Here is a 60,948-nt window from a genome sequence, read left to right as displayed (position 1 = left end):
ATTAAATGGTGTTTTTCATTTGAAAAAATATACCTATTTATGATTTTCAAACTTCTCCTATTCAAAAACTCCTCTGTATTTTATTGGCCTTAGAAGCCATGCTAATGCTACACAATAGCGATACTATGACAGGAACAGATGTATCATCAAATAAACAAACCTTAACATTTCGACAAAAGAATTGGATGTGGTTGTCGTCGTTGTTGATGTTGTCGATGGAGTTACTCAAACAGAAAAAATCCTTTTTAAGCAAATGTATATGCTCGTGTAGTGTAATACGGTTGTGTTAGTGTAAAAATATGAATGCTACATGAATAAGGATTTGTTTGAAAAAAACATATACAAGACCATCGCACATAAATATATACATTAGGTTAACGACTTTTTTACAACCTCATATCCCAGTAAAATATTTTGATGAGCTTTTAACTAAGATGAGATAAAATCTTAACTATAAGGTGATTCGATAAACAAGTAAGAAGGGCGTTATTATACCTTCCACCACCACTGTATTGAAGTAAATAAGAACAATTATAATTCCTTGGAGAAGAATAACATCTTAACTGCTGATAATAACGTTATACTGATAATTTTCTGCGTAGAAGTTTTCTACCCATTGAGATTCCAAAATACCAAGTTGCATCCACTTCAGAAGGAAAATGTAGCAACACTCTTTAAAAAATCTCATCGCTGGGATGTTGGAGCCACAACCATCAAAATACCGAAAATCGGGAGGTACCGTTCTATGAGGACTATATGAAGACGTGGACCTATACCGACGAATTTAAAGTTGAAAGTTTTATACTTCCAACGCTGAAAAAATACCAAATTTCAGCCATGTCGGTGAGATATGGAGACCAAAACCTAGAAAATACCGAAAAACTAAGCGTACCTGTCGATGTTCGATATTTTGAGCATTTTAGCTGTATTTCTGACCGAACTTGCTGTAAATTGACACAACACTTCTCCACCAAAAGTTGTCAATATAGGTTCATGTTTTGGTAAAGCCCCGATTTTTGGTATTTTGAGGATTTTAGCTACATTGTTTGATGGAACTACCCGATATTTGACACTTGAGATACCCGGACAAAACGTTTCCACTAAAAATTTTCAATATTATTCCACTTTTTGATATAGACCCCATCTAAGCGTACCTGCCGATTTTCGGTATTTTGAGCATTTTAGCAGTATTTTTGACCGAACTTGCGGTAATTTTACATTTGATGTTTTATTTTGGTACATCACTTCTCCACCAAAAATCGTCAACATAGGTACATGTTTAGGTATAGCCCTCATATAACGGTATCTCCGGATTTTCGATATTTTGAGGATTTTAGCTACAATTTTTAACCGAACTAGCTGCGAGTTGACTTTTGAGGTTGTAACCCCTAACACAACGCTTCTTCACCAAAAATCTTCAACATTGTTCCCTTTTGTGATATAGGCTCCATATAACGGTACCTCCATATTTTCGGTGTTTTACCCGAATTGTTATATTTGAGGTTATCTGCAGTCACAAAACTTCCCAACCAAAAATTGTAAAAATAAGTCCATGGTTTGGTATAGGCCCCATATACCTCCCGATTTTCGGCATTTTGAGGGTCTTACCTACATTGTTTGGCGGAACTACTCGTTATTTGGCATTTCAACTTAACATATTTTTATTTGTTCAATATTTAAATGGAATAAAAATTATTTTAGTCATTAATAGGCAAAAGGTCATTCATTCGTGCAACAAGAAACAATTTTTTGAGATTTTTTGTCATTTCATTTTTTTGCGGAGCCCATTTTTAATTCTTAAATGCAAAGAAACTTATTTTACGCATTAATAGGCAAAAGTTCATTCATTGCCGCTACTGGAAATCATTTTTGAGAACAAATGTCAAAAAGTCATAACCCTAATGTACATACAAATGTATGTATACTCTTATGCTTATAAATATGCCCCCATGATAATCGCATCAATGTCTGACAATGATTTTATGGACATACCACCGGCAGCCGAATTTTTCTGTGGTGGGTGTCAACAACAGAAGCCAAAACAACAATAACAATAATGCCAAAAATCCTGAAAATTTTGTTAAGTGAAATCAAATGTCAAAATATGAATGTGTGGTCGTCGAGGAAAAAAATAGGTGGGAGGAAGGAATCAATCCTCTTTATTTATAAGCCAAATGTTTGCACAATGGGACAGATGAAGAAATTCAAATGTTATGAACTGTTAAAATAAAATATTTAACTAAACGGTCAGTAAAATAGGAAAGGGGCTTTCTATATCTGGAAATCTAAAGAAAAGGTTTTAGGTTCTAAATCATACACATTCATAATTTGTATTCAACGAATGTTTCAGTATGGAAAAGTGGAACATCCGTCAATGGAAAGAGGCTGTTAAAAATCGCAACTGACCAAATTTAAACACATAAACAAACATAAGGCGTACTGACCCCGGACTGTTGCTAGATCAGATGACAATAAACAAAATCGTTCATGTTGTGATAGATGGAAGGAACTCATCGAGCAAAAAATCGACTAGGGCCATTATAGTGTTGCAGAACATTTTCGGACATATTCCAATTGCTTAATGGGATAACATATCAGCGCAGTAGCAAAGTATTACCCACTGGGTACCATAGGCCTCCTCTAAGGAATCCGTGGTATAACCTGAGTGTTGTGCTGCAATGAAAATTAGTTCAGAACTACTTCTAAGCCGTACTAGTACAAAAATCACCCCTTAGTATTGTAATTGTAAACCTGGAACTAGTATAAAACCATCTGCGGGCAATACAAAGAGAGAGAGAGAGTCAATTCGTTACCTCTTATGAGATCCCCATGTTAAAGTTAACATTTAGTCGCTCTGTGAGAGGTCTAATGTAGAACTATATTTTATGATACCTAACTAGTTCATCTTGCTAGTGGGATTAAGCACACAAGAAAGGTATCGAACAAAAGAGGAGAAAAGAGAGAAATACAACAAGAAACAAGTAAAAAGTCGTTAAATTCGGCCGGGCCGAACTTTCCATACCCTCCACCATAAAATATTCTTATTTAAAATGGAATAATTAGTTTCCTTTCCTGTCCGCAATATTAGGTGCAAAATTGTATGGGCCAGGGATACCCCAAATGCATATATTATCTAATCTAAGGAATATGTTCAACCAGGTGAAAGGTACCACCTATGTGGCTATATCAAAGTGTGGACCTATGTTTACAATTTTTAATGGAACAGTTCAGTAACTGCAGGGAACCGGGTAGTTCCGTAAAACCCTCAAAATACCGAAAATCGGGTGGTACCGTTATATGGGGCCTATACCCAAACATGGGCCTATGTTGACCATTTTTGGTGGAAAACTTTCGTGAACACTGAAAACCTAAAATGTCAAATTACAGCTAGCTCCGATAAAAATTTTAGCTAAAATCCTCAAAATAACGAAAATTGGCAGGTACCGTTATATGGGGGCTATACCAAAACATGGATCTATGTTGACGATTTTTGGTGGAAAACTTTCGTGTCCTCTGAGAACTTAAAATGTCATGTTACAGTTCGGTTAAAAATTTTAGCTAAAATCCTCAAAATACCGAAAATCGGGAGATACTACATTATATGGGGGCTATACCAAAACATGAACCTATGTTGACGATTTTTGGTAGAAAACTTAGGTGACCACAAAGAACCTAAAATGTGAACATATAGCTAATTAGGTTAAGAATTGCATTGTACCAAAATACCGAAAATCGGGATGTACCCTTATATGGGGGCCATACCAAAACATGGACCTATGTTGACGATTTTTGGTAGAAAACTTAGGTGACCATTGAGAACCTAAAATGACAAATGACAGCTAGTTCGATTAAACATGTTTGCAAAAATCCTCAAAATACCGAAAATCGGGAGGTACCGTTATATGGGGGCTATACCAAAACATGGACATATGCTGAAGATTTTTAGTGAAATAGTTTCGTGACCACTGAGATTCTCAAATGTCAAATTACAGCTAATTCAGTTAAAAATTGTAGCTAAAATCCTCAAAATACCGAAACTCAGGAGGTACCCTTATACGGGGCCTATACCAAAACATGGACCTATGGTAAACATTTTTAGTGAATAAGTTTCGTGCCCACTGAGATTCTCAAATGTCAAATTACAGCTAGTTCGGTTTAACATTTTAGCAAAAATCCTCAAAATACCGAAAATCGGGAGATACCGTTATATGGGGGCTATACCAAAACATGGACCTATGTTGACGGTTTTTGGTAGAGAACTTTCACAGCCTAAATGTCAAATTATAACTTATTCGGTCAGAAAATGTAGCTAAAAAGGGAAATCGGGGGTACCGTTAGATGGGGCCTATACCAAAACGTGAAGCGATATAACCCAGCATCGAACTTAACCTGCCTGCAAATAAAAGACGCATTTTCCCAAAATTTCAGCGTCCTATCTCAATTTTTTTGGATGCTAGAGTGATTACCACAGGCGGACGGACGGAAATGCATAGATCGACTCAGAATTTTACCCTGATCAAGCTAAAATCCTCAAAATACCGAAATTCAGGAGTTACCCTAATATGGGGCCTATTTCAAAACATGGACCTATGGTAAAGATTTTTAGTGAATAAATTTCGTGCCCACTGAGATTCTCAAATGTCAAATTACAGCTAGTTCGGTTTAACATTTTAGCTAAAATTCTCAAAATACCGAAAATCAGGAGATTCGTTATATGGGGGGGCTATACCAAAACATGGACCTATGTTGACAGTTTTTGGTAGAGAACTTTCACAGCCTAAATGTCAAATTATAGCTTATTCGATCTGAAAATGTAGCTAAAAAGGTAAATCGGGGGTACCGTTAGATGGGGCCTATACCAAAACGTGGAGCGATATAACCCAGCATCGAACTTAACCTGCCTGCAAACAAAAGACGCATTTTCCCAAAATTTCAGCGTCCTATCTCAATTTTTGTGGATGCTAGAGTGATTACCACAGGCGGACGGACGGAAATGCATAGATCGACTCAGAATGTTACCCTGATCAAGAATATGTATACTTTATAGTATAGTATGAGTATTTCAATACGTTACAAACGGAAAACCAAACTTAATATAATCTCCATACTATGGTGGACCGGCCGGAACGAACTTTTTATACACCACCATGAAATATTCTGAACTAATAACAATTTTAGGTTTGGGGTTACCTAATTTTAACTAATTCGGTTAGCTATAAACTTGAAAATAACTGAAATAGGACGATACCATTATACAGATAGTTCAAAATATGTAGTTAAAAACGTCAAAAATGTAAGTTATGCGGATCTCTTATATTTTATATTAAATCGTTCCATTGTGCCTATAATCTTTACTTGCTGGAATTTTTTTTTTTATTTTTTAGGTATTGATTTATGGTCATATTCTATTTGTGGGGTTCTTTGGTAAATGATGAATGATTTGCAACAACAGCAACAACATCGATGGTATAAACATAAGCATATGTTCGAGTATACGTATGGATACAAATCATGTGTCATAATTGTTATGTTTTCTAACTTTAAAATTTATATTATATTTTTAAATGATTTTAAATTCATATTATATTTTTATATTATATTTTATATTATATTATATTTTTTTATATTATATTTTTAAAGGATTTTAAGAGAGATATTCTCTTTCACCGCTTTGAGAATTTGTGATCCGACAACCTAAGCCAGTATTAATTTACTTATACTGCACTGCATCATTATTGTTGGGTTCCAGAATCTGCATGATAGTACTGCGAGTATTATTCTAGTTTTGTAAAAATATTTACAATGTTCCGAATTGAGCTTTAGTATTACACACAGTATTAAATTACAGCAACTTTGGTTCCAAAATTTGACAAAAGACCGTCGAAATGCGTAAAATTGGGCAATACCGGTTACACTTAAATATGGGAACACAAAATTCCTATTAACAACAAATTCTCTAAAAAATGTGGCTACAATCTTCACTTATATGGGGGCTATGCCAAGACGTGGACCTAAACTATCTGATTTTTTGCAAAGGATGCTTTGTACCTGTAAAAATGTTTTGTACCTTTAGCGAAGACCAAATACCAAATTTCAGTTATTCCGGATGAATATTTCGGCTAAAACTCTCAAAATAACGAAAATCAGAGGTAAAGTTCTATGGGGCCTATTTCTGGTTTAAAGTTTTATACCCTCAACGAAGACCAAATAACAAATTTTAGGCATTTCGGTGGGTTATTGGAGCCAAAATCTTTAAAATATGGAATATTTGGAGGAACCGTTCTATGTGGGCCATATGAGGACGTGAACCTACACTTATAGTTCCCTTCTTGGACATATATTTTTATATTTCAGTCATTTCGGTGGGATATTGAGGCCATAACCTTCACAATACTGAAAATCGGAAGGCATCGTTATATATGTAGGTGCTATATCAAGACTTGAACCGATACCGACAAATTTCAGGTGGATAGTTTTATACCCCCAAAGAAGACCAAATATCAAATTTCAGTCATTTCGGTGTGATAATGAGACTAAAGCTTTGAAAATACCGAACATAGGGAGGTACCGTTATATGGGGATTATATGAAGACGTGTACCGACAAATGTCATATGGAAAGTTTTACGCCCCCAACGAAGAATAAATAACAAATTCCAGCCCTTTCGGTGGAATATTGAGCCATAACCTGGAAAATACCGAAAATCCGGAGGTGTCGTTCTATGGGGGCTATATTAAGTCGTGGATCTATACCGAAAAATTTGAGGTGGATAGTTTTGTACCCTCAACGAACACTAAATACCAAATTTCAGCCATTTCGGTGGGTAATTGAGGCCACAACCTTCAAAATACCGAAAATCGGGAGGAACCGTTCTATGGGTCTATATGAAGAGGTGGATGTATAGCGAGGAAATTTCAGGTGGACAGTTTAATACCCCCATCGAAGACTAATCACCAAATTTCAGCCATTTCGGTGGGAAATTGAGGCCACAACCTTCAAAATACCGAAAATCGGGAGGCACCGTTCCATGAGAGCTATATCAAGACGTGGACCGATACTGACAATTTTTATATGGAAAGTTGTACACCCCCAACGAAGAATAAATAGCAAATCCCAGCCATTTTGGTGGGTAATTGAGGCCACAACCTTCAAAATACCAAAAATCGGGAGGTATCGTTCTATGGGAGCTATATGAAGAGGTGGATATATAGCGAGGAAATTTCATGTGGACAGTTTAATACCCCCATCGAAGACTAATCACCAAATTTCAGTCATTTCGGTGGGTAATTGAGGCCACAACCTTCAAAATACCGAAAATCGGGAGATGCCGTTCTATGGGGGTTATATGAAGGCGTGGAGATATACCGACAAATTTCAGATGGAAGGTTTTGTACCCTCAATTAAGACCATGTACCAAGTGTCAGCTATTTCTGTGGAATATTGAGGCCACAACCTTCAAAATACCAAAAAACGGGAGGTACAATTCTATGGGGATTATATGAAGACGTGGATCTATACCGAGGAAATTTTAGGTGGAAAGTTTAAATAACCCCTTCGAAGCCTAATTACCAAATTTCAGCCATTTCGGTGGAATATTGAGGCCACAACCTTGAAAATATCGAAAATCCGGAGGTACGGTTCTACGGGGCAATATGAAGGCGTGAATCTATACCGACATATTTCAGGTGGAAAGTTGTATACCACCAACGAAGACTAAATACCAAATTTCAGCCATTTCGATGGGTAATTGAGGTCACAACCTTCAAAATACCGAAAATCGGGTGGTACCGTTCTATGGGGGCTATATGAAGACGAGGATCTAACCCGAGGAAATTTCAGTTGGAAAGTTTAATACCCCCATCGAAGACTAATCACCAAATTTCAGCCATTCCGATGAAATAGCCTTAACCTTGAAAATACCGAAAATCCGGAGGTGCCGTGCTATGGGGGGGCGTGGATTTATACCGACAAATTTCATATGAAAAGTTGTGCCCCAACGAAAAATAAATAGCAAGTTCCAGCCATTGCGGTGGAATGTAGAGACAACCTTCAAAATACCGAAAATCGGGAGGTGCAGTTCTATGGGGGCTCTATGAAGACGTGGACCTATACAAACAAGGTTCATGTGCAAACTTGCATAACCCCAACAAAAACGAAATACCAAATAAATACAAACTTTAAAATTCCGAAAATCGGAAGGTACCGTTTTATGAAGACGTGGGCCGATACCGCCAAATTTCAGTTGAAAAGTTTTATATCCCCAACGAACACTAAATACCAAATTTCAGCCATTTCGGTGGGATATTGGAGGCCAAAACCACGAAAATACCGAAAATCGTTAGGTACGGTACTATGGGGGCTATATCAAAACATGGACCGATGTAGCCCATTTTCAATACGAAACATCCTAGGAGTAATAAAAGCTTCTTTACCAAATTATAAAGCTCTATCATAAAAATTGCGAGCTGTATCTTGATTTCAGCAGACGGGCGGACGGACGAACAACCACACATGGTTCACGGTGCGCCTTAACGAAGTTTTTGCCGTTTCTGAAACTGCAATGTTCATAGATGAGTCAAAGTTCACATTTTTAGGGCTTTTTTATTTAGGTTTTCACGAGTCTGCTTGAAAACCGCAAGCCCTATTGGAATGGGATTGAAGCAAATGTTGTAGCAGTGAAAATTCTCAACAAGACTGAACTCAATGGTATTTTCGTAGGTTTTACCATTTTTGAGATATAGAAGTTCAAATTGGGACAATGTACTGACTGTTTGGCCCCCTATAAAACAATGTCATGTAGGGTGCACCTTAACTAACATTGAATGAAGCTTTCGCGGATTCTGAAACAGCAATGTTCATAGATAAGAAAAATCCAAAAACAAGAAAAAATCGCTGGAGGGACATTTAAATAAACCGCGGTCAAAGTTCACATTTTTAGGTTTATTTTAGGTTTTCGCGATTTTGCTTGGTAACCGTAAGTCCTATCGAAATGGGTCTAAAGAAAATTTTGTAGCTGTGAAAATTCTCCAAAGGATTGGCTGTTTAGATTTGTTCCTAGATTTTACCATTTTTGATATATAGAAGTTCAGGTCACATTTGTGTGTGTGTGTGTTTTTTTTAGGTTTTCACGATTTGCTTGAAAACGGTTAGTCATATTGAAATGTGACTAGAGAAAATCTTATAGATGTGAAAATTCTTTATAATATTGGTATAATATTTTTTCCTAGGATGTACCATTTTTGAGATATATAAGTTTAAGTTGGGAAATTGCAGCCATGACATTGTTTTATAAGTGTAAGCACCTTTCATTTAAATTTAGTTAAGTCGCACCGTGGGTTATATAGACTTATAATTTCATGTTGATCAAGAATATATATACTTTATAGGGTCTCCGACGAATATTTCGATGTGTTATTATCCATTATCCATATTATGGAGGAGGGTATAAATATTACTGGATCGGATCTTATGTATAAATGCTAGATAGCAATGACAATAACCACTCCACAAAAATTAAATCAGATTCCTTGTTAAATACGCCAAAAACAACTAGTAGAAATATAGTAACAAAATAAAAGTAAATCCTCTTTCCGAGATAACAGAAAATATCATTTGTAGTGCTGTTTCTGTTGTGGCAATGTTTTCCTCCTCTTCGTCCTCCTTCCCCTACCCGCATTCGCATTAAACATGATAAATGGATGATTTAAGCACTGTTACCAAATCTTTCATTCGACACTGATTCATTTAGAAGGTCATAAATTTCATTAGCGTAAGTAGAGGAGAGGAGGGAGAGGAAAACAATGAAGATGATATTTGATTAGAGGATAAACAAAAGACCGATAAGGAAAGTATGACACATTAAAACATGCCTGGTTGCTGTGCTTATTAGTTAGCAACCACATGCGGTCAGTATTAAAGTCGAAGGCAATATATTATGGCCTTAACTTCTGTTATAGAATTTCAGTGGATTACGAGTACATCCACCGCCATTAGTGAAAGAAGGCCCAGCCAGAACCATTATCTTTTCGAAGACCATTATCTCAAGAATACAATTTGTATAGAACCTTTATAATTAAGGACATTATCTCTGGCATAGGTACTGGTCAGTATAATTAATTCTTAGATAAGGGCCGAGTAGGCGCAATATATCTGAGAAACGAACCGATTAGGTCCACATTATCTGTATAAGTTCGATACATTGGTTACGCCAATGTATACGTTCGATACTTTGTTTCCCCTTCTGCAGTATTCCAATTACCCACGCTAATTGGCCGCTCTTACGAGCCCTATGGGGATATCTTCTCTGCACTTCTTCCAGGAGCCTTATTCGCCTAGTTCGGATTGTAGGAGAGAGTTCGCTCTTTTCTACTACCTCTCCTGGAAGCCTTATTCGCATAGTTCGGATGCAGAGGGGCGCTTTCCAATGCTGCAGTCGTAGTTGATGTCACGGCCTTTGATCGCTATTTCGCCCTCTTGGCAACACACTTGCTATTTAACTTTCGAAGGAGTCACACTCCTATTGCTTTCGTTCGTAGCTTCACATACAAAAGGTAATGTTTCTCATTCGCAGAAACCCTACACCAACAATAAACCGAAAATATATTTGAACTGATACACTCGTGTTTGTCTTTTATTTTCTTCTCTTTTCATCCCTGAGCTATCGACGGTCAGTGGTATCACGCCAACATTTTGGTCCAATCGAGCCGGATCTGTTCCAGTCGAAGCCATTTGTTGTTGCCCGCTGAACAAATTACGTTTGTTTAAGGAGAGAAGAATTTTGGATACTTAAATTCGTTGTTGTTGTCCTTACAACAATTTGCTATCGTCATCACAACATCATCTCTCATTTCCATCAACAAAACACAGGTACGTAAATCAGTTTCTGTGTAAAAATTGAGCAAACCCGCGAGTGTTGTTTTGTTTAATTCGTAATCACACGAGAAAATATTTTTCGGTTTAAAATTGTTCGCTACATCGCGCATTGGTCGCCTTGTAAAATTGTCCATTGCTTCAAATCATATACAGTCCACTTACTTAGTCGTAGCAGTAATTGTAGTGATCCTCGCCAACAGTACTGCTTATTTCAATTTGTTGTTGTCCCTTTATTATTTCGGTTCTATTTTCGAAAATAAAACACTTTAATAATAAACACAACGACAAATTTCCTTCGTCGTTGATCTTTCCAAAGATCAGTTCTAGCAGTGCTGTTCCTTCGAATTTGTTGTTTTCTACTTTTCTCGTTTGGTTCTGTTTTCTAAGAACCCTTTTAGAGAAATAATTACAACAATTTCACTACAATTATCCGCTATCTGTTTCGTTCGTTTTATTTCTCACTCAAAGGCTTCTTGCACACCCCCGCTTCCTCGTTGATATCTTCAGCCAGCAGTGAGAAATAACCACATCGCTTTCGTCCAATCATTTTTGAAATCTCGTTTCTAACCCAATTTACACTATCGATCTCTTCTATTAGTTGTTATTGTTGTTGTTATTCCCCAAGGTCTTTTCTAACGAAGCCCTTTAGTTGAGAATTTGCATTGGCAAATTGACATAACAACCCACCCACATTTTCGTTTGGTTTATTTTGTTGTTATAATCCTCTCCAACCAAAAAATATTTGACGTGTTGTTATTCTCCTCGTTGTACTAAAAACACTTTGAAAATTTGCATTTCCAAATTTGCAATAACAACACTCATTCTCGCACCTTTGGTTTATTTGTTGTATAGATCGTTCTTCACCAACCAAACGCATTCGTTTTTATTCTCCTGGAAGTATTGATCTTCCTATTTGAGAATTTGCATTCTAATTGCAATAACAACGTACATCTTTCCACGCTCAATTATAAAGCGTCGGTTAGATTACATTGTAAACATACCAACAAAGTTCTGTCGATCACTGCTTGATCGTTTGTAGCGTCGGTACTTGAGTGGGAGCTTCGCTGCCCACACAGAGCCATTTCTCTGCTTGTGTTTTATTACGTTTTGTGCGGGTATTCGTAGTCGACACTCGCACAGTGGGACATATCGTCTTAAAATATTTATTTCTTTCTTATATTTTTTGTTGAATATTTTCGATTAGATTTTTTCGCTTTTTAATTCGTGTGGTGCTACAATACCATTTGTTGTTGTTTATCTTCGGCTAAGGCACCCTACTTTCGGCATTTTTGCAGTTTATAAATAAAATTATATTAAATTTGGTTGAATTGAATTGCAAATAATATCGATATTATTTATCTATATTGTTTATACAAATTAGTCGTTTTTGAAAAAAATCTTGCATCTACAAATCGTGTACCCTACAGTCGGTACTGGTACATTTTATCATTGGTCAAAGCAAATAACTTTAAAAAATCCACCAATTTAATCATTTTTTGATTTTCCCCCGCTGCTTTTGTTTAGAAATCTCGTTCTTGAAATTTGTTTGGCTTTTTTGACGTCTTGTTCATTGTACCCTATACCCTTCAAGCTAGGTTTGAAAAAAAATTTAAATTTTTTGGAAATTTTCTTCTTGTTTTTTGTTTGTTGCTCTAAATTCTCCTTTCGAATTAGATATCTGTCGTTATTCTTCAATTCTTTTAGAAACAATATTGATAATTTCTATATTCTCTAGTCGGCAAATTGTCCCAGTGCGGTACTTGTGTTCAATTTCTTATCCTTCCTGCAACTTTGCTGTCCACTCACGTACTATACTGGTGGAATTTTGCATTTTATATTTCATTGTCGCAAATTAGAATATTTTTCGACCCTTTCATTGGTTGAGTATTCACACTCGTTTGTACTTCTTTGGTTTTTTTCTTTCCCCAATTAGTAGGATTCGAATTTTCTATAGTTTGAATTTCGCTTCAAGTATTTCCATAGTTATCGTTTTTCTAAATTTGCGACGTTTGGACTCGTTAGTCTTGTCCTAAACTTCTGAGCCCACATACCTTTTTGGAACTGATTCGTTTCCCTCTTTCGTCTCCATTCTCTTATTCGTTGAAATCATGTCCATAAATCCCCTCGTGCGTTTCATTCGAGCTGCCGACGCTCTTGTTAAATATGACTCGTTTTTCGAACGTATAAATTCTGAGAAGCACACCGTATTTAGTCTCGAAATACATGATTCCGAGCTTTCTCAGTTATGGACAACATTCAAATGCACTTACGAGAAGTGCCTTGACCATCTAGCGACATCCCAGAGTCCTCAACCCTCTGACAAAAATGTCGTCGAGGGTAAATACGACAGTTCCTTTCGGGCTTATCAACATTGCCTTTCGGCAATAAACCAGAAGCTAGACGAGCTAAAATCGTCCAAGTCCTCTCCATCTCTGAATGGACCAACCCCACACAACAATCCACCAACGGTTCCTCAAATTGTATCACCTTCGGAGGAACTCCCAGTAAGTACGTCTGCTCCAACTTCCACTTGTTCGAACACAATACCTTCTGTTTCCAATATTTGTAAACAAAGTCAAACGCCTCCTTTGAATACAAGCGAATTACTCGCATCGATTTCCACCCAGCCAAATCCACTTAGTAGTTTCACTCCGGTCGATCCACCTTCTCACAATTTAGTTTTGCCTCCTATTGACATCGAAGTCTTTAGTGGAGATTTCATTTCATGGCCAACCTTTCGAGATCTTTTTAGTACATTTTTTATCAAAAATTCTCGCTTGAGTGACATTGAGAAATTATGTCACTTAGTTCAAAAAACCAGCGGTGAGGCTCGAGAAATTGTTTCGAAATTTCCACTCACCCATCGTAGTTTTGAATTGGCTTGGAAGGCATTGGGGGATGCGTACGATAATAAGCGTATCCTCGTACATAAGCACCTCAATCTCCTGTTCGGCCTTCCAACAATAGATAAAGAATCGATCTCTGGCCTAAAAACAATTCAGCGCGGAATAAATAGTTGCATTTCCGCTATGTTTGTTTACGACGTTGTAACGGATCATTGGGATCCAATTCTTGTTTATATTTGCTTGCAACGTCTTCCTAAACTGACAATCACGCTCTGGGAACAAAGTGTCAAAGAGAAGTCGTCTCTTTCGACATGGAAACAATTAGATTCGTTCCTAACAGAAAGAATACAAACATTGTCCTGTATTCAAAACTTCACTGCTATGGAAAATCCCAAAACATCATATTCGCAAAATTGTCGATCTCCTCTAAAATCATCTTCACCAATTAGTCGTTCAATAGATTCTAAAGCTAACCCGTCGTCCTTTCGTTCTCCGAAATCGTTGGTGAACCATTCTTGTGTGATGTGCACAAATCAAGATCATCTGCTTCGACACTGTTCTCTCTTTCAAAATCTTTCATTTGAGAACAAGTTTTCGTTTGTTAAAAAACATGGCCTTTGCATTAACTGTCTGTCGAATGGACACCAAGTTAAAAAATGCAATAGCAAATACAATTGTTCGGTCTGTAAATGCGGACATCACACGCTACTCCATCGTAGCAAAAATCGTAACACTTCGACAAACTCGTTGATTTCTCCTTCATCCAATCCTTCTATTCCACCGAAATCCTCCTCTAGTCGCTTATATTCCAATCAAAATTCTAAATCTCGTTTCGTCAACCGGCAAGTTCTGCACACAACACGAAATAGAGATGTGCTCTTGGGAACTGCCATCGTTAACATCGTACACAATCACAGAAATTATGCTGTTCGAGCCATAATTGATCCTTCGTCGGAAGTCTCAATCATCACAAAGAGACTACAAACCACAATTGGAGTTAAAACTCGTCCTGCTAATGCCACTCTTTCTGGCGTAACTAGTAATTGCACTTCAAAAGAAATTTGTTCTCTGAAGTTATCGTCTCCTAAAGATCCATCTCTTACTTTAGCAACGGATGCTTTAATTTTACCAAACATTTCGAAAAACTTGCTGTCGTTGTCTTCCATATCGAATCTGCGTTCTAATTTGTCTCACCTAGAACTAGCAGATACATCCGAAGGCAAGCCAATAGATTTGTTATTGGGCGCTGATATCTACTCCAACATTTTGTCGCCTGAGTCGCCCCACATTGTTTCAAATTCTCTGGTGGCTCAGAAAACTATATTCGGTTATATCCTTACAGGCCCAATACCTCGTAGTCAAATTACATAGTCGATCAAAGCAAACCATTTTAACAAAATCGTTGTTTAGTAAATCGAAAACTCGCACTCACTTGTAAAATTTTAAATGCTCAATTGAAACTGTATTTACGTACCTCTCAATCGAATCACACCTTACAATCTACTAACTCTAGCTTAAGTTTGCTCGCGAATTTAGTCTAACCCTGTTGCCTTGCAGATAGCGCGTCAAGGTGGGCGGCTAATGTATAAGTTCGATACATTGGTTACGCCAATGTATACGTTCGATACTTTGTTTCCCCTTCTGCAGTATTCCAATTACCCACGCTAATTGGCCGCTCTTACGAGCCCTATGGGGATATCTTCTCTGCACTTCTTCCAGGAGCCTTATTCGCCTAGTTCGGATTGTAGGAGAGAGTTCGCTCTTTTCTACTACCTCTCCTGGAAGCCTTATTCGCATAGTTCGGATGCAGAGGGGCGCTTTCCAATGCTGCAGTCGTAGTTGATGTCACGGCCTTTGATCGCTATTTCGCCCTCTTGGCAACACACTTGCTATTTAACTTTCGAAGGAGTCACACTCCTATTGCTTTCGTTCGTAGCTTCACATACAAAAGGTAATGTTTCTCATTCGCAGAAACCCTACACCAACAATAAACCGAAAATATATTTGAACTGATACACTCGTGTTTGTCTTTTATTTCTTCTCTTTTCATCTCTGAGCTATCGACGGTCAGTGGTATCACGCCAACATTATCTGTGAAATAAAGGGCGATTGGCTGCATTATTTCTGAGATAATGGTAGTATGGACCCATTATATTTGATACATATATGGATGTTCAGGCCCATTAGCTCTGCGATATGGATTGAGTAAACAATCTCTAAAATAAGGGTGATTTAGAACCAGGGCAAACTGGCCCTTTTCTCATAGATAATACACCTAAATCTCCTTAATCTCAAGGATATACAAGATAATATAATAATTTCCTCTTAGATAAAAATCTGCTAAACTTATTATCGCTTAATAAGGAACATTCTAGGCTCAGTAGCTATGAATCACATTACCTCTAAAATAAATATCTACCAATCATCTCTTCCGAAAGGCTAATTAGAGATAAGGGTCATTAAGACCAATTAACTTTAAGATAAACACCAGTATAGAATAATGTCTTCTGATCATTTTTTTAAAGCTCCTCCTTTTTTATCTCTTTCAGAAAATGTTCCTGTAGAAATGGCCAAAATTTCACGACGTGCTTTGGCTTCGTCGTCATCATCATCATCATCGTCGTCGTCACCATCTACTCCTAACACTGTTAGTACATTACCTCTACAATTATCGGCTACTTCTGCCTCATATTCTGCGTCCATTTCAAATTTATCACCGCCATCCGAACAGACTGTATCTACTTCGGATAATCAACTAAATGCCAAAAACAACAACAATCTTGTAAATGGTAAAAAATCAATACGCTCCATTCCCAAAGCAAGGGTTTCTTCACCTCGTTTCATTGATACTTCTTTGGACAATGGTCGAGATGCGTATGGCACAAATGGTGAAACGGCCAGTGCAACAGTGGATCCTTTGCGTGATAGCCCACAATTTACAACAACAGCCCATAGTAATATCTATGCTTACACAACAACAACGACTGGGTATGTAGCAAGAGGATAGTAAAAATTTGGAACATTTTAAATATTTGCAATTTCAGACCCAATAAACATGCACCATATACTGCCTCACCAATGCCTCCGGATAATTTCAATCAAACAGCTCCCACACTTAGCCCCCGAGAACTTATACGACAACAATTCTTTGCCACATATGATGTCATGACTGGTGTACGCATAGCAGCAACCTTGGGTGGATTCTTTGGCCTTATGGTGTTCCTGATAGTCTATAAAAGTCGCAGTAGTTCCAATGAAACTTTGAAAGTGTTGAAGGTAATAATTATACCGAACTTAATAAGGATTTGACAGACAATTTTCTCTAAAATAATAGATCTCAAATATAATTGGCCGGGTCGGATTTTTCTCCGAGCCAATAGATATGGCCATTTTTATCTCCGAAAGAAATTACCTGTCTGGCCCTTATCTCCGAGATATTGGACATGACCTGCAATTATAATACAGCTCATTATCTCGGAAATAATATATCTCCATGATAATGTACCAAACCAGCCCAATCACTGACATAATGAACCTGAACGGTCCCTATATCCGAGATAATGGACTTGAAAGACACTCATCTACGTGATAATAGACCTAAACGGCCCTTATCTCCGCGATAATGGACCTAAACGACTCTTATCTCCGAGATAATTGACCTGAACTGTCCTTATATCTAAGATAATAAATCTGAACGACCCTAATTTCCGAGATAATGAACATGGACGACCCTTATCTCCGAGATAAAGGACTGAACGAACCTTATCTCCGATATAATGGGCCTGAATGGTTCTTATCTGCGAAAAAATGGATCTGAACGATACCCGAATGATACTAATCTATGAGATAATGGACCTGTACGGCCCTTCTATCCAAGAAAATGGAACTGAACGGTCCTTATCTCCCAGATAATGGACACGAACAGTCCTTACCTCCGAGAAAATGAACCTAAGCTACCCTTATCTCCGAGCTAATGAATTTGAACGGGACTTATCTTTGAGATAAGGAACTTGAAATACCCTTATCTCCGAGGTAAGGGTTCTGAACAGCCCGTATGTCCAAGATAATGAACTTGGACGATTCTTATATCCGAGATAATGCACCTAAACGGCTCTTATCTCCGAGGTAATGAACTTGGGCAACCCCTATCTTCGAGATAATGGACCTGAATGGCCCTTATCTCCGAGAAAATGAACTTGAACGGGACTTCTCTCCCAGATAATGGATCTGAACTTCCTTTATCTTCAAGAAAATGGACCTGAACGGCCCTTGTCTTCGAGGTAATGGACCTGAATGATACTAATCTATGAGATAATGGACCTGTACGGCTCTTATCTCCGAGATAATGAATTTGAATGGAACTTATCTTTGAGATAAGGAACTTGAAAGGCCCTTATCTCCGAGATAATGGTTCTGAACAGCCCGTATGTCAAAGATAATGAACTTGGACGATTCTTATGTCCGAGATAATGCACCTGAACGGCTCTTATCTCCGAGGTAATGAACTTGGGCAACCCCTATCTTCGAGATAATGGACCCGAACGGCACTTATCTCCCAGATAATGGACGTGAACGAACCTTATCTACGAGGTAACGACCTGAATGATACTAATCTATGAGATAATAGACCTGTACGGCTCTTATCTCCGAGATAATGAACCTGAACAGTCCTTATTACAGAAATAATGGACCTAACCGACTCTTATATCCGAGATAATTGACCTGAACGGCTCTTATCTCCAAGCTAATGGACTTGGACGGTCCTTATGTCCGAGACAATGGATCTGAACGGCTCTTATCTCCGAATAAATGGAACTGAACGAACCTTATATACGAGATAATGAATTTGAATGATACTAATCTATGAGATAATTGACCTGTAGGGCCCTAATCACCAAGAAAATGGAACTGAAGGGTCCTTATCCCCCAGATAATGGACACGAACGGCCCTTATCTCTCAGATAATGGACCTGAACGGCCCTTATCTTGGGGAAAAGGGACCTGAACGGCGGTTATTTCCCAGTTAATGGAACTGAACGGCCCTTATCTTCGGGAAAATGGGCCTAAACGGCTCTTTTATCCGAGAGAATGGACCTGAACGGCCCTTATATCCTAGTTAATGGTCCAGATTAGTCCTAATCTCCGAGACAATGAACTTGAACGGCCCTTTTCTCCCAGATAAAGGACATGTACGGCCCTTTTCTCCGAATAATGGACCTGAAGAGCCCTTATCTCAGAGATAATGGACCTAAAGCACATTTATATCCCAGATAATTGATCCTGAATGACCCTTGTCTCCTAGATAATGAACCTGAACGGCCCTTTTCTCGCAGATAAGGGACCTGAACGTTCGAGGAAATGAACCTGAAAACCCCCTCTTCTCCGAGATAAGGAACCTGAACCGCTCTTTTCTCCGAAATAACGGACCTGAAGATCCCTTATCTCCGAGATATTGAACCTGAACGGACGAAGGATCTTATCTCCAAGATAATGAACCTGAACGGACCTTATCCATTATCACAATGGACCTCAATGGCACTTATCTCCGGACCGGACCGAATTTATCTCCCAGAAAATGGATGTGCCCGTTTTTATGTCTGACATAAAGCCTTCAGCACCGAGATAATGAACTTGAACGGCCCTTTTCTCCGAGATGATGGACCTGAACAGCCCTTATGTGGACCTAAACGATTTTTATATCCGAGATAATTGATACTGAATGACCATTGTCTCCTAGATAATGAACCTGCACGGCCCTTATCTCCGAGATAATGGTCTTGAAGATCCCTATTCTCCCAGACAATGAACCTGAACGGACGAAGGATCTTATCTTAAAGATAATGAACCTGAACGTACATTATCTCCGAGATAATGAACTTAAACGGACCTTAATCATTATCACAATGTACCTTATCTCCGGACCGTATTTATCTCTCAGAGAATAGACTTGCCCGTTTTTATGTCTAACATAAATGACCTGTCTGGCCCTTATTTCCGTGAGATAATGGGCATAACCTGCACTTACCTCGGAGATAATGGCGCTGAACAACCCTTATCTCTGAAATAATGGTTCTGAATATTTTCATTTCCGAGATAATGGACCTGGCCGGCCCTATTTTTCCGCACGACAGACCTGACCGGCTCTTATCTCCAAGATAATAAACATGACCATCCTTACCTCGACCGACCTTTATCTCCTACATAATATACCTGTAGATCTGACTGTCCCATATCTCTGAGATAATCAACATTTCTGGTGTTTACCTCCGAGATTATAGGCCGTACGGGTCGGTTATATTTGGGAAATAAAAGACGATCTATTCTCTACTCAATTCTCGTTTGTTGTAGGACCCCAAAATGGCAGCCGTTGCCGCTGTTTGTATGCAAGAAGAGGAAGAACGTGAAATACAAGAAGCCATGGTTGCAACTGGAATGTCCATTTATCCCGATGAATATGATACCATATTGTATAGACGTCAACGTATGCTCTCCTTGGGTAATGTTAGTGCTCCACCCATGTTGAATCGAGGTTTTCGATTCTCCTCGGTGGGTGGTGGTTACAGTAGTTTATTGGAACCGCCACGACGTTTTTCGTTTTCCTCAGCCTCGGGTGCATTGAGTATAGGTGGCGCCACCTATGCCGGAAGTCGTAGACGAAGTGGTTCGGACACTTCACGTATCTTTAGTAATTACCCTATGGGTAGTAGTTTTGGTACTGATGATTATTTTGTGGAGACCGATGATGAATTTGACAATGGCGACTTCCAGCAGAGAGTGATGGCATCTACACTGGGCGAAGAGGTGGTGGGGGGAAAACATCAACACAAAAGAAGTGATTCAACCAAAAGCAAACAAGGGTTTCTTGAAGTGCCATTAATGGTAAGTAACTCCTCTGACCATTCGAAATAAATCGCTGATCACTTCCTTTTCACTTTTCAAGGGTCAAGATTCACGTCGCAGCAGTGCCATGACATGCTGTAGCACTGATAGTTCTTACCTAGAGAGACGTTGTTCTGCCTTTACATTGGGTTTGTCAAACCTACCGCCTTCATTACAGCGAAAATGTTCAACAGCATCACGGGCATCCAGCACTGAGATGTGGGATTACTATTATCCCGATATTCAGGTTATACAGCCCACACCCAAACCATCACCATTGTCCTCGGAACGTAGTATCTATGAACAATTACAGCAACAGACTCAGGCTCAGACGAAATCAGTAACAGGAACAACGACTCCGGCGGCTCCGCTCAATATGGAGACAACGCTGAAAGGTTTATCAACGATAACAACCACTGCAGCCAGTAGTGGTAAGTTGGCCAGACCTGTAACTACTCTAACTACTGCCAATGGCAAAACAACGGACAAAACTGGCGGGGGTGTATCACCTTCGCAGAAATTTATACCCAAACATAGCATTGCCTACTATGATCCGGAGAGTGCCCAGTCGGGCCGAAAGCAACAAATACACTCCATAAGTGCTGATACGGTAGATGTGTATCCCTACAATCAACCCCTGACTGAACGTAGCATCTATGATGCCACGACCCCAGCACAATCTGCACCTCCGGTGGGGGTGCATCAAGGCTTCCGGTTTACCGATTCGCCAACGGAAGAATTGCGTTTAAATATTCGACGGAAGATTGCAGTTGTCGAGCTACCACGCATTCCGTATCCGGAACAGGATACCCCGCCCAGCTTGGCAGCAGCTTTAACCTATGACAACAACAATAGCTTCCCCTATACAAATTCAGCAGCTGCCAAGGCTGCAGCCAATGCAAATTCCAGCAGTATTAGCATAGACAGTACCCCGCTGAGTATTGATAAACTCAATGGTAGCGGTAGCTTGGGTACGGTGTCTGCCAAGGCATTGTTTAATGCTGAGCGAAGGGCTCCATTGGCCTCTTTAAGTTCCTTTAAGATCTCATCACTTGAATATCAGGATTCCGAAGCACGTTCCATGGATGAAGACTCGGTATTTTTGGATAGTGTGGCAGATACAGAAGAAGATTTGCGCCAGATGAGCAGTGACAGTGAGGAAGCCAGTCTGCAGGACTATGTGGCAGATGGTGAAACTCAAGTGACGGCCAACGCTGCCCAACTGCAAGAAAATCAAGTGGCAGCAGGTGACGTAGCCGCGGGAGACAGGTTAAGATATCCACTGGAGAGACACTATAGTCTGGGTGGAGGAGGAACATCGGGTACAGCAGCGAGTGCAGCAGCTATACCTCCAACAAGTGGGGGCACAACCGGAACTGCCAATGCACGAACACGTCGTTTATTATTACAACGTAATCGCACCATTAGTGTGTCTTCCAGTGATCGTGTAGCACTGCTGGGTCATCCATTAAGGGATTTCCATTCGCCAGCCTCCTCCGTGGATTCCAAACAAATGCCATTGGAAACACATTTTGGTGCCATCATTTGTACAAATAGCCCTCCCACACATCCCCGGCGAGCCCAATTGCTGCAGCAGTATAGCGATCCACAAAGTCAGCCAACAACTACAACCACCACCACAACTACGAATACAACGGAAGACGATACCTGTTCAACGCTCAACACTGAAGTCGGCATGGGCGTAGAGACACCGGTCGAGGCCATTGATTTTATTATTACGGGTAGCAATGAGACCATAGGTTTAAGTACCACCACCAGAGGTTCAAGTCTAACACACCACAGCAGTTTAAATACTGTGGTGAGTTTTGGTCGCATAAGTCCTCTTACCGATAGCCCACAACAGACCGCGGGCCAAGAACGACAATTTTCACAGCAACGAGATCGAGATCAATATCAATTTCATCAGCAAACACAACAACAACAACTGCCAATATCTTCTTCTGCAATAAATACAACAACACCCGTCAATACAAAAACCCAAGTAGTAACCCAATATGATCCTTGTGCCTCTTCTATATCTGATTCTTTTATACACACTAAGGAAACTCTAATAAAAATGCCTTCTTCTCTTAAAAGCCTGATTTTACACAAACCTTCCAAAGCAACAATCTCAGATCCCGCGGCGACATCATCACCATCACAGCCGCGATCACCATTATCACTAGAGCCCATTAATACAATAAGTCGTAGTGCCACGAACTTATCATTCGGTGGTAATACCTCACCACAGCAATCGACTATCTTTTATTCAGCCCTAGAAGAAACACCGCTCTATGAAACGCAACAACATTCACCGTGTCCGTCGGTAATGTTAGAATTACCTCTGATACGTCTACCGACAACTGAAGATGATAGTTCATCGATAAAATCGGCGGCAGAGTTAAGACGTGGAAGTGAAAGTGCCGATCACAGTCGCAGTTGTAAAAGTGATGAAGCCAGTCATCAGCAGCCGTTTGATCCCAGCCTACCCAGTTCATCGCGTAAATGGTCCAAAGAAACATTATTCTAGCTAACAGCTTTTATACGTATCCACAAACAAATTTCCATAATGGTGTACTGCAATTAATCTACAAACAGGAAATCATATACTATACACAACCAAACATAATTGATCATATTTATTTACAGTGTATCAAGAAAATGTTTTGACAAAGGTTGCTATTTTTAGGTATTCTTTGAATATATATCGTCATCTGAAATGCCCAAAGACGTAACCGTCAACGTAACTCTTTGAGGGTTACGTCTTTGGGAATTTCAGGTGACGATATGTATATATATATATTTTTTTTTTAAATATGAATAAGTAAAAACTCTGGGAACTCGTTTTTTTCCTAATAGCAATTCCACAACATTTTAAAAGAGTTCCTTTGTCAAAATCTTGTCTTGGCATACTGTATATAATTGATGGCGGTATAAAGTTACTTTGCAAGCTATCCAAAGGGTATTAGGGCAAATTATCAAATGAATGATCGATCGCTGCTTTATTGAATACAATATTATTTGAGTCCAATCAATCGGGAAAAAAGGCAAATGTTCCATAGACCGAACTAAGAAAAGATCTCCAATTCTCTCTGTTTAGTGCTTCGCTTTTTGGAATACCGCACCTGCCAATTCTGCGTGCACCGCCATGTGGCTCGAATTTATACGCCTTTTTAGCGGGTTCATCATCGCAGATTCTTATTATATGGCCTAGCCAACGCAATCGCTGCATCTCGATACGTTTAACTATATTGATGTCGTTGTATAGCAGATACAGCTCGTGGTTCATACGACGTCGATATTCACCGTCAACGCAGATCGGTCCGTAGATCTTTCAAAGAATTTTTCTCTCAAACACGCCAAGCACTGCCTTATCTGCTTGCCAGGCTTCGGAACCATACATCAGCACGGGTAGTATCAGTGTTTTGTAAGCGTTATTTTTGTTTGACGAGTTGTGGCTTTGCTTTTAAAGTGCTTACTTAAGCCAAAGTAGTATCTGTTGGCCAAAGCAATTCTTCTTTTTATTTCACAACTGATGTCATTTGTTGTGTTTAAGGCGGTGCCGAGGTTTACGAAGTCTTTTACTACCTCAAAATTATAGGAAGCAACTTCCACAGTTGGTCCGAGCTCAATGGACGCATTGCGCGTCGACACCATCAACTTGGTTTTCTCACCGTTTACCGCCAGACCCACTTTACCAGATTCTCCTTCGACCTTCATAAATGTATCAGTTACTTCTTTTACTGATCGTCCCACAATCAGCATAAGCAAGTAACATGTAGCTATTGGTGTCGATTGTGCCACTTCTTTTGACGTTTGCCTCTCGTATAACCTTCTCAAGCAGGATGTTGAAAAGATCACACGAAAGCCTGTCTCCTTGCCTGAAACCTCTTTTGGTACAAAACTCTTTGGAGAGGTTCTTTCCTATTTTATCTGAAGATCTTGTGTCAGTTAGAGTCATTTTACAAAGCCGAATGAGCTTTGCGGGGATACCAAATTCAGACATGGCTTGGAATACCTTTGAACCTAGCGAGCTGTCGAAGGCTGCTTTAGAATCGACAAAGGTGGTAGGTGTCGATCTGCATCTCATGGGTCTTCTCCAGGATTTGCCGCAGTATAAATATCTGGTCAATGGTGGACTTGCCCGGTCTAAAGCCGCATTGGTATGGTCCAATTATTTCGTTGACCATGGGCTTTAGTCGTTCGCACAATATCTCTGACACTATTTTGTAGGCGATAGGGATAAGACTTATGCCCCTATAGTTGGAGCATAGTCTTATCTCCTTTCTTATGTACGGGACACAGGATGCCCAAGTTCCAATCGTCGGGTACGCGTTCTTCCTGCCAGATGGAACTAACTAGCTGATGCCTTATCAGCGTGTCGCCTCCGGGTTTAAACAGCTCGGCTGGTAGGCCATCAGCTCCTGCTGCCTTATTATTCTTCAGCCGGTTTATTGCTGTCTTTACCTCATCTTGGCCGGGTGGTATACATTCACTACAATTTTCTGGGATTGGATTTGTGGTATCTTCGTCGACTTCGCTACTATTGGATACCAACAGTTTGGAAAAATGCTCTTTCCATATCCTTAGCACGCTAGCTGTATCAGTTACCAGATTACCTTGCTGGTCTCTACAGGAGGATGTGCCTGTACCAAAGCCATCAGTTTGATGCTTGACTCTTTGGTAGAATTTTCGGACTTCAATCCGTCTCCTGTATATCTTGATTTGTTCACTCTCCCGTTTTCCATCTCTCTCTTTTTCCTGCGGAAAAGACGTTTCTCCTCTCTCCATTTCTCCCGATACCTCTCTCGTGCAATACCTCTCGTTGCTACTGATTGTAAAGTAGCCCTATATGCCACATTTTTCTCTTCGGTGGCAGCACGACACTCCTGATCATACCATGGATTCCTTGGTGGAGGTCTCTGGTATCCAAGTATGGATTTTGCGGCTGTTTGCATGGAGTGGGCAATGCTTTGCCATTGCGCTGATATGTTATCGGGATGAGGAGGGCTTTGATTAAGCAATTGGGCTAGTTGAGTGGAATATGCTGTGGCTATCTGTTGTGATTGCAGCTTACCGATGTCTAACTTTCGTGTTGTGTCTGTTCGTACTTTGTTTGCTACGTTTAAGCGGGTGCGTACCTTTGCTGCAACAAGGTAGTGGTCCGAATCAATGTTTGCGCCTCGGAACGATCGTACATCCAACACGCTCTATGAATGTCTTCCATCTATCACAACATGATCAATTTGGTTTCTTGTTTTCTGATCTGGAGACAGCCAGGTGCCCTTATGAATATCGAGATGATTAAATCTGGTACTGCTAACTACCATGTTTTTTGCAGCTGCAAAGTCTATCAGTCTCATACCATTGTCAGATGTTTCACTGTGGAGACTGAATTTCCCGACTGTTGGGCCAAAGATATTCTCCTTTCCAATTTTGGCATTAAAATCGCCTAGAATGATTTTAATGTCATGGGCAGGGCAACGGTCATATGTTTCTTCTAAGCGCTCGTAAAATATATCTTTGGTCTGTTCATCCTTTTCTTCAGTGGGAGCATGAGCGCAAATAAAGCTGATGTTGAAGAATTTAGCTTTTATTCGAATTGCAGCAAGTCTTTCATTCACTGGAGTGAAGCTGGATACAAGATGTTTTAGTCTCCGACTAACTACGAATCCACAACCAAACTCATGCTTTACGTCATGGCAGCTATAATACAGTGCGTCACCTTTAGGTGTTGTTGTGACGCCTTTCCCAATCCATCGTATTTCCTGTATGGCAGTAATATCGGTCTTGTACTTTTCAAGTACGTCTGCCAATGCGAAGACTGCACCTTCTCTATAAAGAGTGCGAACATTCCAGGTGCAGATTCGCAGATCATGGTCCTTAAAACGTTTGCGGGGTTCGTTAACTTTAGAGGGGTTTGTTTTTCTTTTCTTTCGTTTTTTCATAGTAGGCTGTTTTTTCTAGGGGAGGGTTACTAACCCGACGCCCAAACCCAAGTTTTTAACGTTCTTATGGGTGAACGCGCGGCACATGTTAGCTCACTACCTTTAACGGGTGTTAAAGGCAGTTCCCCAGGTGACACCACGGGGAGGTCAGTGTCCACTTGGGATGAAAAAGGGACCAAGATAAATCCTGGGCTTTGCCATGTTAAAACCGGTCAGGACCGTTCCTTGGTATCTTCCATCCCCTACGTCACGAAGTCTTTTACTACCTTAAAATTATAGGAAGCAACTTCCACAGTTGGTCCGAGCTCAATGGACGCATTGCGCGTCGACACCATCAACTTGGTTTTCTCACCGTTTACCGCCAGACCCACTTTAGCAGATTCTTCTTCGACCTTCATAAAGGTATCAGTTACTTCTTTTACTGATCGTCCCATGATGTCTATATCATCAGCATAAGCAAGTACCTTGTAGCTATTGGTGTCGATTGTGCCACTTCTTTTGACGTTTGCCTCTCGTATAACCTTCTCTAGCAGGATGTTGAAAAGATCACACGAAAGGCTGTCTCCTTGCCTGAAACCTCTTTTGGTACAAAACTCTTCGGAGAGTTTCTTTCCTATTTTAACTGAAGATCTTGTGTCAGTTAGAGTCATTTTACAAAGCCGAATGAGCTTTGCGGGGATACCAAATTCAGACATGGCTTGGAATACCTTTGAACCTAGCGAGCTGTCGAAGGCTGCTTTATAATCGACAAAGGTGGTAGGTGCCGATCTGCATCTCATGGGTCTTCTCCAGGATTTGCCGCAGTATAAATATCTGGTCAATGGTGGACTTGCCAGGTCTAAAGCCGCATTGGTATGGTCCAATTATTTCGTTGACCATGGGCTTTAGTCGTTCGCACAATATCTCTGACACTATTTTGTAAGCGATAGGGAAAGGGCTAATAAAGCCCACAGATGTTGGTCAACCTGCAGAAGAGCTATATGGACAGCTACGGACAAGAAATGCAACGTAAAAGTACTGCAAAAAGTCCAAAGAACGTGCTGCTTAAGTATTAGCGGGGCAATGAGGACTACACCAACTAGGGCTTTAGAGACAATTTTATTTGTCCACCCAATAGAAATTCAGGTAAGGTATGAGGCAGCCATCGCAGCTATAAGACTTAAGTCGATGAGCGAGTGAATCGTAAGAGACCACCAAACATACCACCAAAGCATATTACATGTTACAACGGGTGAGTCAACAGATCATATTGTATCAGACCGTATACCTGAAACAATTGAATCCGCCTTGTGTGAAATTTTAATACCAGACAGGGACATGTGGATCGATGGAACCCTGGAACGGATGCTAACTGGAAGCTGTGGTTTCACAGATGGGGCCGTTCTAGGGGGGAGAACGGGTCTGGGTCTATATATCGAAGACCAGGAAACTAGAATCTCCCTTCGACTGCTGGATCATAATACGATCCTACAGGCCGAAATCCGAGCGATCACAGAGTGTCTGAACTGGTTTAAACCTAACACAAGGCCAATCACTGTAAACATCCTAACGGGCAGTAAAGCAGCAATTAAAGCAATAACAAGCAAGACGGTGAAATCAAAAACTGTCCTGCAGTGTAAAAAATCAATCAACGACTACTCCCACCATGGTTCTGTTAACATTATATGGGTACCAGGACATAAAGGGATTAGGGGTAACGAGATAGCCAACTCCTTGGCAAGGCAAGCCAGAGAGCAAGCTACGATAAGCCTAGATAATGCTAAGCCTTTAAAAGCGGCGCGTCTAGAGTTAAAAGCATGGGCAGAAAACGCCCATACATCCCTCTTGAATACTGAAGGGAAAGAGAAAAATACAAAAATCCTCTGGGGAAACCCAGACGAGGATAAAACAAAGGAACTCCTTCAAATGAGTAAAAAAGACATTAGTAGACTGACAGGCATCCTTACAGGACACCTAGGGCTACAAGCGCACCTGCACAAAATCGGTTGTGCAGAAAGCAGCGAATGCAGAGCATGCGGAGAGGACGACGAAACGTTGGAACATTATATCTGTCATTGCCCAGCCTTCGCGACGCTAAGAAACCAATTTCTAGGAAATAACACTATACCAGAACTCCACCAAATTAGGGCAAGCGAGTTCAAAAACTTAAGAGATTATGTCAATGGCGCAGAATTTCTTAACTGATAAATTTATTTTCTTTTAATAAATTAAGCAATAAAAAATTTATTCCACTTAGGCTTCCGAAATTAGAGCGCACAACAGGCCTATACTGGCTTAAGTGTATGCCCCTTACGGGCATGTGGCGATTCTTATATTCGCCCCTCTTTTCAACCTAACCTAACCCTAAGCGATAGGGAGAAGACTTATGCCCCTATAGTTGGAGCATAAAGTCTTATCCCCTTTCTTATGGACGGGACACAGGATGCTCAGGTTCCAATCGTCGGGTACGCGTTCTTCCTGCCAGATGGAGCTAACTAGCTGATGCCTTGTCAGCGTGTCGCCTCCGGGTTTAAACAGCTCGGTTGGTAGGCCATCAGCTCCTGCTGCCTTATTATTCTTCAGCCGGTTTATTGCTGTCTTTACCTCATCTTGGCCGGGTGGTATACATTCACTACCATTTTCTGGGATTGGATCTGTGGTATCTTCATCGACTTCGCTACTATTGGATACCAACAGTTTGGAAAAAAGCTCTTTCCATATCCTTAGCACGCTATCTGTATCAGTTGCCAGAGTACCTTGCTGGTCTCTACAGGAGGATGTGCCAGTTTCAAAGCCATCAGCTTGATGTTTCACTCTTTGGTAGAATTTTCGGACTTCAATCCGTCTCCTGTATATCTTGATTTGTTCACTCTCCCGTTTTCCATCTCTCTCTTTTTCCTGCGGAAAAGACGTTTCTCCTCTCTCCATTTCTCCCGATACCTCTCTCGTGCAATACCTCTCGTTGCTACTGATTGTAAAGTAGCCCTATATGCCACATTTTTCTCTTCGGTAGCAGCACGACACTCCTGGTCATACCATGGATTCCTTGGTGGAGGTCTCTGGTATCCAAGTACTGATTTTGCGGCTGTTTGCATGGAGTGGGCAATGTTTTGCCATTGTCCTGATATGTTATCGGGACGAGGAGTGCTTTGATTAAGCAGTTGGGCCAGTTGAGTGGAATATGCTGTGGCTTTCTGTTGTGATTGCAGCTTACCGATGTCCAACTTCCCAGATAAGACCCATTACAGAGGAGGAATTAAAATCAACTATAAAATCCATGAAAGACAAAAAAGCAACGGGTCCGGATGAATAACGTTCTTATGGGTGAACGCGCGGCACATGTTAGCTCACTACCTTTAACGGGTATTAAAGTCAGTTCCCTAGGTGACTCCACGGGGAGGTCAGTGTCCACTTGAGATGAAAGAGGGACTAAGATAAATCCTGGGCTTTGCCATGTTAAAGCCGGTCAGGACCGTTCCTTGGTATCTTCCATCCCCTACGTCACCCGGAAAAATTCGAATTACAAATGGAAAACTTCGAATTACAAATGGAAAAATTGGAACTACAAATGAAAATTTCGAATTATAAATGAAATAATTCTAAATTCAATTGAGAATTACAATTACAAGTCAAATGTTTCGAATTCCAAATGAAATAATCAAATTACAAATGAAATTCTTCGAATTACATGTGAAAATTGTGAAGGTCAGATTTCCAATGGAAAATTTGACTTACAAATGAAAAAATGAAATAATTCAAATTTAAAATGGACTGTAACAAATTACGATTGAAGTATTTTCTTATTACAATTAAAACGTTTCGAATTACATCTGAAAATGTGTAGAGAGAAATTTGTTCATTAATGTTCGTTAAAAGTTTTCCATTCCTTTAATTAAGTACCTAGAAATTTTATTTTTCAACTGCCACAGTAGGTCTAAGCCTACTCGGTTTGTTGCGTGCCGAACTCCCTTCCACTTTTATCATTAACTGATTCATACTCCGCATCAACATGTAGCCAGTGGCTACTAGACACCATACTTGATCAGATCGGCTGCCAGCCCATCAGTACCTGCTGCCTTCCTTGTTTAGCCGATTGATTGCGGAACTGATCTAATTTTGTCTAGGTGATATATATTTCATACCGTCGTTTGATATTGGTTGTGGAGGATCTTCATATTCGCCAATATTTCAAACGAAACTGAGGACTTCCGTCTCTGTGTCAATTATCAGATTTCCTTCATCATATTTTAAGGAGAAAGCACCTTCCCCATGACCATCAGTCTGGTGTTTTATTCTCTGAAAAAAAATTCTATCTTAAAATTGGTTCCTGTACATCTCAAGTTTCTCGCGCTCCCGTTTTAATTGCTCTCAATTACTTTCATTTGAAAATACATTTTCCTCTATTCTTTTCATTCGCTATTTGTTCGTGGCAATGCGTAAAGGGCACGTGTCACGATCGTGACACTAAACAGCATAAACAATTAAGCACTTTAGCGATGACTATGTACTAAAAACTTTAGCTTTTGTTTTTTTAGTGCTACGAGTGCCTTTCGGCACTCCTGACCGTATCAAGATATTTTGGCTGGTCGTTTTTGTACCTGAGTTTTTACGGCATGGCACCATTACCAAGGTAGATGTATCTGCGAATTGCTACACAAAGCTTTACAAAAACGTGTAATATGTTTTCATCTTAAATATATTTCATTGATGGAAGTTACGATCGATCATTCATTAGATAATTTCTTTTAAAGATCATATTACGAGTGAGAGACATTATCTCTGAGTTGCTCCTCCTTTGTTCTGTGCAATTAAAATGGAATTTATTGATATCTAAATTTGTTGAAGAGCTTGTTGTTAATTTTTTATTACAAAAGAAAAGAAAAAAACAAAACCAAAAACCCAGAAACCAAATAAAAACAAAAATATATTATTATCATAAATAAATAAATTAAATGCATAATGTATAAAATGAACAAATATTAGTCCTTAATTAGTTATTAGTTAAATGCAAATAATGGGAATTGTGTATGTTAATGTTAAACTGAAGTGGAAGCCATTGATGACGATGACGATCCAGTCCTTTTTGTTCACACAAAAATATAACAAAAAAGAAATCAACTAAAAATAAAACTGAAAATGTTAGTTTTAAGATCATTGTTTAAAATAGTAGTTGACCAAAAAAATGTTTTTGGATGTTTGTTTTTAGTAACGAAAATTAGTCGACGAAGTGTATTAAAAATATCAAAATAAATGAAGCATAAAATTAAAAAAAAAAAAAAACAACAACATCAATTACACACAAATTTTGTTTTATAATTTGGATATAATTTTTTTAGAATTATTCTTTGAAAATTGAGACTGTTTTTTATCCTGAATCCCCATCAGAAAAAACATAAATTTAATTAATTGCAATTTTCGAAGCCGAATAAATCAATTTAGGTATTATACACTCGTTATTACAAGTAACCTTTTGATTTGTCCAAAAAAATTATTGCTTACCATCCGTTTATGTTATGCTCTGTTCCAGAACCTCCAAGCAAATACAAATTTTACTACGACACAAATTTTGTCAGGTTGTGGAACAGAGCAATAAATATAAAAGAGAATATTAAATTACACTATGCAACACTGAAAATGCAAACAACTTCTAGTATGGATTTTTTGAAAGTACATATTTAGACTACAAAAACCCTAGTTGGGTTTTGTCCTGTCAGATCCAGTTCGGATTTTATGGCCTCAAGAGCGGTCCAGATTATGGTTTCCATAAAATGACTTAAAAATAAAATTATAATTTCACCACGTTCCTGACTGTCGCAGTTTAAATGCCATTCCCGCTGCTTGAAAGTGGGCCAGGATATCCAAAGCTCGAAATCGGAAGTTTTGTGCTTGTTGCTGAACAGCACTAGTTTCGTATTATCTCGGTTCCCTCCAACACCATTGTCATTAGCCCAACCAGACAGTTGTACCAAAGCACCTTGCATAAGGTCAGACAAGGGTGGTAAACATTTGCCACTTATCAGCCATTCTACATCAGCAGCATAGGCCACCCACCTCATCAGTTTACAATAGGTCAAAACACACAGGAATTTAATGTATCACCAGAAGCCCCAGTAGAACCCCCCCTGGACCTATGTTTAAAGTTTTCCTCACGGAAAATTTACCATTCTGCTTTTTAGCATCCCGTCGTACCATTCCACAGGATGGAGTAAATGTGTGTTGCTGAGATGGATTCCATCATATCATTGTTGTAGAGGGTGAGCAGCTGATACAATTCACCGGGGCCCGATGGTCCCGTGAGGCTAGTTAATCTGTCTAACAGCTTTTCGTCATCCATAATTCGGATTTGATTGTGGCTTTGTTATAGGCTGGAGAGTTTTGATAGTGAAATTCAGTTCCTACGTGACCTTCCGTGGTGCGTCGTGGTCTTCATAAGGCATGTAAATCGAGGAGAAGTTTGAAGGTCTCATCTTGTCCTCAATTGAGGCGGAGGCCATAGTATTTTTATTAAACTTCTACTGCATAAAATATACGAACGAACATATTGCGTTACTACAACAAAAACTACAATCCCCCAGCAGCAGGTTGTCTTGTACCGGATTGACGCGGAACCACACAACATCAGCGTTCCAGCTGCCACCTCAGTGTACATATATTTGTATTTGTTTCGTTTTTCTGTGCTGGGAGCGGCAAATCCCGGAATGTCTGCTGCGGATTCTTTGGGTCCGTGCCGGGACGGAGGAAACCCAGGTTTGTCAAATCCGAATTTTCACCCATATTCAATCTTCGTTGAGATGCAATATATGTCAGGAGTGGGTGTATTTAAGGGGTTGCTCTGGACTTGCCCACGCGAGGGACTACTATAGGGGCTATGTTGCTGCATGCAGTCCCCAGTAAGTCGTCATCAGATTACGAAACTCCCTTGTCGTCAGATTACGAAACTCCCCCGCAGTCCGCACGACTGCAACCGCACACGCATCATTTAACACAAGCCGTCGTTGTCACAATCCCAGAAAATACATCTTTTTTGCAATTTAATTGCAATGGACTCCGAGGTAAGATCGAGGGAATAGTGGAGTTCATGAGTCGAAAGAATATCAAGGTCGCGGCAGTGCAAGAAACCAAGCTCAACAACAACTGTAGCTTACAGCGTTGTGATGGTTACAACGTGTTAAGGAAGGATCGCACCAGAAGTGGAGGTGGGGGATTAGCTTTAGCTTATTGCTCCAGTCTGTTCAATACAGACCTATTTCGCTTGAGCCTGTCTCTAATGACCCGTACATGGAATGTATGGGGTAGCACTCAAGTGTGGAACTGCAGAGATAGAGTTGCTGAACATATACATCCCGCCGAGAAATAGCTGTATCTAAGATTACGAGCCTTATATTAGCCCGTTTTTGGGAGGTCATTATCGTCTGGCCTGGGGGACTTTAATGCGCATCATGAGATGTGACATTCGGCTCTCGGAAATGACCAGAGGGGTACAGCGCTGGCTGAGTTCTACGTTTTGCACGATAAATGAGGAGAATTAGAGGAGAGTGTCACAGTTCGCCAGACATAACCATCGTGTCACCTGGTCTAACAAATGACGTTACCTGGCAACCCGTCATTTCCCTTGGATCAGACCATCTCCCCATAATTGTCTCCATTACCAGATTCCGTCACCTCTGAACGCCACAGACACATGGGAAAGCTGATTGGCCGAGTTTCAGAGAGTTCACCAATCACCGCTTCAGAGAACTGTCCAATCCTTCTGATGCTAGGGTAGCGTAAATGACGTTCCGAGACATCATCACTGATGGAGCCACTCGCCATATACCTGCTGGTCGAATACCCAAAGTAAGGCCAAACTTCCCTGCAGAAGCGACGGGATTAGCAAATGAGCGTGATGAGCTTCGTCGAGCCAACCCCAGAGTCAGAAAGCTGACACTGGAAGTTAACAGGCTGGTCGGCGAGCATAAGCGGAACAAGTGGTTAAATCATCTGAAGAGTTGTAACATTGGAGCCGGTATAAGTAAATTGTGGACAACGGTTAAGTCACTCTCGAACTTTGGAAGGAGGGATGACAAGACCTCAGTCACGTTTGGCGACGTTACGTTCCCTAAAAAGGTGCGCAAGTTATTTCAATCGACAATTTGTCGATGACCCCAAGAGTGACTGGGCGAAGAGAAGATTATTACGTCGCATCAGATCTCTTCCTGCCGATGTTGAACCACCACAGTCAGGAACGCTAATCATCCAAAACGTTGGGCCCTGATGGAATCTCCATGGTGATGCTGAAGCAGCTGGATGAGCCGGGAGTGGAGTATCTCACTGAAGTCCTCAACTTGTCTCTAGCCACCCTCATTGTTCCCGAAGTCTGGAAAATGGACAGGGTTGTCCCGCTAGACAAAAACCAATCCCACGGCAGCTGGTTTTATACACCGCAGTGACTCCGAGGAATCTTGGACCAGGGGCCATCACCTGAACAATTATGTGTTTGTTTTCGTATACCCCTTATTTGGATATATAAATAAGTTTCCTAGATTAGGGCGATGTTGATATCTGAGGTCGAGAGGATTTGCAGGATTATAATCCTTCAACTTTCAATCTGAAGGCCGACTTTCTGATTCACGACTGTCTTCAGTATGCTGTCTGGAGGTTATTGTCCCAAACACGATCACAGCAACATGTCCTAACATAGATCGAATATGTGATTGGACTTGTGTCTTCATAGCAAATCAGGAGATTTTTAATAGGAACACAGCTATATCGACGTCTTATATTGTATGTAGTCCATTGTTTTCACACAGTTTTGAAGCCGCCAGGCCTTTGAATTTAATTGAATATTCTGAATTTTTACTTAAAAAAAAAAAGTTGAGTCCATACTTTGTAATTTTTGTCACTGGTGGACATTCGCCTCGCACCCAAGGATTACCATAGGTCTGGCTCCCTATACGGCATGTAAATCAAGGACAAGATTAAGGGTCTCATATTTATATTTATATAAATACAATGAATTAGTTCAGCAACTGCAGCTTTGAAATAACGCAGATTTATCTGCACAAAATTAAGATCTTGCTGCCTTCGTCCTACTGGTGCTTCGGAGGGATTCGGAAAAATATTTCCTTTCTAATCCGAAGTTTAGCACCCTCCCTCGACCTTTTAGATAGTTTTCTCCTGTATGATCGGTGCAAACTTTACGACAAGTCCGCAATTCTTCAGAAAAGACCAACTCCCTAGCTCATCTAACAGTTCCGACATGTCCTTATTTTTATTCTTGCACTAGATCGATGAGTTTGCAGGGATCTGCACAAAGCTAAGCTCTTACTGCTTCCATCCTACTGGTGCTTCGAAGTGAAATAGCCTTCCTAATCCGAAGTATAGCAACCAACCTCAACTTCTTATATATTGTTCTCCTGTATGGTCGGTGGCAAACAAGTCCGTCATTCTCACTTACCATCCTCGTCTTCGCAGACGTAGGATGTACTGACTGAATGATATCTTAAGTAAATCTTGTTATTTATCTGAACAAATCTATCTAAACTCTTGGCGCTTCCGTTCTACTGGTGCTTCTGAGGGATTCGAAAACATATCCTTCCAAATCCGATGTTTCACCCTCCATCGACTTTTTAGAAAGTCTTCCCCTGTATGATCGGTGAAAAACTTTACAACAAATTCCCATTCGAAGATCGATTTTCTGATTCACGACTTACTTCAATATCCTGAAGTTATTATCACACACGCGATCGCATCACCGGGTACGGCCGCCAGATTACTGCCTGCCCAAAGTAAGCCAATGTCATTAAATGCTTGCATAGTGAAATCAACCGGATTAGACGACCAAGTCTCCTGTGAAGAACTGCTACAAATATGCACTGAGCGAACGTGCTTTGGTCTCTTAATCCGAAGTTTAGCAGCCTCCCTTGAATTATTAGACTGTCTTATCCTGTATGAAAGATGCCAAACTTCATAACATATGGCGAACTATATTTCGGAAAGGAATTTAAATTCATTCAACTAAGATCGATTTTCGTATTCGTATTTCGATTTCGTATTCCTCCAGTATCCTGGCCAGCTCCATAGATTGAAGAAGTACCCATATTGAGGTTATTATAACACACACGATAACTGCAACAAGCACGGTCGACAGCTTACTTTACACCCAAAGTGAACCCAAGGCAATTGACTGCTTGCATATGGAAATCGAGCAAATTTGCTGCGAAGAACTGGGCTTTACACTGATCTTGAAGTAGTGACTGAGCTTCTCACTAACCTTCATCGGCATACGAAACCACCTTATTCTCTTCTCGGCCACTTTTCGACTACGGACCTTTAAAGGATGTGGTCATATGTGGTCGAGGCTGGCACATACCCATCATTGATCCGTCTGCCCGTGTGTGCACTTTTATCGGATTGTTTTTTCTGTCTCACCTCTTTCAACCCGGTATGGGTTAGACGAGCAAAGTTCCGGCGAAGAACTGGGCTTCCCCGTGACCATGCTCTTATTCGCAGATGTAAAAGCTTGCATCGAAGATACACTGACTGAAGAAGTTTTGGTCTCTTCAGTAGTGATCATCTCACTAAGGGGAATCACCGAATCATACAAAACTACCTCATTCTCTTCACGAACCATCCGTCACTGATCCATCTGGCCACATTTACACCATTATCTTTGTCTCACCTCCATCACACTGGTAGCAGTTTTTGGGAAAACAGCTGAGGAGCCCATCGAAGAATTTATGTACGATCTTTCTCTTTTTTAGCTTTTTCACAGTCTTCTTGGAAAACTTTGATAGTCATCTGGGTCTAGGGTTTACCTTTTGAAATGAGTGGGGGATCTAAAGGTCTCAATACATTCTTAACCTTCACGGGTTGAGACTGAGTTGTGGATTTGCCAAAGCCGTACTGTCACCAAAACAAAACGATGTCAAAAGGCGACTTCGATCTTCCAATTGCGATCAGAGTCGACTAACATCGATTTTTAAAGCTTTTTTGAGGGTAAATCGAAAGACGATCATAGGTATGTACGATAACCCAATAATTTGTACAAATTCGTACAAATTTTTGCTGAATGCTGTTCGATAACAAAATTATCCAGCAAAAGAGAGCGAATTTGGAGAGATTTTTGGAGAGTTTTGTGACTGAGAACTTGCAAATTTTTGCTGGGAAAATTTGTCCCGCAAAAATTTGCAAGTCTGATCAGCTGACTTTTAATCACCTGTTCAATGTAAACAACTCGAAATGTTAAAAATGTTGACCAAGAAAATTTCACAATTGTACATTTTTTTAGATTCTAAAGCGTTCTGGATAGGATTAAGGCATTAAATAAGTAAACTGCAATTATAAAATTTATGTTTTTGTTCCGTTTGGTTTAAAATATCGAAAGAAACAAAAACAAATTTCATCAATTTTCGGAAACAGCTGACTTTCTTACAAGTTTTTGCAAAATGCTGTTCGATAACTTTCTGCAATTTTTCTTGCTTGAGAGAGTAAAATTCACTGAGAGAGGTTGCTGAAACTGACTGAGTAATTATTGCTGGGACAGTTATCGTACACACCTCATAATAGGTCGACTTTTCGTTTTTTTCTATAACCATCTTCTCCATCTCGATCTTAAAGTCTTTGCAAAGCAAATAGGCGACGAATAATCGAAGTCGACTTGCGCATCCCTAGTCGTCACCTATATACAAGATAACTCGAAAGGCGTCACACCTGCACTTGAAGTAGGAATTTCGCTGATCGGATGTGCCCCCCTTTCAAATTTTCTGAAAAATTTCAATGGAATTTGGAGGTCAGAAGAGCCGGCAAACCATTCGTCGATTCTACCAATTCTTATCATTTACTTTCTCTAATGCTTTCTACCTAATATGTAATGGTTTGTGGATTTATCCTACGCTAACAAGTTCGATGCAATGGAAGAGGTCTGTTCAGCATCCTGACATCACTGGAGGTTAAGGTGTGGATCACTGTTGTGCCGATAGCTTTCTCATCTTCCGTCAACGATAAATTATCCCAAATGTCGTCCTTCCCTGAAACTTTATGCGACTTTCTTTTCGTTGCTCTGTCTGGCTAAGCTGTCAATTACCTCGTCGAGTTTCCGGATATCGTCCCCGAGTACCGTACGTACGCTCGTGGAGGGCAACGCTACGTCACAGAAATATATTTATTTCAGTCAAAATATTTTTTCTAGGATACAGAGTTATTGGTAGTGTTCGGAACAGTATCCTGGTAGCATTCGGCACAATCGGAACAAGACATAGTACGGTATCCACAGTCCATTTGTATGTCATACAAGAACTTGAACTGGAGGCGACAATAGTAAGCGAATCGCTGTCATTGTCCATATTTGTAATGGTCAGGCAGAGTGAGGTTGGTGCACTTGAGGAAGTGAAGACATACATCAGCCGAAGGTTTTATTTTCAGTTTTTTATACCCTCCACCATAGTATGGAGGGTATATTATGTTTGTTTTTCTGTTTGTAACATATCGAACTAATCATTTGCGACCATTTACAGTATATGTATGTATATACTAGTGATCAGGATACAATTCTAAGAAGATCTACTCATGTACGTCTTTCCTACTATCGTCCGCAATAATTGAGATATAACTGCACCGAGTTTCTTTTTTCCATAGGCAGGTCAAGGTTGAAGATGGGCTACATAGGTCCACGTTTTGGCAGATTTAAGTTATTTTGAGAATTTTGGCTACACTTTTTACCGAACTAGGTGAAATTTGACGCTTGAGGTTCCCAATGTCCAAGAAATTTTTCCACTAAAAATTGTCCAGATATGTCCACCAATTGGTATAGCACCATCTAACCTAATTTAAGGTATTTTGAAGATTTTTGCTAAATGTTTTTGATCGAATTAACTGACATTTGAGGTTCTCAATGAACAATAAACTTCTCCACTAAAATTGCCTAAAGAGGTCCACATTTTGGTATCGGCTCCATATAACGGTACCTACCGATTTAAAGTATTTTGAGCCTCTTTTCTGAAATTTGACATTTGATGTTCCCAATGACCAAAAAGCTTTTCCACTAAAAATTACCAAGATAGGTCCACGTTTTGATATAACCCCCATATAACGGTACCTCCCGAGTTAAGGTATTTTGAGGGTTTTAGCTACATTTTTAACCGAACTAGCTGAAATTTTACATTTAAGGTCCCAATGGCCAAGAAATTTCTCCACTAAAAATTTTCAAGAGAGGTCCACATTTTGGTATAGCCCCATATAAACGTACCTCCCAATTTAAGGTATTTTAAAGATTTTTTCTAAATGTTTTTGACCGAATTAAATGAAATTTGGCATTTGAGGTTCTCAATGACCAATAAACTTATCCAATAAAAATTTTCAAGAGAGGTCCACGTTATGGTATAGGGCCCATATAACGGTAACCCCCCGATTTTCGGTATTTTGAGGATTTTAGCTACATTTGTTAATTAAACTAGGTTCTCAGTGATCACGAAACTTCTCCACAAAAAATTGTTAACATAGGGTCTTTGTTCCATATAACAGTAACCCCCGATTTTCGATATTTTGAGGATTTTAACTACAATTTAACACTTGAGGTTTTCAGTGGTTACGAAACTTCGTCACCAAAAATCGTCAACATAGTCCATGTTCTGGTATAGCCCCCATATAACGGTATCCCTCGATTTTCGGTATTTTAAGGATTTTTGACCGAACTAGCTGAAATTCGAGATCAGTCCGGAAACTTCTCCACCAAAATTGGTCCACATAGGAGCATTATTTGGTATTGCCCCTATTGAACGGTACCTCACAATTTTCGGTATTTTGAGGAGTTTAGCTAAAATTTCTAACCGAACTTGACATTTGAAGTTCTCAGAGGTCCCGAAATTCTTCCACAAAGGTGCATGTTTTGGCTTAACCCCCATATAAAGGTAAAAACAAATTGAAGAATTTTTTAGATAAATTTTTTGACCTGATATGGACCGTGGTCGAACAATTTTTGCAACTAAAAGGAAATAAATTATTCCATTTTAGTTCAGAATAATTTATTAAGGGTGGCCAGAGGCGAAGAAGCCAATTAATTTTGGAGTTGGTCAGATAATACACAGGGATCTTAATTTGGCCACAAGATCAAATATGACTTTTTGGCAGGGCCCCCTGAAAATTACCCAGTGGATAGGGTATCACATAGTCGCCCCCTTTCCAACCAAAGCCTTATGCAAGATCGATATACAAAAAAATATTGAAACAAAAGTTCGAAAAACTGAAGAAGAACCTTCGATACATAAGAACTCTCGCCGGCTGGCTTTCTTGTTCCGCTTTATTTCTGACATAATAAAAATAAAAGAAGGAAAGAGCAACCTAGTTCCAAATTGGCTCAGCCTCTTATTTTTGTGATGTCAGAAGTAAAGAGGAGCAAGAAAACCAACCAACGAGGCTTATTGTGTACCGAGGCCTTAAAATCTGAATAAACCGAGCTAGAGAAACAATTTCCAAATTTACATATTTCAGGTCTCTGTGGAAACAATAATATTGAGGACCCTATTGACCTTGTTAACCTAAATTGATTTATCGGCAAATATTCCCGATTTATTTTAAATATTTAAATAGTTTAACATCTAAAAAATAAAATACAAAATCAAACAAACAACATTCAATTCTACTGTAACTCATATACCTGAACAAAAGCACTTTATAAATAAAAAAAAAACAAAGTAAAGAAAATCAACAATAATAAACCAAAAAATGCACCAATAATAAACGAATGTCAAAAAAAGTACCCCTAAATGTAGAAATTTTTAATAAAACAATAAAATTTAAAGAAGTAAATATTTTCATACCACTTCATACAATAACAACAAGAACAACAACCTAAGGAAATATTTATTTAGTCACTAAGATTCTGTAGTAATGGAATATAAACAACACAACAAAACAAAATTAATTAAAAATACAATTTCCTAACATCATCCCACCTATCAAGCATCTATTTTTCTACTGAACAATACAAATAAAAAAAAAGAAACAAAATAAATATAAATCAACAATAAACGAAATACATTAATAAATAACTAATTAGAATGTTAAAATTCAAAATTTAAAGAACAACAATTATTTAGAAGGAAACAACGTAAGGAAAATCTCATATTATTTAGGAACATATTTTTTATTCAATTAAAAGTAAAAAAAGAAAAAGAATCAACTGATAGTCTGTTCATCTTTTTTCTAGGCAAAATAAAAATACATACATACACAGACATACATACAAACACAAGAAATAAAATTAATGAATTAAAACAAAAAATGCATATACATATTTGTACATCTATTTTATACTGAAATCTCCCTGTGGAATTAACTCACAAACATACACTATCAATTTTCTATTATACAACAGGCTTCTAAAGCCTGAGTCTAACTAAAAGTTCATCCACTAAACTAACGTAAACTTGTTTATTTCTGTAAAATATCATTTATTAATAAATTTGTAAAGGGCGTTACTTAAATACATCTCAAATTTGTTTTCACATTTTCTCTAGCTTTCATCAAACATTTCACAGTGATTTGGAATACGATTTGAACGTCTAAAACCCCAAATGTTTGTCACCGTTAATCTCTAAGACCAAGCACATATCGACGCCTCCAAACAATAGTATGCTAAGTCGACTTAGCATGTTTTCAAGTTCTTTGCATTTTTATATTTAACGTCCTTTAACTTAAATTCTGTCAAATTTTGGTAATAATCGGACAATCCGAACAGAAGTTATAAACAAATATTTACTTAGCTTAGTACTGAAGGTCAAAGAAATTTCCAAACTTTTAGAGCTTGTCCTGCAAAACTCACTGTTCAGAATTAGCAAACTATTATTTGGAGGTGTCGAACGTCCTTTAACTTAAATTCTGTCAAATTTTGGTAATGATCGATCAATCCGAACAGAAGTTATAAACAAATATTGACTTAGCATAGTACTGAAGTTCAAAAAAAATTCCACACTTTGAGAGCTTCTCCTGCAAAACTCACTTTTTAGACTTAGCATACTATTATTTGGAGGTGTCGATATGTATATCAATACCACGGCGGCGGGTACATCGATACCCGAGTGACCCGGAAGATCAGCGTTCCCGCCAGCGGAACGTTTATAACCTCCACAATAGTATGGAGGCTATATAACGCTTATTTTTACGTTTGTAACGCATTGAAATAATCAAGCATATATCGTCGCCATAAATGCCAAAAGTCGTAACTAGACATCGGATTTTTGCATGTTTTTTATTTCTCATCCGATTGGACTCAAATTTTGGATCTAGGCGTTTTAAGGGTCAATTTTTCGATATTTGGTGTCATATCAAAAACATGCAAAAAATATGCAAAATATATGCAAAAAATATGCAAAAAATATGCAAAAAAATATGCAAAATATGCAAAAAATATGCAAAATATGCAAAAAATATGCAAAATATGCAAAAAATATGCAAAATATGCAAAAAAATATGCAGAATATGCAAAAAATATGCAAACAGTTTTTGGCCAAAAATCGTCATAAAAGACGTAAAATTGTCAATTAATGTTAGAAAAATCGTAAAAAATCTTCAAAATGTTCTAAATTAAGATAGTTGGCCGTTTAACGTTGATTTTTTAGCAGATTATTGTGTTATCGAGACCTCTTACGACAGTGTGGTGTTGGGTATAAAAGTATGGTATTGTAATAAAATATTTTATTATTAAACTATGCAAAAATATAAAATTTGATAAAATATCAAACGTTCTACAGTGGCGGCCATATAATTAAGAACGACATCGTATTAAAAAGTATTTGACTTGCTACGTTCCAAATATTTGAATATTTATATGGAACAAAATTTGTAAATAAAGTACACGGTAAGCACTTTCAAATAAAGCCAAAAGATGTTTTGATTCTCCCTCGTTTATACGAAAGAAACCACGATTTATTAAAATAGTTATAAATCGACCTGGCCACATAATTAAGAACGATATAAGTAAAGTTTACTTTAAGGTAATTTTCATACACAATATGTGAATATATCGTTATGTATTTTAGAAATCGGTTACTTTGATTCATTTTTAGTATCAAATGTCCTTCAATGGTACATATTATTGAGTCTAAGTTTGATAATTAGGGCATACCTAACGTTTTCAACAATTTGGCCATAATTTGACGAATTTATTTTATTTTTGGGATCTAAACCCACAGTTTTGGCTTCCTTTCATTCCCTCGATGACGCTCTAAACGATACCCTGTGATTGTCGTTCCATAGTCGGCGCTTACTTACCCTTAAATTGGCTTTTATCCCACTTCTTTGATTCCTTTACGAGAAAATTGTCTGGGAAATAGTTTCGTATGAGCCATTTCCACCTTATAAATCGGCAGGATTGTTGTCTGCGGATAATAGACAGGAAATAACAAAATAATTTCGTTTTGTACAAAAAATTGTCCTAACGGTACACCGAATAAAAATGAAAGGTTTAATATTTTGAAAGCTTCCATTGCACAATGTCTTTGTGGGTGTGCTAGGCATAGTTATGTAAGACTTTTTAATCAATGAAGCTCATATTAATATCAAAACCAGTCAAATCAATAATTTTTATGGATGCAAATACAATTTTTGTATAAACTAATGTCTGATGTACATACACAAAATTATTGTGGAATTCGAGCATTCAAAACATTATGTTAATTAATGTTATATTCGGTGAGGAATTCTTCAAATTTTTGTATAGACGTTATATTATAGTTTAATTTCCTGTTTACTACCTTCAGACAAAAATCCTAACGCTTTATAAGGTGGAAATGGCTCTTACGAAACTATTTCCCAGACAATTCCCTCGTCAAGGACTCAAAGAAGTGGGATTAAAGCCAATTTAAGTGTAAGTAAGCGCCGACTATGGAACGACAATCACAGGGTATCGTTTAGAGCGTCATCGAGGGAATGAGAGGAAGCCAAAACTGTGGCTTTAGGTCCCAAAAAAAAAAAAATTCGTCAAATTATGTGCAAATTTTGGAAAACGTTATGTATGCTCTAATTATCAAACTTAGAAGCAATAATATGTACCATTGAAAGACATTTGATACTAAAAATGAATTAAAGTAAACGATTTCTAAAATACATAACGATATATTCACATATTGTGTATGAAAATTACCTTAAAGTAACCTTTACTTATATCGTTCTTAATTATGTGGCCAGGTCGATTTATGACTATTTTAATAAATCGTGGTTTCTTTCGTATAAACGAGGAAGAATCAAAACATGTTTTGGCTTTATTTGAAAGTGCTTACCGTGTACTTTATTTGCAAATTTTGTTCCATATAAATATTCAAATATTTGGAACGTAGCAAGTCAAATACTTTTTAATACGATGTCGTTCTTAATTATATGGCCGCCACTGTATGTAAAATTTAATATTTTCTTTGTTATAATTTGTTGCGTTGGGCTGGTTATTGTTCAAAGGGAACAAATCGATGTCGGATTTTTTAAGGCGGCAACCGCATAAAGTTTTTAGTTTGGTCAGACTGTCAAAGTTTGAGCACAATTGGAATATGTTAACATGTGCCACTGGGGCCTCGACATTATGAAAATCTAGATTTTTGGCTATTTAGCGATTTCGGCGACCTATTTCTCTGGAATGATTAAAGCTTTTTGTCCATATTAAGCATTAAATTAAAGGCCATTCTGTTCTTAACATTTCTTGCTGAACAACGAAATATAAGTATATATAATAAATCTAATACTAAATAGGTATTACAGAATTCGAGATAATAAAGCCAATGTCCCGAAAAACGTGACTAGGTACGCCTTTGTGCAAAAATGGAGACTATTAAAAAAACATTTTCTTCATTTTTATCAATTTTTGGAATGAAAACAAATATCTTTTACATTTTGTTCTAAATTAAATTTATTCGAGAGTCAGACATCATGTGGTTTTGGAGCTATCTGGGTACAGCTGACTACTTGAAGAACGCTCTGCTATGTAGTTCGCAACTTTCAAGTTGTTTACCATCCTTTGCGCCTCCTGGAAATTCGGAGTTAATGTTTAATCTCTTGAACAACAAGAATTATACCAGACCTTTTTCTAGGATTTTCGGCAGTTGCTCTTTTGGAAGTTTGGATCGAATATTTCTGAAGAAATTTTGATCTTTGCTTTGTTAAGATTTTTGTCGCCTTCTGGCTCTTTACGGCGTTTTGCACCGTTGGATCAAACAATGTCAGGTCAGCAAGTTCAGGACTAAGATAACACAGATTATTAATTTTGTTGTTATTTCCTTTTTCTGAAATTTGTGTGTCAATGTTTTCATATTTCAATACATTTTCAATGAGGTCTATGTCTTGTTTTGATGCTAAACGTATCGTAGAATCTGAAGAACCATCTGTCCCGAAAACAATCAAGCGTGGCTTCAAGAAAATCGTAACTATGCAATTGTCATTGGTGCTGGACCCCTGTAAGGTGAATAGGAACGTTACTAGTATCATTATGGCTACAGTAGAAGCTATCGGAGAGGATCCCTAGAAATATAAGATCTCTAGAAGCTTTATCCGTGGACAGCGGAGAATGAACCGTGAAAAATAAACGCAACAGCTTTAAGGAACGAGGCTATTTGTGTGCACTGGCATGGAAAACTATTACCAGATATTCTCAAAACAGGGAAGAAAAAACGGGTTCCTGTGCTGGTATCACATGGGGGTAAAGAACAACTCCTAGGTGTTCCTGAAACTGATAGTAGCTCATGGGAGAAACAAGAACTAGCAGTGTACAAATGCCTAGAAAAATGGGGTCTCACCAGCTCGAGCAGATATTAGGTCGAGAGCTTCTGTACCACCGTACAAACTTGTTAGAAAATTGTTGAGAGGGATTTTTTACTGCAAGTTTGGAAGCACATCCGGACATCAACCAAACATATTCAAGTAATTTCTATAAGAATAGTCTGCGATTGACAAATCCAAGGTCGAAGTAGGCGAGAGTGTTTTAAAACTACTGCCCAGCCCACTTCCCAAGAACAAGAGGCCGTAGGAGCACCTTGCGTTTAAATCGTTCGAGACTGGACGCCCCCAGAATGTTTTTTCTATTTTATTTATTTATTTGGTATCCCACACGGCAACGACTGAGTGTTATAAGTGAGAGTTTGGGTTATTGATTTTACAAAACGTATAATGAAAAAGATAATGTTTATATAGATATAATATAGGATACATTGGGTAAACATTATCAATAGGTTAAAAAGAAATAGAGACAATAGATTGAGTTTAATACAAAAAATAGTGAAAACGATATTCAGAAATATTTTAGGTCCAAAACAAGATCTAAACCGCATTGAAGATTTACTTAATTCGAAAGGCATTCACAAACCAGTATCAGATAAAGGAAATAACAAAGTGATAAATCATATGTGGTACCTTAGTCCTGAACTTATTGGTCTGGCATTGTTTGATCTGATAGTACAAAACACCGTAAAGATCCAAAAGACGACAAAAATCTTAACAAAACAAGGATAGAAATTTCTCCAGAAATAATCGATCCAAACTTACAAAAATCAACTGCCGAAATTCCTAGAAAAAGGTTTACCAGGCATAATTACAAGTGAAGCTTAATTGTTGTTCAAGAGATTAAACTTTTACTCCCAATTTCTTGAAAAAGATAATGCAACTTGACCACAGAACATCAATTACCAGGAGGGGTAAAGGATGGTAAATAACTTGAAAATTGTGAGCGACATAGCAAGGAGTCGAGTTCATCACCAAGTTGTCATCTGTACCCAGATGGCTCCAAAACCACATTATGTCAGTCCCTTATGTAAATTTAAATATGTATGAACAAAATGTAAGCGTTTGTCATTGAAGCCATACAATGAATGTACAAATGTCCATCTTTGTAAAAACAAACTTACATTTGAAAAAGGAAATGTTTGATGGATAGCGATGCCATTACACTGCCGATATGCCTGATGAGTCTCTACAAAAGGCGAAACATGTCACATAATGGAGGTTGTGGGGGTTCGAATCTTCGGCTTTCCTTTTTCACTTGCAAACATCATCGGTCATTAAGCTCGACTCCAACGAGAAATGAATTAAAATTAATATTAAAATAGATCTTCGCCCTAATAGGCAACATTTTCAAATGAAGTAAAATATATTCGTTTTCATTCGCAAAAATTTGATAATATAGGAAGAAAAAAGTTTTTTTTTTTTAATAGACTCCATTTTTGCCCTAAGGCCTTTTTCGGGACATGGGGCTTATTATCTCGAATTCAGTAACACTTACATACGTACTTTGTTGTTCAGCAAGAAATGTTAAGAACAGAATAGCTTTTAAATAAATGCGTAATACGGGCAAGTAGCTTTAACCGTTCCACATATATGGGCCGTCGAAGTCGCCAAATAGCAAAAAAAATATAGATTTTCATAACATCGAGGCCCCAGTACCACGTTTTAACATATTCGAATTGTGCTCAAACTTTGGCAATCTTAAAATCTAACAATACTAAAAGGTTTAGGCGGCTCCCGGCTAAAAATCCGAGATCCATTTGGTCCTTTGAGTTAAAACCAAAAACGAAAATATTGAATTTTACATAAAACGTTTGATATTTTATTAAATTTTATACTTTTACTTAGCTTAATAATAAAAAAATGGTATTACGATACCATATTTTTATACCCTACACCACACTGTCGTAAATGGTCTCCATAACATAATAATCTGCTGAAAAAATCGACTTTATACGGCCAACAGTCTTAGTTTAGAACACTGTTATGTATTTTTTGATGGTTTTTCCAACTTTAAATGACAACTTTACGACTTTTATGACGATTTTCGGCCAAAATCTGTTTGCATATTTTGCATATTTTTTGCATATTCTGCATATTTTTTGCATATTTTGCATATTTTTTGCATATTTTGCATATTTTTTGCATATTTTGCATATTTTTTGCATATTTTGCATATTTTTTGCATATTTTGTGCATATGCAAAATATGCAATTATGCAAAATAAATACGAAATATGACCCTGCCATTGAATTTAGATTTCTTTGAAACGAATTTTGGTCCAATCAGAATCTTCGTATCTTTAATATTAAAAAATATGCAAATATGCAAAATCCGATGTCTAGTCGTAACTAACAAAATAATAATTTTACAGGAGAAGCAAAAAACTTTATAAAATGAAAAACTGTTTTATGGAATATTAATCTAATATGGGATATTATCAATAATACACGAATGGGAGTAAGTAATGAAACCAAAGCAGTGGAAACGCTTGGTTTTGGGATCCGTCATTACAACAAAAACTGCAATGTTATCCCATTTTCCGAAGATGACGTGAAGTTCGATGATGGGCTATATCGGTCCACGTTTTGGTATAGCCCACATAAAATGGTTCCTCCCTTTTTTTGGTATTTCGAGGCTTTTAGCTACAATTTGTAATCGAACTTTCTGCAATTTGTAATTTGAGGTTTTTAGTGGTAACGAAACTTCAAAAATCGTTAACATTGGTCCATGGTTTGATATAGCGCCCATAAAACGGTACCTCCCGATTTTCGGTATTTTAACGATTTTAGCCATAATTTTTAACCAAACCAGCTGTAATTTGATATTTGAGGTTCTCAGTATTCTAGAAACTTTTCCCGCCAAAAATCGTCAACATAGATCCCTGTTTTGATACAGCCCCCCATATAACGGTACCCCCGATTTCAGGTATTTTGACGTTTTTAATCGCATTTTCAGACCGAATTAGCTATAATTTGGCATTTAGGGTTCCTAGCGACCAAAACTGTATATTCCAAAAATTATGAATATAGGTCCATGTTTTGGTATAGCCCCCATATAACGGTACTTCCCGATGATGCGCTATATCGGTCCACGTTTTTGTATAGCCCACATATAACGGTTCCTCCCGATTTTCGGTATTTCAAGGATTTTAGCCACAAATTGTAACCGAACTTTCTGCAATCTGTAATTTGAGGTTTTCAGTGGTCATGAAACTTCACCATCAAAAATCGTTAACATTGGTCCATGATTTGATATAGCCCCCATAAAACGGTACCTTCCGATTTTCGGTATTTTGAGAATTTTAGCCGCAATTTTTAACCGAACTAGCAGTAATTTGACATTGAAGGTTTTCTGTGGTCTTCTCCGCCAAAAATCGTCAACATAGATCCCTGTTTTGATATAGCCCCCATATAACGGTACCCCCGATTTCAGGTATTTTGACGTTTTTAATCGCATTTTCAGACCGAATTAGCTATAATTTGACATTTGGGCTTCCTAGCGACCAAAAACTGTATATTCCAAAAATTATGAATATAGGTCCATGTTTTGGTATAGCCCCCATATAACGATACTTCCCGAATTTCGGTATTATGAAAGGTTTAGCTACATTTGTTTGTTTGTTACCTACCCAATATTTGACAATTGAGATTCCCAGTGGCCACAAAACGTTCTTACAAAAATTTTCAATAAAGTTCAATTTTATGGTATAGGCCCAATTTAATCGCACTTCCCGATTTTCGGTATTTTGATTATTTTAGCTGTAATTCTTGAGAGAAGTGTCCCTTGTCCCTCCTTGGATGTGGTAACACCTGATTGAACACATTTTTTAGATTAAATTCGATAATTTAGGCATGGGTAGTGGAATTCTGTAACTCATGTTTCGATTTACCGACAAAAATCGGTTAAATTAAAACGCCAAATTATGAATTAACAAGTGAGAAAAGGCTATAGTCGGTACGGGGCCGACTATGTGATACCCTACACCACTACCTCTGTGAATAATCTTTTCACTCGAAAACATTTCTTCTATGGAGATACGAAAGTTTTCACCTATCTGGCCCTTAAAGCAAATGACTTAAGGCGAACTGAACCAAAATAATTAATATTTAATTTTATATTTGACTACTGTCGACATCACCAACATCAATAGGCTTCTATCTCTGTGAGAAAATTTCGTGATGATCCGATCAAAATTCCGACCTATAGTGTGATTGCAGAAGAAGTGGAAAAAAAGGATGCATTAACGACTATTGCGATATCTCTATTATTTGACTACCTACGCAAACCTACTTTGCATTATTTCAAAGATGGGATTTTTTACTTTCTTAGTCAGGCTTTGCTTTTAGAAGGTCCCCAACCAAAGGTGTGATATCCGTCATTATTATTAAAATCGCAAAAATTAAAAGTTGGGTTTTATTTGCGACTATTGTGATATCTTCGTTGTTTGATCAGTTAAGAGAACCTGCTTAACATTATTAGAAAGCTGATATTTTCTACTTTCATTGTCAGGTTCTGTTTTTGGTACACCCCTTATATTCGCTTTTGAAAAAAACGTTGTCTTTTTATCTAAATAAGTTTTTTGTCCATTCCTGCCCTAAATGTTATCCGACCATCACCAAAATCAATAGGCTTCTTCCTCTGTGGGACCCCCATTAACCCTCATAATTTCGTGACTATCCGATCAAAATTGCGACCTGTAGTGTGATTTCCAAAAAAATGGATAAATGGGATGTACTACCGACTATTGCGATATCTCCGTCATTTGGTCACCTACGCCGACCTAGTTTGCATTATTGTAAATATGGAATCTTCTACTTCCATAGTCTTTGCTTTTGGAAAGTCCCCAACAAAAGCTGTGATATTCGTCATTATAATTAAAATCGCAAAAATGAATATTTGGGGTTTATTTGCGGCTATTGTGATATCTTCGATGTTTGATCACCTACGAGAACCTACTTTACATCATTAGAAAGGTGATATTTTTTACTTTCATCGTCAGGTTTTGTTTTTGGTGTTCCCCATACAGAAGCTGAGATATTCGCTTTGGAGGAAAACATTGTCTTTTTATCCACATAAGTTTTTTGCCCATTCCGACCCCTAAATATTATCCGACCATCACCAAAATCAATAGGCTTCTTCCCCTCCGGGACCCCCATCAACATCCGAAATTTCGTGACGATCCGATCAAAATTGCGACCTGTAGCGTGATTACAAGGTTTAGATGGACAGGCGGACAGACGGACGGACGGACGGACGGACACACATAGCCAGATCGACTCAGCTCGTCGAGACATTCATTTTGGTATATATAAGTATGGGTCTACGACCATTATTTCGATGCGTTACAAACTTTTTGGCCAAAACCAACTTATAACACCCTCCCCACATAGTGGTGTAGGGTATAAAAATATCAATAAGAGTTGACAACACTGTTGCTATAGGTGTAACTTAACGACAACTATATTTTGGTTGTTAACTTACCGAAAATTTTCGATAATTACCGAAATTATAATCATTTTAATTTTACCGATATTTGTCGGTAACTCAAAAAATGAGTTACAGAATTCCACTAGGGGTATCCGTGGTCGAAAAATGTTTGCACCTAAAATTGTGGACAGGAATGGAAACTAATTATTTTGGTTAAGAACGACTTTTTCTTGTTCTGTGTAAGGAGCAGCATATCCCGGAATTCCTGCTCCGGATTCTCTTGGTCCGTACCGAGACGGAGGAAAAGCCAGGATAGATATGGATGCTGTCAGTATGTCAAATACTACAGATGCCGAGAGGGTGTGCACCTCAGGGGCTCCTTGAATTGGTCTATGTGAGAGACCGCGACAGGGGCCAGGTTGCAGCATGCTGCGTGAGCCAAGCCACCAGTATGTCGTCGTAATTTGAATACGAGACTCCCCCTAGGCCCCCAAACAGCAGCCGCAAGCGTAGCGCTTGACACTTGCCGTTGCAGTTCTAGTCCATGAAAATGCATCCATCTTACAATTTAATTCTAACAGACTCCGAGGTAAAATCTAGAGTTCAGGGCGGAGCAAGAAACCAGCTCAACAGCAACTGCAGCTAACAGCTATCCTAGTTGTGATGGTTACAACGGATCGCACCAGAAGAGGAGGTGGATGATTAGCTTTCATATTGCACAAGTCTACCTATCTGGCTTGAGCCTGGCTCTAATGACCCGTACATTGAATGTAGCAGTCAAGTGGGAACCTGTCGGGGTAGAGTTGCTGAACGTATACATTCCGCCGATAAATAACTGTACTCCAGGTTATATGCCCAGCATTAGACCGCTTTTGGAAGGTCATAACCGTTTGGTACTGGGGGACTTTAAGCTCGTCATGGGTTGTGGCATTCGGTCCTCGCAAATGATCAGAGGGGTCTAGTGCCGGCTGAGCTGTTGGAATTAGCGGAGAGTGCTACAGTACACCAGATATAACCATCGTGTCACCTGGCCTGACAAATGACGTCACCTGGCAACCCGTCGTTTATCTTGGGTCAGATCATCTCCCTATAACTGTCTTCATCAGCAGCCCCCCGATGTCATCACCTCTGAACGCCGCACTTTCATCAATCATGGGAAATGTAATTAAGTCACTCTCGAACCATGGAAAGAAGGAAAATAGGACCTCAGTCATGTTGGGCGACGTTACGCCGACTGATACGAAGAGGTGCGCAAATTTATTTCAATCGACCGTCTCGAAGAGACGAGGATGAACCTCCACAATTTACAATGGGTGATTTTGTGCATGTCATCAGGAACGCAAAATCACCCTAAGCGTTGGGTACTGACAGAATCTCCTTGGTAATGCTGAAACGGCTGGATGTGCCGGGAGTCTATTATCTCACTAAAGCTCTCAACCTGTCGCTATCCATCCAAATAGTTCCTGAAGTCTGAGGCAGGGTGGTCCCGCTACTGAAGTCAGGCAGGGATACTAGCAAAGGTGACAAAGACTCATGAAGCTTTACTCACCCCCCCCCCTTTTCCTAAACAGCACACCACAAAAACAGCGCTCCACGCCATCTCCACACATATTAGTCGAGCACTTAACCAGAACAAGCCCCGTTTGATAGAACAGTGATGCTGGCGCTCGACTTATCAAAAGTTATCGATAATATCAAGAACTCTACACTGTTTGAGGATGCGTAGCAGATTACGCTTCGGTCAATTTTAAATTTTGGATAATCAATGATATTTGTGAATGCCAAAGCTACATAGAGCGAATAGGAAGTTCCCCAAGTGGCGTGATATCTCGACAACTGTTTAACCTCACCTCTCCTGTATTCCACCACCTCAGTATGCGGATGATTGGGTCGAGTATCTTCCCTGATGTCATTTGTACAAAAAACTGAACTCCAATTGGACTTATTTTACCACTAAATCTATGACCTGAGCTGAATGAGAACTGTGCTGAATGTCATGGTCGATGATAGCAGAATTCCGACCATCAACTACCCCAAAATTCTAGAGGTCACATTCGACAACATTTTCACTTCGTCCGCACATGCTACAGCTATCTGCGACGAGCTGAGCCGGCAGAACTTGCACAGGGTGCCTCCTGATGTCTTCAGAGGACCATCTACATAAGGAGAAAAAATTATTCCTGTACAGCAAGACAATGGCATGCTCTCGTTGTAGTACTTGATCGGGTGTTAGTGTGAGGGCCATCCTAATCACCATAAGGGCATAGGACCCTCAACTCAGGCATTCCAGAGAGGATCTTAATAATGTATAAAGAAAGGTCTAGCGTTACAAGAGAGAACCCCTAAATCAACAAGCCTATCAAGCAGGTTTAAACACCAGATGCCATAAAAAACTATTGTATGAATGCGTTCCTCGAAGAACATCCTCTATGTATCGTCAGCTGCCACTACAAACCAGAGTAGTTTGGGCTCAACTATGCTCGGGTTAATACAGCCGTCTAAATTCCTGACACCGTCTAAAAAGCACGCATGACACACTGTCCTGCCAAACCTACTCAACTTTGTACCTCCAGTAGCTTTGTGCTTGCAACTCATCGAAGCAGAGACATTCCTAGAACTGGAGATAGACCTAGAGCCAGCTTAAGCAGAAAACTGAACTTACAACAATAACAACAACCTTAATCCCCATGTGGTCAATTTTGCTTAGAATTTCGTTAATAACAAGGAGCTAACGAGTGGTGAAATCACCCAAACCTGTGGTGATCCTTGATTTACGTGCTTTCACACCATGTACAGTGGCGGCCATATAATTAAGAACGACATCGCATTGAATAATATATGTATGCCTTGCTACATTCCAAATATTTGAATATTTATATTCAACAATATTTATAAATAAAGTACACAGTAAGCACTTTCAAATAAAGCCAAAACATGGTTTAATTCCCCCTCGTTTATACGAAAGAAACCACGATTTATTAAAATAGTTATAAATCGACCTGGCCACATAATTAAGAACGATATAAGTAAAGGTTACTTAAAGGTTGTTTTCATACACAATATGTGAATATATCGTTATGTATTTTAGAAATCGGTTACTTTGATTCATTTTTGGTATCAAATGTCCTTCAATGGTACATATTATTGAGTCTAAGTTTGATAATTAGGGCTTACATAACGTTTTCAAAAATTTGCCCATAATTTGAGGAATTTATTTTATTTTTGGGATCTAAAGCTCTAAACGATACTACTGTGATTGTCGTTCTATAATCGACGCTTATTTACCCTTAAATTGGGGTTTACCCCACTTCTTTGAGTCCTTTACAAGGGAATTGTCTGGAAAATAATTTCGAATGAGCCAATTCCACCTTATAAATCGGTAGGATTGTTGTCTGCAGGTAGTAGACAGAAGATCGAAGATCTTTCGAAGAATTTTCCTCTCAAACACACCAAGCACTGCCTTATCTGCTTGCGCAAGTACCCATGCTTCGGAGCCATACATTAAGACGGGTAGTATCAGCGTTTTGTATAGTGTTATTTTTGTTAGACGAGATGTGGCTTTGTTTTTAAATTGCTTACTTAAACCATAGTAGCATCTGTTGGCCAATACAATTCTTCTTCTTATTTCACAACTGATGTTGTTTGTTGCGTTTATGGCAGTGCCGAGGTAGACGAAGTCTTTAACTACCTCAAAATTATAGGTACCAACTTCCACAGTTGGTCCGAGCTCTATGGACGCTTTGCGCGTCGACACTATCAATTTGGTCTTTTCGCCGTTTACCGCCAGACCCACTTTCGCAGATTCTGCTTCGACCTTCCTAAAGGTATCAGTTACTTCCTTTACTGATCGTCCCATGATGTTTATGTCATCAGCATAAACAAGTAACATGTGGCCATTGGTGTAAATTGTGCAATTTTTCTTTTGACATTTGCATCTCGTATTACCTTTTCCAGCAAAATGTTGAATAGGTCACACGAAAGGCTGTCTCCTTTCCTGAAACCTCTTTTGGTACTGAACTGTTCGGAGATGTTCTTTCCAATTTTAACTGAGGACCTAGTATCAGTTAAAGTCATCTTACAAAGCCGGATGAGCTTTGCGGAGATACCAAATTCAGACATTGCGTGGAATACCTTTGATCGGAGGGGACTGTTGAATGCTGCTTTATAATCGACAAAAAGGTGAAATGTGTCGATCTGCATATCTTGGGTCTTCTCTAGGATTTGCCGCAGGGTAAATATCTGGTCAATGGTGGACTTGCCAGGTCTAAAGCCACATTGGTATGGTCCAATTATTTCGTTGACCATTGGCTTTAGTCGTTCGCACAATATCCCTGACACTATCTTATAGGCAATAGGGAGAAAACTTATGCCCCTATAGTTTGAGCATACTGTCTTATCTCCTTTCTTGTGGACGGGACATAGGATGCTCAGGTTCCAATCGTCGAGTACGCGTTCTTCCCAGGGCTTCGGAGTCGGAGTCTGGAGTCGGAGTCGGAGTCTAGCAAATTTTGCTGGAGTCGGAGTCGGAGTCTGGAGTCGTGAAAAAAAGCTCGACTCCGACTCCGGGCAAAATGTTTTTTTTCTACATTCATCAAAAGAGTTTTTATTTTTTTATGATAGAGAGATTAACTTTATTAACATTTTGATAAATCGTTTATTCATTTTATAGGAAATCTATGAGTAAACTTGTAAGCAAAGGATTTATTATATTTAGTAATGTTCCATGACAATATAATTATAATTGCATCTTTCAATATGAATCGATTTCTTAATATACCATCACATTTATGACAAAATTTATATACACTCTGGAATACTAGTTTTAGATCTCACATATTTATACTTCACAATATAATGTGGAAAAAGTATTATAAGTTTATTTTGTCCACAATTAAGGGGTTATGTTCACTTATTGTGCACGAAAAATTAAATTTTTCATGAATTTTTACAAATAATCTACCAATTTTTTCCAAAAGATATTGTTTTCATCTGATTTATAATACCTTGAGCTACTTTCAGATTTTTTTTTTTGAAAAATATTGCACAGTTTTCTGACAAATGGCCACCTACGAAACACTGTTTTTACTAAATCAGTTTGCGGTGACCACTGAAGCTCGAAAACGAATAAACCGATCAGCATATGTTTTTGTGGGATCATTAAGAACATAATAATCATGTATTTAAGCGAAACGAATTAAAAAATATGCATTTAAAAAAAGGAACTGTAGAAGTCAAAATTTCGCTTTCGTAAAATCTGTAAGTAACAAATTACTGTTGGCATACCCATCTTCATATTTCGACAAAATAAAACGAAAAAGATATGTGACCCATCCCACAGAGGGGAAATTTGTGTTAAAAGTTGATCAAAAGTCCTAGAAAGCTCATTTATACTTCGATTGATATAATATTTTGCACAAAGCATATCTTCTGCACAAGGATTAATCCTATAGAAAATAATGAAAACCGGTCCAGATTTGGATGTAGCTTCCATATATATTCGCATCTGATATGAGATAAAAGTTGAGAAAAATTAGATTTTTTCGGAATGGCGCAAATATGCGCAATTTTTTATGATTGAATCTGATATTTGAGGCTCAATCGCATAAAACATTAGAAGAAACTATGGTCGGGAAACGACGGGGAAATAGACTTTTTCACTATTGAAATTGTAGTAATCTTAAAAATGATCATAAACAATTTTCACAAAGAGGATATGTATTACCATTATTAAAGAGCAAAGATGTAAAATCAATCTGAAAATTTTAAATGCTAATCTTGTTCGGAGACTGTACAAAAACAATAAATCTTGAAAAATATAAGTTTTCACGAAAATAATGTCATTTTAATGTTCACCTAATTTCTTAGTTTTCGAAAATTTACTTTTTGTTTTCAGTAAGGCTGAGTTCAATCGACTGCTGCATTGGATTGGTTAATCTTACAAAGTCGAGGATGGTTATAGCAAATGTAGAAAAGAAAAAAAACGATTTTCATATTTTGAGTTTTGAGCAACTTTATGCCTATGTTTCACCTCTGTGTGTCCGTACAAAAAAAAATTTAATCAAACTCGTCAGTTCTACTTGTTTTTGTTTTAAATTGATAATCTGAGGGTATACTCGTACATATATTTCGGCAAAATCTACTGAAACTTTCTAAATTCTTTCTGTTGTTGTTGTTCTTTTTGATATAAGATACAGCAGATTCAATACGGAACATCAATTTTACATCGCATTGCATTACAAATTGTCTTAGAGAAAAGAACAGATAAGCATATAGGGTCCTAGTATAGGAAAACTTGAAAAATTTAGCAAATTTTATTAATTTTTAGTGGTATAGGAAATTACCCTCGGAGTCGACTCCGGAGTCGGAGTCGTGACAAAAAACTGGCCTGGAGTCGGAGTCTAAGGAAAAGTGGCTCGACTCCGAAACCCTGGTTCTTCCTGCCAGATGGTGCTAACTAGCTGATGCATACACCTTATCAGCGCGTCGCCTCCGGTTTTAAACAGCTCGGCTGGTAAGCCATCGGCTCCTGCTGCTTTATTATCCTTCAGCCGGTTGATTGCTGTTTTCACCTCATCTTGGCCGGGCGGTATACATTCTATACCATCTTCTGGGATTGGATCTGTGGTATCATCGTCTTCGCTACTATTGGATACCAGCAGATTGGAGAAATGTTCCTTCCATATCCTGAGCACGCTATCTGTATCTGTTACCAGATTACCTTGCTGGTCTCTACAGGAGGATGTGCCTGTACCAAAGCCATCTGTTTGATGTTTCACTCTTTGGAAGAATTTTCGGACTTCATTCTGTCTCCTGTACATCTCGATTTTTTCACACTCCCGCTTTTCCATTCTCTCTCTTTTTCTTGCGGAAAAGGCGTTTCTCTTCTCTCCTTTTCTCCCGATATCTCTCTCGTGCGTTACGCGTTGCTACTGATTGTAAAGTAGCTCTATATGCCGCATTTTTCTCTTCGGTAGCAGCACAACACTCCTGGTCATACCATGAATTCCTTTGTGGAGGTCTCTGGAATCCAAGTATGCATTTTGCGGCTGTTTGCATGGAGTGGGCAATATGTTGCCATTGTGTTGTTATGTTATCGGGACAAGGAGTGCTCGCTTTAAGCAATTGGGCTAGTTGAGTGGAATATGCTGTGGCTATCTGTTGTGTTTGCAGCCTATCGATGTCCAACTTCCGCGTTGAGTCTGTTCGTGCTTTATTTGCAACGTTTAGACGGGTACGTACCTTTGCTGCAACAAGGTAGTGGTCCGAATCAATGTTTGCGCCTCGGAACGATCGTACATCCAACACGCTGGATAAATGTCTTCCATCTATTACAACATGATCAATTTGATTACTTGTTCTTTGATCTGGAGACAGCCAGGTGCCCTTATGAATATCGAGATGATTAAATCTGGTACTGCTAACTACCATGTTTTTTGCAGCTGCAAAGTCTATCAGCCTCATACCATTGTCAGATGTTTCACTGTGGAGACTGAATTTCCCGACTGTTGGGTCAAAGATATTCTCCTTTCCAATTTTGGCATTAAAATCGCCCAGAATGATTTTAATGTCATGGGCAGGGCAACGGTCATATGTTTCTTCTAAGCGCTCGTAAAATATATCTTTGGTCTGTTCGTCCTTTTCTTCGGTGGGAGCATGAGCACAAATAAAGCTGATGTTGAAGAATTTAGCTTTTATTCGAATTGCAGCAAGTCTTTCATTCACTGGGGTGAAGCTGGATACCAGATGTTTTAGTATCCGACTAGCTACGAATCCGCAACCAAACTCATGGTTTACGTCATGGCAGCTATAATACAGTGCGTCACCTTTAGGTGTTGTTGTGACGCCTTTCCCAATCCATCGCATTTCCTGTATGGCAGTAATATCGGCCTTGTACTTTTCAAGTACGTCTGCCAATGCGAAGACTGCACCTTCTCTATAAAGAGTGCGAACATTCCAGGTGCAGATTCGCAGATCATGGTCCTTAAAACGTTTGCGGGGTTCGTCAACTTTAGAGGGGTTTGTTTTTCTTTGTTATTTTTATTTATTAATTTTTTTTATTAATTTATTTATCTTTTTAAATAAAAACCAATCTTAACCTCAAATTTTATACCTTTACACATTCTTTGTTATATTTTTATTTTGGAAATCCCATCCAAGAGTACATTTATACTGGGGCTTATTATTATTAATAATTACGTTATCTTGATTAGTTCAAGATTGCTGCAAAATCATGACAACAAATGCTAGTATAAACGTGCTCCAATAAATAGTACGATTACTTTTATTAAATCCATTGGATTTTAATTGTCAATTCAATTGCGTATAATAGTACGTTTAGACTTATAAATCCACTCGATTTAAATGTCAATTCCATGGCGTATATAGATTGGATTTCGTAAATCTAAAACTTGGTTCAGACTATACAGTTATACGATGTTTAAGTGCATTATCTCTATTTACTTGGCATATATTGTACGAAAATGACAACTTAACTTCACTGTATTTGCTAAATCAAGCATAGTCTTAACGGGGTATAAAGGTACTAAAAGCCAAAACAAAAAATGAACGCAAAAAGTGGAATTAATTTGCACATACGCAATTGAATATCCACTCGATTTCGTAAATGTAACCGTACTCTAAATACTTCTTACTACTACGAAAAGTAAAACAAAAATCAAATCATTGTTGAATTAATAAAATATAAATACAAAAAAAATAACTACTTACATAAGAAATTGTTTTAATTTTAAGATAAATGCTGAATGAAGATCGTATTAATATAAATATTATTATTAGCTACATAATGAATATATTTAAAATATATAAAAATAAATACAAATGAAATGTTGTAGTCCCAAAACAAACAAAAATACATAAATATTACTAAGAATTGTTCAATGAATTAGAATTTAAACAAAAAAATGTATAACAACTAAATTAACAAGGAAAATGTATAACCGTTAAAAAAAAGAAACATCAAAATAAAATACTTAAAGTAGTGGAACCAATTGTTTGATAACATCGTAAAATGTAGCATTTAAGTCAACTATAAGTAAATTAACTTCAATCCAAAAAAATAACACAAAGAATTTATATAGAAAAGAAAAAAGAAGGAAAACAACTTCGTTAAATACTGGAGGGTATAAAAATAATGCAAAAATTTTCAACAATAATTGATGATTTTTTAAAAGAAAAAATTAAAAGAGATTTTCGTGTTTCCCAGTTTAAATTGCGTTTGCATTAGAGGTTTTGCCGGATTAA

At 38.5% G+C, this 60,948-nt stretch overlaps 1 protein-coding gene across 2 annotated transcripts; it reads left to right on the top strand.

Moving 5' to 3' along the window:
• Positions 1-16,270: 16,270 nt before the first annotated feature.
• Positions 16,271-30,220, top strand: LOC141394747 (uncharacterized). Of its 2 annotated transcripts, XM_073969573.1 has the most exons (4): positions 16,271-16,705; positions 16,762-16,993; positions 20,066-20,596; positions 20,658-30,220. In XM_073969573.1, the coding sequence occupies exons 1-4, from the start codon at positions 16,284-16,286 to the stop codon at positions 23,124-23,126; spliced, it is 3,654 nt and encodes a 1,217-aa protein (XP_073825674.1). In that variant the 5' UTR covers positions 16,271-16,283; the 3' UTR covers positions 23,127-30,220. The 2 variants fall into 2 exon arrangements, with proteins under 2 accessions (XP_073825674.1, XP_073825675.1); XM_073969574.1 differs by lacking the exons at positions 16,271-16,705; positions 16,762-16,993 and adding an exon at positions 19,969-20,004.
• Positions 30,221-60,948: the final 30,728 nt, after the last annotated feature.

The sequence above is a fragment of the Musca autumnalis genome, unplaced genomic scaffold (assembly GCF_047663935.1).
Source record: "Musca autumnalis isolate F117 unplaced genomic scaffold, ASM4766393v1 scaffold_2, whole genome shotgun sequence".
Lineage (NCBI taxonomy): Eukaryota > Metazoa > Arthropoda > Insecta > Diptera > Muscidae > Musca > Musca autumnalis.
The sequence above is the reverse complement of the archived record's forward strand: the minus strand, read 5'-3'. Positions and strand labels throughout refer to the sequence as shown.

What these genes read in the sequence shown, in the direction of transcription:
- LOC141394747 (XM_073969573.1), top strand. Translation starts at nt 16,284, where the DNA reads ATGGCCAAAATTTCACGACGTGCTTTGGCTTCGTCGTCATCATCATCA. An exon ending in AAACTTTGAAAGTGTTGAAG is followed by an intron (nt 16,994 to 20,065) that starts GTAATAATTATA and finishes CGTTTGTTGTAG; the next exon opens with GACCCCAAAATGGCAGCCGT. An exon ending in TTCTTGAAGTGCCATTAATG is followed by an intron (nt 20,597 to 20,657) that starts GTAAGTAACTCC and finishes TCACTTTTCAAG; the next exon opens with GGTCAAGATTCACGTCGCAG.